The following is a 60,388-nucleotide window of genomic DNA, read 5'->3' as shown; positions in this document are numbered from 1 at the left end:
GACAGATTAACAATTTGTTTTTGTCATGGTTTGATAATATTTGTTTCACCAAAATAAAACTGTCAGCGCATTAGAAAGATAGCATAAGAATACATAATTTCTTGCAAATGTTGCAGCTGACCAAACCTGTGGTTGACCATTGACAGGATGAAGACATGACAAGATTGAAGATATTGTATTGTATGTAAACATTCTACAGGTGGTTCTTCACGATTCCATGGAAACAGAAAGACTCATTTTTGCAACCCTGCTCAGAGTAAGGATGCATGTTTCTCATGTTTTACAGTGCAATAAACACCAATATAGAAAAACATGATTTTATTTAGTCTATTTCTTTGAAAAGTTACACACTATTATTAATATTATGCAAAATGTATTTTTTACTTTTACAGTGCAGTTAATAGAAATATATAATTATCAATTATCAATGCCTGATTTATAAAATGACAATTGAACTCTCTGCACTGATTTATCTAAAAGAACAAACAGAGCATTGTGGTGTGCTTCTGAATGTGAGTGTGAAGAAATGCTACTCTAACTGCAAATGAAAAGCACAATAAAAATAATCGATGGACATGGCCCTGTGTCTGCTGAGTCTGTGCACACAGGTCTGTTTGAGAAAGCTGCAAACCACCAAATCCACTGTGATATTTAGTCCACACGCCTCCTCACAGAAAGGTTGTACTGTCAAAAAGCTGCCATATGTTGCTTTAACACTTGTTGTTTTTACACATGTTTTACACTGTAATTACTTAAAGCACACAAAAAGGAAGTGCTTCTATTATTTCCAGATCCTAAAAGAGTATTGTGGGTATTTTTGTAAAGTTCCCTTTCTAAAAGTGCTATTTCTATCATCAGGATACCTTTAGTCCTGAATAATCAACACATTTGGCTTGTATGATGTCACTTCTGCATTTTCTGGCAACACAAGTGTTTTTCCTCTTAATCATAATATTACAAGGGTGTGTGTGTGTGTGTGTGTGTGTGTGTGTGTGTGTGTGTGTGTGTGTGTGTGTGTGTGTGTGTGTGTGTGTGTGTGTGTGTGTGTGTGTGTGTGTGTGTGTGTGTGTGTGTGTGTGTGTGTGTGTGTGTGTGTGTGTGTGTGTGTGTGTGTGTGTGTGTGTGTGAATGTGTGTGTGTGTGTGTGTGTGTGGGTGTGTGTGTGTGTGTGTGTGTGTGTGTGTGTGTGTGTGTGTGTGTGTGTGTGTGTGTGTGTGTGTGTGTGTGTGTGTGTGTGTGTGTGTGTGTGGGTGGGTGTGTGATTTTTATGCAATTTTCACTGATAGACTCTTCCCTGAAATTCTTCAGTCCTGAAGGCATGAAATGCAATTGGAAGCCGAGGACATGACTTGTTACAAGGCTAGTTGTTTGCACACAAAAGAACATGTGTTCCTGTAGCTGATGAGTTTTTACACTTATTGTGGAGAATGATCCTTTTCTATAACAGTGGTGTGTGGTCACCTTAGACACAATGCTCTACCACCAGCTAATGTTCCCATTTAACATGGCCAGTGAAGTCTTTTAATCTATTAGAATCCAAACCAACGGCTCATGTCAATCTTCCTACTTGTTTTCTGGATTTTGTCATGTTTTCTTAATGGCTAAAATGCATATGTAAAGTGTTAAGAAATACTATTTACCTTTGTTTATGTACTATTTAATGGCACCTTATTTCACTAATGATGAGTTTGGGCTGAATTGTTACCAAGAAGATTCTTGCAGTCTTGCAAAAAAGAGACTAAAATAAAAGTATATTTTTTCACTATGGGTGTTTTTATTGCACTGACAATTGTAGAAAAACAGGTGTCCTTCTTACACAGTGTGGGATTGCATCTCCACAAACCTGAATGATTCTAATTTTCTATTTACTCATGCAGTTGAGTTTCCACCTCCAAAAAAATGACATACTATTACTTTTAATTTAGTTTAATAAATAAGTATGTATGCCCCTTCTTGAACCATCACCTTATCGTGGTGGAGGGGTTTGAGTGCCTGAATGATCCGGGAGCTATGTTGTCGGGGGCTTCATGCCCCTGGTAGGGTCACCCAAGGCAAACAGGTCCAGGGGGACGGGTCAGACGAAGAACGGTTCAGAAGCCCTGTATGATGATGTCCACTCAGAGGCCAAAGACGTCGCCCGGATTGGCGTCACCGGGGCCTCACCCTGGGGCCAGGTCTGGGGTGGGTGCTCATCAGCGAGCGCCTGGTGGCCGGGCCTTCCCCCATGGGGCCCGGCCGGGCTCAGCCCGAAGGAGCGACGTGGGGCCGTCCTCACGTGGGCCCACCACCCGCGGGAGGAGCCATATGGGCCGGTGCAGAGAGATCTGGGCAGCGGTCGACGGCGGGGGCCTCAGCGACCGGATCTCCGGACATGGAGACTAGCTCTGGGGACATGGAATGTCACCTCGCTGGGGGGGAAGGAGCCTGAGCTTGTGCGGGAGGTCGAGCGTTACCGACTAGATATAGTCGGCCTCACCTCCACGCACAGTTTGGGCTCTGGAACCCAACTCCTTGAGAGGGGCTGGACTCTCCATTTCTCTGGCGTTTGCCGCGGGGAGCGGTGGCGGGCTGGTGTGTACTAGACAGATCCGTCCTGAGTACCTTAAGTCTCTGGATGTTGCAGGGCTGTCTTGGCTGACACGCCTCTTCAACATCGCGTGGCGGTCAGGGACAGTACCCTTGGACTGGCAAACCGGGGTGGTGGTCCCTCTGTATAAGAAGGGGGACCGGAGGGTGTGTTCCAACTATAGGGGGATCACACTTCTCAGCCTTCCCGGTAAGGTCTATGCCAGGGTACTGGAGAGGAGAATCCGGCCGACAGTCGAACCTCAGATCCAGGAAGAGCAGTGTGGTTTTCGTCCTGGCCGTGGAACACTGGACCAGCTCTACACTCTCCATCGGTGCTCGAGGGTTCATGGGAGTTTGCCCAACCAGTCCACATGTGCTTTGTGGACTCGGAGAAGGCATTCGACCGTGTCCCTCGTGGTGTCCTGTGGGGGGCGCTCTGGGAGTATGGGGTCTGGGGCCCTTTGCTAAGGGCTGTCCGGTCCCTGTATGACCGGAGCAGGAGCTGTGTTCGCATTGCCGGCAGTAAATCAGACCTGTTCCCGGTGCATGTTGGACTCCACCAGGGCTGCCCTTTGTCACTGGTTCTGTTCATTGTGTTTATGGACAGAATTTCTAGGCGCAGTCAGGGGCTGTAGGGGGTCCGGTTTGGGGACCACAGGATTTCATCTCTGCTGTTTGCAGATGATGTTGTCCTGTTGGCTTCATCGAACCAGGACCTGCAATGTGCACTGGGGCAGTTTGCAGCCGAGTGTGAAGCGGCTGGGATGAAGATCAGCTCTTCTAAGTCTGAGGCCATAGTTCTCGACCGGAAAAAGGTGGCTTGCCCTCTCCGGGTGGGTGGAGAGTCCTTGCCTCAAGTGGAGGAGTTCAAGTATCTCGGGGTCTTGTTCACGAGTGAGGGGAAGGACGGAACGTGAGATTGACAGGCGGATCGGTGCAGCTTCGGCAGTGATGCGGTCGCTGTATGGGAGGTGTTCTGGGCATGTCCCACCGGGAGGAGGCCCCGGGGAAGACCCAGGACACGCTGGAGGGACTATGTCTCTCGGCTGGCCTGGGAACGACTCGGGGTCCCGCCGGAGGAGCTGGAGGACATGTCTGGGGTGAAGGAAGTCTGGGAGTTCCTGTTTAGGCTGCTGCCCCCGCGACCCGGCCCCGGATAAGCGGACAAAAATGGATGGATGAAAAGTATGTATGAATTGTTTCCTTTACTAGCAACCAGCAGCACTTCTCCATAGAAGTTGGTGTGGGAAATAATCTCTGATCAGTTTCCAAGTCTTACAGTCTTTCCCCCATACAAACTAAATGCATGCAGTACCAAAGTAACTCTAATTAGAATAAGACAGTAAAAAGAAGAATGAATACAACAGGTCTGGATTCTTGTTTCTTTGTTGTAATAAAATTATTGAGACAGATGGGACATTGCCTGCAGGATGAGGAGTTTAGAGTTCAAACAGATGCTATAACGCATGTCTTCAGTTGTTTGACGTATCTCTGTTGTTATGGGCCTCTCCATTTGTATCAGGTCTTTTGTCTTTGTTCTACTCAGTGTGAAATCTTTTAGAATAATGTGCCTTGTATTAACACAAGCTTTTTTATGTCCTCCCTGTTTTGTAAAGAATAATCACATGGTCTTCTCTGCACTGTGTGAAGAAGTAAAGAAGCAGAAGGTTTATCTGAATATTTTATCCCAACACATACCCACAAGAAACAGACTGTAGATTTGTATCCTGTGTACCATTTGCACAAGTCTAGTCTCAATGCTGATATGATAAAACTCATTAAAATCATCGCTAAAGGCCCTGAACCATGAGCCATTGCATGGACTAGAGGTTCACAGATATGTAATGTCTACTACCTCCAGCAATTGTGCTACCAGTTGTTATAGTAACTAACCTGAACAACATAGAACTTAAATCATTTTGTATTTGTTGGATTCAGTATTTTTCCTACTAAATCTACATTCGGTTATAATTATTGCTGTCACTACTGCAGAACATTTGCAGAAACTACAGTTTTTCAGATATGTTAATTGTTCATTAATTTCTATTTAAGTATAGGTTAATCCATTGTTTAACCAAACTTTACATTCATCTTGTAACAGATAGTGGACAAAGTGGGAGACGTTATTAAATGTGGTGGGACATGAAGGGACGGAACCAGAAAAATAAGATCATTATAACTGCACTATATTTTTTCAAAAAACTAGTGTTGGGTGCCAATATTACAACCCTGAGAGCCAGTAGTTGGTGGAAAAAGTGAGTAAGAAGTAAAAGTACAGAGACTGGGGGGCGGGGGTTGAGTATTTAGTGCAGAGTTAAGGTATAATAAAGCTTCAAATGTAATGATTTTAATAAAAATGTTTGCTGAATTTTGTCCAACAAAAATAACTGAATTGATACCTTTTTTTCCCTAGCAGTTTTTATTTGGATATTTTTGTTTGCTCAATCTCCATGGTACTGCAGGACCAGACCCAGACTTAGAGACTCGAGTCTAGTCTAAAAGTGGCATAGAACCCCCCGTGCGGTGATTCTGAGCATTTTTTTTTTCCAAGAGGAATTAACAGTGCATTTGTGTTGCCAAATTCAGACACTGGAGGTTACCAAATACTGTTATCCCGATCCGGCGCCGATTTCCGATCACGTGACTGCGGACTCGGCCGTTATGGTCTGATCAGGTATCAGATAAATAATATATGTATATAACACACAAGACACACAGCACACAACAGTTGATGTTTGTTTTACTGAGACGCGGGATTTACTCAGGAACGTCCAGTTAGCGCGACTGTCTGTCCCAGCACCTGTTGTTGGTGGTGCGGGGCAGTGGGGGCGGCTGTTGGAGAGAGGCTGTGGGGCTTCTGTCATCTCATTTTTATTTGATAAGATTTTGTATTATTTGGATTTCATAGACGAGCCTAAATGTTTCAAACATAATGCACATTCTTCCATATAATATCAAATATACAAAGTGTAGATTGTGCAGAGTCTCAGGTCTGATCTGATTCTGGTCTGGTTCCTGTTTTGTCCAGTTCATTAAGTTTACTAAGTTACACATTCCAAGACCAGACTGTGAAAAGTCAAGATTTTCAACAATGATGGTGCATATAGAAAAGTTAATTAAAAAATACATTTTTGGACATTTGATTTTTCACAAGTTCAGCCCAAATACTACACATTGAAATCAATACACTCGGACTCGGACTCGGGAGCAAAAAAAATGTGATCGGGACATCCCTAGTACCAAAGCATTTCTCTGGTGGGATAGATCGCTGTAAATTCAGTGCTGTCCACAAGAGGGCGCACTCGTTCCTTACAACCTTGTCCTGTGGAAAAGCAGCCTCGTGTGACCCAGCCTCTGTTCCACAAAGCATATGGTAACGTCAACTTTGTTTGGTCTTGACTTTATTTTGAGCTTTTAGCATAGAAAATGAGTACATGTTCAAGCAGTGTAATAGATTGCATTCATAAAAAAATTCATGCACCATGTATCTTTTTGGGCTGAAATATGTGACCTGATTGTGGGATGCAGCTTGAGGTATCATTCAAATTGGCAACTCCTTTCAACAAGATGAGTATTATACTGCAACAATACAGACATCACCTCAACTGCTTGTTTTCAAGATTTTCACAATTTTAGGTTAAATAAGACTCTTTTTTTTTAACTACACCTTGTCACAAACACCTTCCTTGAAACAGAAGCAAAGTATTGAGTGATTGTAGTTTTTAGTTCTTGCATTTGGTTACCACAGTGAACAAATGCACTTTCTTTTTCATTGGCATGGAAAAAAAGCAAAAAGAGGCCCTTCTCCAGGCCAAATAAGGTCAGGTTTGTGGTGATGCAAGGCCACTCAGAGTAAGGAAACATGTTTTTCAGTGCTGTATATATATTGTGTGGCCATACCAGCTTGTCAAAGCCTGATCCCATCAGATCTCAGAAGCTAAGCAGGCTGGGCCTGGGTAGAACTTGGATGGGGGACCACTGGGAATTCCAGGTGCCACAGTGGGGCACCAGGGGCAAAAAACTGTTGTTGTGTCCTTAGGCAAGACACTTCACCCACATTGCCTAGTATGAAAGTGGTGTGAGCGTGAGGTCGGAGGGGCTGATGGTGCAGATTGGCAGCCTTGCGTCTGTCTGAATCGAATCTGCCGTGTGCTTCATTTATAGCACAGAAATAACTGATTTTTGAGACATTTACCAACAGTGAACAAGCTTTTCACATTCCTAGGTCAGTTTGTAGCCATGGTAAAAGCACATTAAAGAACTTGGAGCTGTGCGCTTTGCAGTTTTAATGCATGGCCACTCGTTGTTTAATGCTTACTTATTTGATGCCTTGTGTAATGTACTTACAGTGTTGGGAAGGTGACTTTTAAAATGTATTCCCCTACAGATTACATACCGCAAAATGTAGTTTGTAACGTAATCCATTAAATTACTTAAAGTGAGTAACGTAATCTGAATACTTTGGATTACTTGAGATTGTCATGCTTTTTAAAACGACATGAATGTAGCGACCACATCCTGAAAATTCTTGTTTGTTCTCTTCAAATTGTCCATTGAGCCCAAGTCTCCATGAACATACACACATTTACTGTAGAGAAGAAAAGATGAGGAAATCTTCACATGACATGTTTTGTCCTGGTTTTAGTTCCTAGTTTAGTCCTGGTTTAGTCCTAGTTTTGTCCTGGTTTTAGTTTTAGTTTAGACCTGGTTTAGTCCTGGACTGGTTTTAGTCCTGGTTTTAGTCCTGGTTTAGACCTGGTTCAGTCCTATTTTAATCCTGGTTTAGACCTGGTTTTAGTCCTGGTTTAGTCCTGGTTTAGACCTGGTTCAGTCCTAGTTTAGTCCTGGTTTTGTCCTGGTTTAGACCTGGTTCAGTTCTAGTTTAATCCTGGTTTTAGTCCTGGTTTAGTTTTGTTTTAGTCCTAGTTTAGTCCTGGTTTAGACCTGATTTTAGTCCTAGTTTAGTCCTGGTTTAGAATTGGTTCAGTCCTAGTTTAGTCCTGGTTTAGACCTGATTTTAGTCCTGGTTTAGTCCTGGTTTAGACCTGGTTCAGTCCTAGTTTAGTCTTGGTTTTAGTCCTGGTTTAGACCTGATTTTAGTCCTGGTTTAGTCCTGGTTTAGACCTGGTTCAGTCCTAGTTTAGTCTTGGTTTTAGTCCTGGTTTAATCCTGGTTTTAATCCTGGTTTTAGTCCTGGTTTAGTTTTGTTTTAGTCCTAGTTTAGTCCTGGTTTAGACCTGATTTTAGTCCTAGTTTAGTCCTGGTTTAGAATTGGTTCAGTCCTAGTTTAGTCCTGGTTTAGACCTGATTTTAGTCCTGGTTTAGTCCTGGTTTAGACCTGGTTCAGTCCTAGTTTAGTCTTGGTTTTAGTCCTGGTTTTTAGTCCTGGTTTTAGTCCTGGCGTTAGTTCTGGTTCGGAGGCGCACATGAGAACGGCGGTGTCTGCGCAGTACAGGACGGAGACGTGGGATATAGCTCAAAATGTGAAAAGAGGAAAATACCATCATGTAATCCATTTATTTCAACAAAGTAACTGTAATCCAATTACCACTCACCGAAACAATAACTGTAACCGAATACATTTACTCTGCTTACGTAACTCCCCAATACTGAGTACTTGTCATATACCCAGAATGAACACAGACGTCTAATGGCTCTTTTACAGATCAAGCTCTCTTCCGTGACCTGGAAAACACTAAACAGTCTATGAAATGGCTAAAGTTCAGAAGAACGACTGAGACTGGTGGTACAACAGCTGACCTGCTTTTGCTCTTCTGATACAGCGAGATATGTTCACTTATTGTGGCTGCGCCTTATGTTTATCAAAGCCCATAGTATAGCGAATATAAAAAGTCTATCAGAGCACAAAGGAGCGTGACATTAGCAGCCCATCAAGGTCAAGGCTGATGGAGGGGAGGGGGGTTTCTGTGTTAATGGGGTGAGGGTAGTATCCCGGGACAGGATGCACATTGACAATAGACTCAGCTCGTGTGGGACAGTGTGTCAGTCAGTCTAAGGGGGGGGGGGGGGGGGGGGGGGGGGGGGTCTCAGGAGGTCACTGTTAACATCTGCTATATCTGTTCTACCAGCACAACATAATCCCCCTCTTCTTCAAATTCATCACCGCTTCCTCCTTCAGGGCAAACATGTTGTCAACGCTGGATTGATTTGGTTTGGAGTGTGTCTTTAAAACCCAAATTCTGCCCCCAAACAGGAAATCAATGGGCAAGTTTGTCATGTAATTTTCTACCCCAAGCAGTTAGTCAGTCAGTGATGGGATACACAGTGTTGGGAAGGTTACTTTTAAAATGTATTCCCCTACAGATTACATACCACAAAATGTAGTTTGTAACGTAATCCATTAAATTACTTAAAGTGAGTAACGTAATCTGAATACTTTGGATTACTTGATTTGCTGTAGAGAAGCAAAGACAAAGAAATCATAACATAAGATGTCTTGTCTGCTAAAAGACAATAAAAAAGCAGAGTCTTTACTTAACCAAATGAAAAATATGATTGATAGAAGAGGAGGAAACATGGCCCAGGCAGCATGATTTAGTCCAGTTAAATCCTGTTTTACACCTGGTGTAGACCTGGTTTAGACCTGGTTTAGACCTGGTTTAGACCTGCTTTAGACCTGGTTTAGACCTGCTTTAGACCTGCTTTAGACCTTAGTGTCCGGCAATGAGTGGAATTACTGGAGGAAAAAAAAAAAAAAAAAAAAGGCATATAGCCCAAAATGTGAAAACAGCAGAATACCGCCGTGTGAATCCATTTATTTCAACAAAGTAACTGTAATCCAGTTACCTCTCATTAAAACAGTAACTGTAACTGAATACAGTTACTCATAATTTGTACTCTGATTACGTAACTCTGGTACATGTAATCTGTTACTCTCCAACACTGGGGATACATTTATAGAGAACCAACAATGTACCACGACTGCTGCAGTATTAATCATTTTTCAACAAAGCCTTACTTACAGGGAGCAATAAGTAAACAATTTTTGAACAAATTCATTCTTCAATGTATTTTATGCCAAAAATGTACAGAGTTATAAAATAGTAATGTAAAAGATATTTGAGCTTTCATATATCACACTTGATGGCAGGTAAAATATGCAACTTGTTTTCATGATGAGAGCAGAACAATGGGCCGTGCGCTAATCTCAGTGGAGCTGAGGCAGATCTGAAGTGTGTGGGTTTGGAGGGTGGTGGTGGTGGGGGGGGGGCAGGGGCAGGGGAGCACTTGGTGAACACATGGCACAGGGGTGAGCGTAATCACAGTCTCTCACAAATCCAAAATGAAGGGGAGCGCGTGGGGAGGGGGAAGAAGGGGGGGGTAAGGGGGTCTCCGGGGTGACTCATTTAGGCCCAGAAGGAAAGCAGTAACACAGACAGCCTTTGACCAGACACGAGAGCTCATCTTTTGTTTCTGCTGGTCTCCTCTTTGTGTGTTTAGTCATCATGGAGTCACTCTGCACTGGACAAGTTCATGTTTCCCTTTTCCTTGCTGCTACATTTTCTGAGCATTACTGGGCTTTCCCATTGTTCTTCTGTCTGCAATAAACCACAGCACGGGGACACTCCTTTCCTTCCCTCAGACTTCATTTTCTCTGGTCACTATTAAGTCATCAGTGTCTATATTTATTTTAATAGGACCACGTTTCATTATATTGTAACACAATTTTGTTAGTGCTGGTGGAGTAAGCTACAGGCCCATTTTCCGGGCTGTCTGCCACTGTAATCATTTGGCACAAAGGTTATGTTTTGTTGTATTCTGGGTTCTACAGTACACACACACACCTGTTCTATAAGGGCTGAACAAACTGAATCATTGTTTCAGGTTAACATCACATCATTTTCCTTCAACACCAGTCAGCATGGAAAGGTACCCTGTTCTTAATGTGATTATACAATAGACCTGTTTGCTATAGGTGCATCTATGTGCATAAAATTGCCCATACAGTTACTGACTTTATTAATATATGCAAAGTGAAAAGGAATCAGCTAACAACAGATTAAAACAGCCTGTGCATACAGTACAGCGTGTTGTTCAGTGTAGCCTATGTATTAAATTAACTACTGCCAATCTGTTGTTAGCTGATTCCTTTTCACTTTGCATATATTAATAAAGTCAGTAACTGTATGGGCAATTTTATGCACATAGATGCACCTATAGCAAACAGGTCTATTGTATAATCATATTGAGAACAGGGTACCTTTCCTGCTGACTGGTGTTGAAGGAATCAGCTAACAACAGACTAAAACACTGGCATTAGTTCATTTAATACATAGGCTACACTGAACAACACGCTGTATGCACAGGCTGTTTTAATGTTCAGACAAAGCTAATTGGTTGTTAACAAAGCCACTTCTACGCTCAGCAAACAAAGTACTCCGCGGTCAATTAGACAAAGCCCATTCGCTCTCCCGTGCAGCGTGCGTGTGTTTTTGTGGCGGAGGAGTTGTGTGATTGGCTGCGGGGGCAGAGCGGAGGCAGAGCGGAGGCAGCGGCTCCGGAGCCTGGCGTGTCTCCGGCTGGAGCGCAGCGCCGTGGCAGAAGGCGGCCCGTGCGAATCTATGACGCTGCGCCGGGTGGAAGGAGCACGGGGGAAGCCTTCCTTGTGCGGATAATCAGAGAAAATGAACACCAATCATCCAATGAGCCAAACAGCGCGTTCGTTCAGAAAGTCATTTTGAGCGGCTCAGGTGGACTTTTGGACTGGCGACTGAAGACGGAGCGACTCTGTGTTGACAACAAAGAATCAAGGTAAGAAACACGAGCGCTCTTCCACTTTTAAAGACTTTTCAGTGTCATGAAGTCTCCCAAGAGCTGTAGGCTAGGTTATGTTGAGGTTAGTTGTTTAAGAACTTTCCTGTTTTACCATAAAAGCTTGCGGTTAGCCACACGAACTTTTTATTGCAGATTGTTAGTCTACTTGTTGTAATAGGAAACATCGTTGGCACCCAAAGGAGTCAACAGTCAGGGGACATGTTGATATGTCAACACTAGAGTGCTTTGCTAATCATGTGTCACTGTTTTTTTCCTAACACATAATGGGACCCTGTCATAGTGTATCAGAAGGACATTTAAAGTGTGCAGGCTTGTACCATCTTTTGCTTCTTCTGGCGTATTATTCATGTGCACATTGTGTAGTTAGTAGACTCATTTCATCTTGAATAATTCAGATTTTTTTGCTTATCGACCTAGGGTTTCTGTCATTGTACTAGTAGTCTGGAAGTTTAAGACCCCAGTAAATGAACAGAATGTTTCTTCCAAGTGCATTTGCTTGAATGAAAGTCAACTGGACCCTTTCTTCTAACTGGGTCTTGTTAACTTGATTTACATCGTCACCATGTGGAAAGAATCGTTAATATCATTGCTGTTTTGTACAAGTCCACTAGTTATCTGTTTGTATGGACAGTGTAGACTGGTTGGTGAGGTCAAAGAGAGGACTTCATGCTGACAGAGAAGATCTGAAAACAAACTGACTTGTGATTTGTAGCTGAGTGGTTGTCAGCTGGTGAGCTCTCACTGTGTGAAGATCCTGTTTCCTGGACAAAACCAAACAATGTGATATCCTGTAAGGTCTGCAGTCACCTCACAACATGGGGAGTATAGCAACTGGAGGGGTGACCTGCTGTGGTGTACTTACTTCAAGACCTTAGTCGTGTGTACTGTTGTTAATAATTTAATTTAAAAGTGTTTAGGGGACAGTAAATAAACATTACAAGGGCTTTTAGCAAAACATGTCTATTAGTTGAGGTTTAAATGAAAGGATGCAAGTATGAAAGTAAGTGTGGACACTATATATAAATATATATATATATATATATATATATATATATATATATATATATATATATATATATATATATATATATATATATATATATATATATAACTGGTCTGGTACACTCATTACACCCAAAATATATGAAATTGTTGTAGGATCCATCCATGGATCTATATTTATTTTTTGTTTTGTTACTTGCTACAAACTGAATTGTGTCATGGATTGCATGAAGGTCTGGTTTCCTGGTTAAGTCCAGTTCAGATCCCTACTTCTCACATATTCACTGCTTAGGCTTTAGATACAGATTTAAACGTGCACTATGTAACTTTTCTGCTTAAGGGTCCGCTGTCTACATGTCTCCATGGAGATGCTATTACTATCCTTGGATTGTGGCATGGCATTTCAATACTAATGAATAGACTCGATACTCAAGACCGATGCCACAATGTTAATACAAACCCTCTTTATTTACACAATAATATAATACTATAGTACTTTCTTTTATAATACCACATGGCCTTACATCTGTGTAATCCCTCAGTTGTCCAGGCATGTTCCATGGACTTACACAAGTCTATGTGGTCTTATATTTGTTCTGATACAGTAAAGATTGTTCTAAAGCTATTCAGGAAATGTTCAATTCTGTTCAGTGAATGTGACTTTTTTAGTATCACTACTTGTTCAAATGAGTTTTCACACTATTTTTAGTATCGATAAGTATCAGATTTTGGATACATTTGACAACCCTACTATGTAACATCCTAGGCAAAGAAATTAAATTCACATGGCGGACACACACTGCACCTTTTAACCTTGATTTGATTGTATGCTTCTTACATTGTCCAGTCTATTTCATTTCCTGCCATTACTTTCTCATATTGTGCGGACAGAGAAAACCCACTGTCTATCTCCTGTTGTTCTTTCTCTCACCTAGAATCCAGTGCAGCGCAGGCTTTGTGTGCGTTCTGCTCTGGGACATTCAGCTGCTGTAGAATGAGGTCAGCAGATTCAATAAAGCTATTAACTGCCACAGAATATTCCACACTCAATTCACCAATCAGTGTCCATTAACAGCCATACACACTGACTAGGTAAACAACACTGTGTGACCCAGGCTTGCATACGCTTCTCAAATGGTTTTCTGTTTGTAACGTTGATGATCAGCATTTTTCTTGTTTTCCCACAGATCTTGATCATAAGTCAGTATGCAGTGTTTGAATGGGCCATGCGATACCATTGTGATAGGATTCAACAGGCAGGCAGGAAAATAAGGTGTTTCCTGCTCAACTGGTTGTGACAATAGAGGAGGGTAAAGCTTTTATTGAAGAAGGGAGCATGTGAGAGGTGCTTATCTCATTTAATCAATGCTTTTCATAGGAGGAGGTGAGCAGGTGACTGTGGTGAACAGAAGAAATGTCACATGACCAGTTTTGACATAGTGCTGAGGTGTGCATGAAACTGACTGAATACTGTACAAACAGGCACTCTAAAACTGTAATCTCTAAGGAATACCTTTTTTAGATGGTTTTACTCTTGAAGTAGGGCTGGGTATTATGGCAAAAAGATGAATCACAATTATTGCCCTCATATTTATCTATTTTTTCTCCATAGATATGTTACTGCTTTGCTTGAAATCCTCCAGTTTAGCGCACAGTTTATCTATCTTGATTTTACTTCAAAAAAAGTAACTTTAACAAGACACAATTTGAGCTTTCTTTAACAGTTAAACTTTATCAGAATGAATATAAGACCTCATGGTAAGAAGTAAGTTGAACTGAGTATCATGACAACAAATCCCAAGCAAAGCATCTTCATGGTGGGGAACAGGTGGTGGATCCTGCATGAGAAAAACTGCATAGTTCAAATTGAATACTATCATTTTAAAACAAAAATGTCACATTTATTCCTCTTTTCTCTGACTTCGTACCCTGCTTTTGTACTAGAAATAAGGAATAATAAAGGTTCTTTTTCACCTTTCCCCAGTGTTGCGAAGGTGACTTTTAAAATGTATTCCCCTACAGATTACAGATTACATACCCCAAAATGTAGTTTGTAATGTAATTCATTAAATTACTTAAGTGAGTAACGTAATCTGAATACTTTGGATTACTTGATTTACTGTAGAGAAGTAAAGACGCGGATATCTTCACATAAGAAGTTTTGTTTGCTAAAAGACAATGAAAAGCCCAAACTTTACTGAACCAAATTAAAAATATTATTGACAGAAGAGGAGGAAGCACGGTCCGCGCGGCATGGTTCAGTCCTCTTAAATCCTGTTTTAGTCCTCTTTTAGTCCTCTTTTAGTTCTGTTTTAGTCCTGTTTTAGACGTGGTTTAGTCCTGTTTTAGTCCTCTTTTAGTTCTGTTTTAGTCCTGTTTTAGACGTGGTTTAGTCCTGTTTTAGAACTGGTTTAGACCTGGTTTAGACCTGGTTTAGACCTGGTTTAGTCCTGGTTTTAGTCCTGGTTTAGTCCTGGTTTAGTCCTGGTTTTAGTCCTGGTTTAGACCTGGTTTAGACCTGGTTTTAGTTCTGGTTTAGTCCTGGTTTAGTCCTGGTTTAGACCTGGTTTAGAACTGGTTTAGACCTGGTTTAGAACTGGTTTAGACCTGGTTTAGTCCTGGTTTTAGTCCTGGTTTAGCCCAAAACGTGAAAACAGGAAAATACCACCATGTAATCCATTTATTTCAACAAAGTAACTGTAATCCAATTACCACTCACTGAAACAGTAACTGTAACTGAATACAGTTACTCATAATTTGTACTCTGATTACGTAACTCCGGTACATGTAATCTGTTACCCCCCATTTTTATTTGTGCCCTTTTTTCCTATGTTAAGCAGATTTATATAAAACTTTGTAGTTGTTTAGTCTTAGTTTTATCTTAGTTCTCTTCTATGATTGCTACATTATGTGTGTAGTTGAGGCATTGCTGTTTAGACCTGTAGTGCTGTTTAGCATCTAATCCTAGTTTTGCACTGATTTAATTGTGTTTGTTTAGCCCTTCATTACACTATAGATGAGTCTGTCATTGTATAATACACCCGTTAAGCCCCAGACATAATGATCATGTGTGTAATGACGTGTGCTGTATGTGTCCTGCTGCGGCTGTCAGGATGTGAAACATGGATAAAGTGGATTAACCCTTGATGTTGATGTAAACATGCTCAGAGCTGCAGGCCTAATTCAGGGACATGCACAGATTTGTGTTGTAGCTAATGTTTTTGTGGGTCAGTACAAATCTATAAGCAGCACAAGCCAATACACAATTCAAACCAAACACAGAAAAATATGTCTGTTTTTTTTTTCTTGTTTAAATATTTTGCAGTCAGCACCTTTCTCTCTTCCTCATAGACTTCTTGCAGCCAGCAGTGTGGGCCTCTTCTTTCCCTTCTGCTTTGTTGTTTCAGACAGGACATCCCTGCTAAACAAAAGCGTCTGGAGACGATTTCACATTGCAAAACACTTCCACTTATATTGTGTGTGTCTCAAAATCTGTTGTGCATGAGAAGAACACATGCATCACACATGTTATTGTAACTGGAGGCTGCATTTTTAAACTATTGTCAGTTTTGTGGGGGCTCCAGTGTAAAGGTCATTGGGTACAGATTTTGTCCTGGTTTAACTTCAGATGTAATCCTAGTTTTTATTGTGGTTAGGGATGTTAGGATTATTCTGTTCAATAATCAATAATCATTGTTATTCAGGTCACAGTATAAATGTAATCCATATGAAGTAAGGAATAAATAATTATGAGAAATAAAAATAAGCTATTTAAAGGGCTCATATTAGTCTATTTTCTGATGGTATGTGATAATGTTGTTTCCTCATCAAAAAGATTCCTGGAGCTGTGTTTTGTTTCATTCACACATGTTTAACACACAAACCCTACATATTTGTTGCTGAGTTCTTCTCTTAAACAGAAAACACACCTGTTCCACTTTGTGATGTCATGTGCTAATAGAGGAAGTACTCCACTGGGTTTTTAAACTACATACAACTTCGCTAGAATCATTTGAATGATTTCCCTGGAATTGTGAATCTCTACTGAACAAAAGATAAAGGTATAGCTGCTAACTTGAAAACTACTGCTTCATGACACACAAGATGGAAGAGAGAATTTCAAGCTTTGGAGGAGACAGACTAATAATAAAGGGTTACTCAAACATGTGTGAATGAAAAAAAACCCACTCCAGGTATGTTTTAGAGAAGGTAACAACATTATAACATTGGTTAAAATGAACAGGAGTCAGTTTTGAGTAGTATAGGACCTTTAATAGACTGAGATAGACTGATATATCAGTTGGCCGATATATCAAGTTGGTATTTAGGTCACCAGTCTTAGTGGTTCCATTATATTGTTGCATAAATTATCATTATCATCAGTTGACCAAATAATCCCAGTTTTGATTACAGCTCTAAAATAAACAAATTTTTTCATGAGGGAAGGGAAGTGTTCTCTCATACTCCTGTTTTAGATCATATTATAACATCTCGAATAACGACAGAACAGGAGAATAAAATCATATGCACATTTTTAGAAGGAATACATTTTTATTAGCTTTTTATTTTCAGCTTGTGCCAGGCTTAGATGTGGTCCCTCATTGAAAAACTGTATTTCTTCAGCCCATCCCTAAAGACTGACCCCCGCCACACTCTCCTCCCTCGGGACTGGGTTTCCATAGCACCCCCATAAAAGAGCCCACAATTAAACAAAGTGTGGTGAGTTAAGAACTGACAGTTTGCACGCACGCTCCGCCACTCTCCTTCTGACCTCCTTATGAATAATGTACACAGTGGACATAAGGCTGGGCTTTAGGCAACCGTGTGCATCGGTGACTATTGACCTGGGCCCTTCACAGTTAAAAAGTCCCTCATCTCTTGGGAGTGAGGGAAAGAATTAATCACCATTCTAACAAGATTTGATTCCTCGACAACAGCCTGTACAAACGAGCTGTAATCTGCTGTCATAAATCATCATTCACTCACCGCTGCACAGGGAGAAACAGGACAAACCCCAAGGAATGTCAATAGCAGTTACAAAATCCTGCCCTGGAACTCAGATAAAATAATAAAAGTGGTTCTGTCTAAGGCTGGATGACATGGAGGCAGAACTTGACTTGTGATCTCTTTTGCTCTCTGCTATTTTGGTGCTATTGTTGTATTGTGATTCTCTGTTTCATGGTGCTCTAGGTGCAAACACATTCCTCTTATTGGTCAGTCCCGATCATGCTCTGAGTGACAGGTGGATCTAGCCAATCAGTGTGTGTGAACTTCCAGAAGCAGCAGAGCCTTTAGGAGCCTCTTGCGATAATAGTAACTGTTTTGAGATTAAATTAATAAAATCTACATCTCCAGTAAAATTGCGATATGTTTTTGGCATAATTATTGCCTACTTCTGGTTCTGTTTTTCTGTCTTTATTTTCCATTATATGTAGGAAAAAGCACCTGTCTACATAGCAGCTTTTCGAATATAATTTTTTTGACACCATGCACAAACAGACACTTTTCTCCACACATTTGCTCTGAGTGAATGACAGGTGGATTTAGCCAATCACAGTGTAGTGTGAACTTTCACATAGTGAAATATAGGGGTGTGCAAAAATATTGAAATATTGACATATCATATCACTTAATGTGATGATACAGTATCGATATCGTGGGCTGCTGTATCGATATATCACCAAGAGTACTTTTTGGTATATTTTACTAAATTATTTTGTTACAGCTACAGTTTTGTTGCTTGTTTAGAGGAAGGAACCTTTTTTATGCGACACATTTGATATTTTCACTGTTTTGATGAATAAAATGTTTGTGTTTCATATGAACTTTGCACAAAAAGTGGTTTAACAAAGATTTTTAGTATCACAGACATGATTTAGTCTTTATTTTTATTGAACTGTATTGAATCGATTTGAAATATATCATATTGAATCGAAAGCTCACTGTATTGAAATATGTATTGTATCGTGGCCTATGTATCGAGGTATGTATCGTATCGTGGCCTATGTATCGAGGTATGTATCGTATCGGCAACTTCATAATGATACCCAGCCCTAGTGAAATATGTCTCCAGTCTCTCTCCAGTTATTTTTTGGCATATTGCCATAGCAAAGCAGCTGTATGTTTTGGAAGATTTTTCAAATGTTTTTTTTCTTTTCTTTTTTTACACCAGATGCCTTTTCCTTTTGCAATCAGATATACATACGTACATTTGGACTAACCAACTGTTGCCCTGTATAGAGTTTACTGAACAAATCAAAATACGTACAATACATAAGAATTTATTTTGTAAGCAATTTCAAGTCTATAGCCTTAACACATGAGCAGTATAAGCAGGTTAGTGGTGAAGAATGTCTTTGTCTGAGGCCATATTTATTTATATACCAGTGTTTGTACATGCATATCTTCTCATCTTTATATTTTTTCCTTCAGTTTGTCCTGGTCAAAAGTCTTACCGGGTCATCCCTACCACATAGATATTCCATCTGCCTTTTTTTTTTTTTTTTTTTTACCGTTCTGTTGGGAAAGGAGAACTCAAAAATAACAACAAAGGGAAGCCTCCGTTTTTCACCTTTCCACTTGATGCACAGTGCTGCGGGCTGGTCTTGCTTGTTTTGGAGATGGATGGGAGGAGGGGTGGTCCTGTCTTTTGTAATTACATAGCTGGAGATTTTATGCTGCTTTCTATTTTTCCATTTATCCACTTACCCATCTTTTATGATTAGGCCTCAGGTTGTTTTCTTTTACCACCAGCTTTAGACAGATGAAGCAGTCATGAGGTTATGATGAGGAGCTGCTGTTAAAGCTTGAGCGGTAATGACCACATGAGGACACCCTACAGTGAGGTGTGAGGGGGAGTAGGCGTGTTATGGTGTTCTCTGCAACAAATAAGCCTTGTTTAAACCAATTTGCGTTCTTCTCGGATTTTCTTTCTACTGCACTGCTGTGGTCAAGCTAGTGCTGTAGATAGAAAGAAAAATATTGTTATAAAATGACCGGTTCTAGAGCTGGTCAACAAAAAATTATGTATTTTCTTCTCTTGTGATTCTTGTGAGCTTTAAGTCATGTTAGAATGCTGTCGTCTCATCAAAGACATACACGGAGTTGTGTTTTGTTTCATTTACACATTTGAGTAATCCTTTATGATATGAACCTTGTGATATCAAGTAGTGGTAGTTTTCAAGTTAACAGCTCCTTTTATCTTTAATTCAGTAGAGATTGGCAATTCCAAAATCATCCAAATAATTCTAGTGAAGGTATATAAAGTTTAAAAACACTGTGGGCTCTCCCTGTATTTCCACATGACATCACAAGCTGAAATAAAGTGTTTTTTCTTTTTTTCAGTATGAAAGAAGAACTCAGCCTAAATATTGAGGATTTGTGTGTTAAACATGTGTGAATGAAACAACATAAAACTCCACATATGTTTTTGATGAAGAAACAACATTATAGCATAGATCAGAAAATAAGAAAAAGTGCAGAAATATATCTTTATAATGCAAGTGATTTTTTTTTCTAATCAGCTTTTTTATAGTTTTAATTGTAACAAAAGAACAATTGCGATATTATTATTTTTTCTTCCCATCCTTTCATGGTACTGGACAAAAGGTTTTCCTACAGCCCATTGCAACAACTTTTGGACAAGACACAGCGTTACAATGCCCTGTTCATTTTCAGTACTGAATGGAAACCCTTTGAAATAGTGCAGCTGTGAAGTATCCCAGCAATACACTAGCGACATGAAAGTCAAGATCCACTCAAAAGTATTGCTGTGGTCAACCCCTGAATTTACCACTTACCGCTCTGTTGACTGCGTAGTTTTTGCCTTTTATTGTTCTGCCATAGTTTATTTGTCCTTGTTCTCTCATTGTTGTCTCCTCCATTCTGTGCCACAACAGAAACTTACAAATTATAGGCTAGTTTATTTGCCATTTGTAGTTAAAAAACACATTGTGAAAAACATTATGTGTGTTCGGAACTGTACTTGCAGGGAGCTGACCCAGAAAAAGATGTGAATGCTGATGAAAAGCTTGTGCTTGTGCTTTAATGGTAATGACCGCACTGTGAAGGGAGTGCACCTATTATTATCCTCTCCGGTACAAATAAAGAGCTCCGACGGGGCAGAGTCCAACCTCGCTCTCAGCCTTAAATCTATAATGATCAATAGTACTCAACTCTTAAAACCCCATGTGAGTGTTTAGAGCCTGGAGGGATGGGACAGCACTAAACCGACTTGCTAGTCTTTTCTGAGAATACGAGCCAGCCGTAGGTTATTTGTTGGGCATTTTATTTGAAATGTTTGGGTTGTAGACTTACTGCGTGGGCGTAGGCAGACAATAGAGATATGGCGTTTGTGTGGACGCCCGGCAGCATTCATCTTTAATGGAGTGATATGTGAGACTGCTTTTGCTGTGCGTAATATGGAAACCTCCCTGTAGATAGAAGAAAGGTGAATGATTCAGGCAGGAGGGAGGGAGGCCATTATCACCTGCCCCTTGAACCGAAACCGAGGGCTTAGACGGCTAGCACTGGTGCATTTCCAGCGAGCTGAATGCAGGAAGTGTGTACAGTAGGTGTGAGGGGTTGATAACATAAGGAGGAAACCTGTAACTCAGCTGAACGACAGCTTTGATGTTAGGGTCTTTCTGAGGTCACATTGTGCTCCTAAGAGCCTGGGATACTTCCTTTGGAGAGGTAATATCCGTTAAGATTTTTAGAGGGAAAAGAATGAAAGTATGTTTATTAAAGCCCACCCAATAGCATTGCACATTTGTGGGACACTAGCAATGATTGAAGTTTTGTTTTGACACTAATAAACCAAATAAACTTAATGAAAATTCCAACCTAACAGCATAAAAGAAAGTCTTTTTTTTTATTAAAGGGCTGTTCTTGATTTTTACTGTCTTGTTTTTTTCTGTAGCCCAAACTTCTTTCTCATTCATTTCATGCATTCCAAAATCTTAATTATTCAATGTGATAAAGCTAACAACAACTAGCATGCTAACTCACACGTCCTGATTGTCGGAAAATAAAACTGTATATATTTAGATGCCAAGAGCATGCAATGAACATATTTTGACCTCAAGAACTGCTTATATAATATATGTGTACTATGGCAAGACAAATACATGGAGAAAAATAGGTAAGACTTTCAATATATATATTTGTTCTTGTGTAATAGCATTTCTCTCCAGAAAGCTTTGTTTGTTTATACTCATACTCTTATATGGGAAAAGTCAGTCCATTAGCCTCTACTGTGTTTATGGTTTGTTAAATGTATCATGAGGACCTTAGTCATCCAAAGCATGATCCAACTCTGATGGTTATCTGTCCAGTGTGGTCACGATGACTAGAAAGCTGATCTAGAAGTTGGAGGCCTCAGTGTTAACAGGTGTTAGCTGTCTCCAGGGTAAGATAACATTCCATCTCCCCAGGGATGGGCAGGGCCGACGATGACAGTCACATGAATTATGGACTACTCAGAATATGATTGACTGGAAATGCACAACAATTAATAACACTCGTGTCACCTAAAGGTTCACTATGTAACTTTTGTGGTAGAGGGTGCACTATCTACTGTTTTCATGGAGATGTTGCTTTGTTTGGAATGTTTCATACTGACACACTTGCAATTGAGTACATGTGAAAAGTATACCATTTATTTTGTACTAAACAAAACAAACCTTATATTTCCATTAGCAACCCTTTGAACTTTGATCATCTTTAAGTTATCACTTAGCTATAGCCACACAGCGTCCAAAGTTCACAGATACATTTGTGACACACTTTACACCCACTGTTGCTTTGTGTTTGTTCATTTGTTTGAAAAGAATTTAAATTGATAATTTCATTTGAAATAAATGTAGTTCTGACTTGTCCATCTTTCAAATCAATACCTGAAACATGTGTGTTTACTGTTTACTCATCAATAGTTTAGTAGCTGTCAAGGATCCATGTTGATAATACTGAAAAGTCTGATTTCAATGTTGCTAGCTACTAACTCCCTGGTGAACTGTTTATGAACTCACCCCCCTCTAAAATTGTGCTTTGTCTTTTGTCACAGCCACAAAGTTCCGGAGCTTTGAATCTACTGAGACCATCTATATTCAAATGCGGGACAGAAATACGCCATAGAAGTCAAGGTTAGTGCGGAGGATGAAGAACATGGCTCTCTTGTGCTGTGTAATGTCGACAGTGAGTCTATAGAGGAAGAGCTTTTATGGCCAGATGTGATTTGTCAGACTTATTTCATCTGTGGAGATAGGAGCTACCAACTGAGCTAATTATCATTCGTAAATAAGATAAATTGACCTAGGCCACTGGGATACAATCTGGACATTATCTAAACTAGAGATCTACAGACAGGCAGAGACACATGACTTAATTATAAAATACTTGTAGTTAAATTATTGTTATTAATATCATTAAATTATTACAGATATTCAAAATGCAACTGTATAACTGGATAGAAAAAAATCATGAAAAAGTTTGGAGCAAAAAAAGTGAAATCATTTGAACTAGCTTTCAGTGCAGGTTTTTATAATAAATAGATAAGATCGAAAAGCAGTACTGGCATTTGTTTACCCTGTCCAACTGAAGTTTACCAAAGTTTTTACATATAGGAAAACAGATGCAAATTGTTGCAAAGTGACCTCATTGAAAATCCTTTGGAAAAACTAAAGCGATGCTAAAAGGGTCCTCAGACTTTGTATAAGTATGTGTAATATTAAACCTGTAAAAGTCTTGCAAAACACAGTAAATACGTATATAGGCCTACTGTTCATCTAGCTCCACTACAGCTGGTAAAGAAAAACACTTTGCAAGAACTATTGGTCAATTAGCCTGTAATTGTTGATGTGCTTTCTTTTGGTAAACTATTAAGACACAAGTGAAGTACACGTGTGAGCGGTGCACCCTGCAGCTCAGTACTAAACATCTCTAAATTAAAATGTCCCCCACTGACAGGACGTGTTCAGGACTGTGAGTAGGGTGAGTAAATGAGGAACATAATGATCCCTAGGTTTTGGATCAATACTGATGTTTGATTTAGTTTTCTTTCTTTCTTTTAAAAACAAAAAAATACTTTCAGTATTCATTTCCTGAACATAAACAAAATGTCTAATTAGAGCTGTTGTCAACTAAAGAAATTTTGCTGATTTGCTGATCGATTAGTCTTTTAAAATGGGGCTGTTGCAAAAGCTCGCAAAACTATGATGCATCTCTATGCATCTGACAGCACAAACAAGACTATAACTGCACAGTTCATGCAAAAAAAAACTATTTATGTAGAAAAAGTACTTTTAACTTGGTGTATTTATATAAATTTACAAGTTAAATCTGTCTTATCGATTTAGTCTGCCTTTTTACATAGAAATACAAACATTCTTCAGTTAACTCACTATTTTCTCCTTTCTGCTTTTGTCTCGTATAAGTCCTTATTATCAAATAATAATAATTAGCCGACTAATACAAATTTTGGTCAACTAAGACATCGTGAACAGATTAATCGGTTAAACGACTAAAGCCCTACCGCTCTGCTTTTAATCACTGCCATTTAGCAAAAAAAAATTATAGATTTTTTTACTCTGAACTCTTCCACATGCTTTGACCTGCTGATTCAAAAGACCCAAGTATATCACTGACAATTACAGATGACTGAACCTCAGTCAATTAAAATTCTGTTAATTGCTCAGTTATAATCATGGGAGAACTAAACAGATTTAATTCAAACTGCAGCATGTTAATACAGTCTTTCCACTACAACTAACATAACATAAGATTCACTCAAAAGTAAAGCAAACTGCCACACATCACATCTGCTCTGATCCATTTCATTTTCTGCGACACATGGCACATAGACAATAAATCACTATAGACAGGTCCTTTATGAAAAGTAATCAAATGTGTGATGGAAGACCTAAAGCAAGCACCGTACTGGGTGATAAGCCGACAATTGATTGACAGCTGTATTGTTACACATATCTGCTGCGGACTGGCTCACTAAGGAGCAAGGGCGCTATAACATCTATAAATCCAAGAAATTATTCAAGGGTACAGCAGTAATTTTAAGTAACTTCTTTTGTTTGTCTTATCCATGTTAATTTCCTGAATAAATTCACGTTGAAAACATTATCCAAATGAGATAAACATTGCCTCAAACAATGTGGAATGAAGCATGACCAAATAATTATCCAGCATAATAGGAAAGTACTTGCTTGCATGCTATTGGCGATTGTATCATTAAGCCATGAGAATGTAATTAACAGGCTCTAAATAGGTTAGTAATAAGGACAAGGATCTGTTCAGGGAGACACACAAGAAATTAATGCACTAATTGTACTTAACATTAATTTCCGACTTGCCCAATATATTTATGACATGTATTTCGAATGATATTAGCAACATAAACATTATAGCACTTCTCTTGCTCTAGGCACAGAGGCCGTAAAGAAATGCAAAAACAAAAATGTACAAAATGAGCTGACAAATAACAATTGAAAGACAATTATAATTTAAAGTGACACTCTCAGCCACCAGGTGCATTTTTAGACAGAATTTCAGATTTGTATAAACAGTAATATTATCGTCTTTCTTGCCTCGAGGCTCATTAGTTCCTCTTGTTGGGGGTGGATCCTTCCCCTCCCCCCCTCGCTGCTTCGTCTCCATTGCTTTCTATGTGGCCCCCTGTAGAGATGTCTATTGGAGCTATTGAGCTGACTGTGATATTGAAAACTAATGTCTTCCTTCTTTATGTTCTGAGGGCACCCAGCATTCCCCTCTCCCTGACCTCAGCCTCCTCTTCACAGCATCTGGGTTATGGATAAGAGCATAGCCCCGAGTGACATTCAGCTTAATACGTACTCTCTCGAGGGACCATAATGTTTGGATACTTTATTTTTACTGCTTTTTAACATTCAATTTTTATTAGTTATTGCAATATATGATCATTTTCAATGTTTTTGTGTACTATAAATAATTGTCTGTTGATGACAGCTGATCCAGATACAGGCACCAGAGTTTAGAGTTTTGGGTTCTATGTTTCACAATTCAGTGCTGATTGCCCTATGCAGTTAAGTTCCTGACTAGCCAAGACCACACAGTACTTTATTATACTTTGCAAAGACAAAAGGTGTACAGTAAAGGCTCAGTGGATTTCTGCAGAATCCCAGAATCAAACATCTATCTAGTTCTCTGTTGTTTAACAGTGCGTTATTATTATTATTATAGTAATAATAATAATAATAATAATAATAATTATTATTATTATTATTATTATTATTAGTAGTAGTAGTAGTAGTAGTAGTAGTAGTAGTAGTAGTAGTAGTAGTAGTAGTAATAGTAGTAGTAGTAGTAGTAATAGTAGTAGTAGTAGTAGTAGTAGTAGTAGTAGTAAGTAGTAGTAATAGTAGTAGTAGTAGTAGTAGTATTGGGGAATCAATGACTGCTTTTCCTTGGCAGCATTTTCAATAAAAGCTCAGTTAGCTTGACATTTTGTTTTCTTTTGGAACAAGAAGAAATGAGTACATTGATGAAACACATAAGTACAAATAAGCTCTGATCTGTTTCTAAAAGGGGTTAGAGACACGCTTATCTGAGGGTGGCAGCCCCGGGCCCTTCCTCTCGTCTCCTCACCCCTACCCCCCTCACTGCACAAAGACGGGCTTCACTGTAGCGTCTCGCACTCACAAAAATCTGTCTATTCATTTGGTAAAGGGAGCTTTGTCACATGGTGTTAATTGGCTGTAATTAACTGTGCTTGTGGCTCTTAAACAGATGTACTGACAAAATCAGAATTCAGTTAAGCTCTCAATTTTGGCATGGAATGTGCCCCAGGGAGAGCATTTTGGCAATGATGTCACTGAGGTCTGTCTCAAATGTACTGTTTAATACAAAATGTAGTCTAGATTGATAGATTTTTCAATCGATACTACATTTGAGTCTTAAAGGTGCACTGTGTAACTTTTCTGGTGAGGGAGTATGCCATTTGCTTGGCTCCTTCTTCTCTAGTTTTTGACTCTTCTAATCTAGTATCAAGAGAAACCAGTTGACTTTGTGACTAATCAAGGTAGTACCAGAAAACTCTTATCTATCACATGATGTTAGTTTTTTATCGGAGTACATGAAGTGAGATCAAAATCAGTGAGAACAACATCACTGAGAACTTATGTTGACCTGTCTCCTCCCAGCAGTTTATTTGATATGAGGAAGTGAAAATGTGGCTTTATGAGTATGTTCTGGGCAATAAAATCATACTGTATATTGGGTTGCTATGGTTTCAGATCCCATATGGACACAAGCTGCAGTCCCAGTCTGTGCTTGCTTTTTTGTTGTTGGTTTTGTGCTGTTATATTGTAAGCATCCTTAGTCTTCTGTCTTTCCTTTGTCAGATTCACACATTATTAAAGATTTCAACATCTCTCTCTCCTTGGATTAACACATGTGTAAAAGCTACAGAGTAAAGACTTCCATGCCCCTATGTTCATTTTGCTAGATTGTCTTAAGAGCCTGCATGTTTTTTTTTTTCTCTTTAGGGGATGGGAGGTCAGGGGTAAGCTCAGACAAGATCTCCTTGTAAGTCCACAAGTCGTGCACAGTGCATATGTAAGATTTCTCCATGCCCAGGATGGTTGTCATTCATATTTGATGAGCCTAATCTATGCATGTATGATGCATGACTACAAATGATGGTGACAGCTGGGTGCACCTGCTCTGTCACTGGGCGGAGAGAGACGAGGGGACTTACAGACAGGATGGTGTGCGCATGTGGTCCGGGCTCCTGGCAGCGTGTCAAAGATGGCGTTTCGGATGTCTGCCTTTCACATGTCAGATGCACTCCCACTATGAGGCACGGGCCGTCAGCTGGAGCCCCGTGTGTACAACAGCTGCTGCTCTGAACCACACAACCAGCCCCAGCCCTGTACTGCATTTGGGCAAGGAAATCAACTGTTCTGGGGCTCTACAGGCAGGAAGTAAATGTATAAATTAGGTGATGGTCAGTGTGGCTGGTGTTTGCATCAGCGGGATTTTCATTTGGATTTTGCTGGTTAATCAAGGGAAAACCTACTTTACGCACAACATGAGCCCTGTTCAGGTAGATGGGTGACTAATGAAACGTCATGCAGTGGAAGCCCACACAGAGCACGTATCTGGCAAAGCAGATGTTGTGGCTATAGAGCTGACAACAAAGGTGTATGTCAGATTGGAACAGAATTACTTTCCAGACACTGATGTAGTCTACAAATAAATGACTAATTTCAGTTGACAGTCCACATCTATATTGTTGCATTAACCTAGTTTATTAATTGTGATTTCTTAATTTATTTTTTTATATTTAGGACACATTATAATTTTCGGACATATTAAACTTAATTTGCCAGATATTGTATTTTCATGTCGAGTAGGACATTGAATAAATATGAGATTACATAGAAAAGGCAGTCTACCAGCAAGCTCTTTGTCCCCAGACATTCAATTCCGCCCTCTGCTGGTGGTATGAGTGTGGTGCAGGTAGTGCATTTCCAGTACAATGGATTTTGCATGAGGGAGCCAGGCGGAACAATAGTTGGAGAAGAATGGCCCTTTAAGTCCTGGGTCTTGTGTTCAGCACATGACTGCTATGACTTCACAGGAGGTCACTCTATGAGCTCATGGTGGTACCAGGATGGTGACAAGAGGCTTGTTAGAAAAGTGAGATGGCTTTTCCCCTTGAGTTATCTCTGCTCATGAAATCACTGAATCAAATTCTAGCTGCAAATGTATCTTAAATGTCCCATATTACCAAAATGGTCTATTATCAAAGCTCAAAATGCTTTGTTCCACCTTGTGATGTCATGAAGTGTTAATTTTCAAGTTAACAGACACTATTTACCTTTTGTTTAGGTGATATTGGTAATTCCAGGTCTGAAATCAGCCAAATGATTCTCATGAAGGTAAATGGAGTTTAAAAATACAATGGAGCACTTCCTATATAACTACATGACATCACAAGGTGGAACAAAGTGGAGTGTTTTTAGTTAAACATGTTTGTTGAGGTTACTCATTGTCTTCTCAGATATGACATATCTCAGTATGTCACAGTTATTTATATATTATGACATTGCTGAATATCTGAGGCCTTGATGTTGTTGTTTGAAATGTAATTTCCAAGTTAATGTGAGTTTAATACTTTGCTGTGATGAAGTCCTGATAACTTAAAGTCTTCATAGTACTTTGCTATATAACAAACATACAGCATTTGTTTAAATGCTATAGCGTAAATATGTAGTTGTAGTTGTTAGAACTGATATTTGGCCCTTTACTTGAAATACATGGCTGGGATTAAAATGTGAGCCATGTTGTTTATGCACAAAGCACAAGCCCTCCACCTGCTGCTGCACTGAGAGGTGAAGGTAGTATTTCAAAGTGGTTATGTTTGTGGAGGACAGTTTGAGGGCTGAACTCAGCTGGTTGAAATTCTGAGCTGGTGGATCTTTAAAGTGTTTTTTCATATGAACATTTTGTATCTGAACGTACTGGCTAGTTCTCCACGTGTGTGCTTCGTGATAAACAGCAGCTTGTGTCCACCATATGTTTGGCATTGGCTCCAGGCAGCTGTGGCATCGCATGTCTGTCTGTCTAACTATCTGCCTTCTTCCTCCAGTCCTTATGCTGAATCCTGCCCTCTAGGTATGAGCTATGGGCCCTAATCTTGTTACACCTCACAAAAGCTTTTCACAGCAATAAATCTGCCTTTGTGCAGTTCACAGTGCAATGTCATTGTCATTATGTTGTCGGCATTATTATTGTCATGTTCATAAGACTTTCAAAAACAGTTGAAAGAAGCTTAAATGTCTATTCAGTTGTGTGCAAAATGTTGTATGCTCATGACAAGAGGATTATCATCAAAGGATGTAACTGTATGGTGTTAAAATGTATCAAACATTTTCGTGCTATATGAATATGACACAATTCTACAACATATTTTGTCTGTTTCAATCCATAATAATATATTAATTCATGCAATAGACACCTTTAAGATATATGCAAGATAGATGAGGTTTATGCCATACTGTGAAACATTCCAGGCAAAGCAACAACACCTAGAGTCAAGCAGGTAGCTTCCCCTCCAACATGAAAGCTACAGTGTTTCATGATCTGGCATAGTGCGTTGCCATAAGCCCTAAAGTCCCTTTTATGTGATGCATGGGCATGTAATATTGGTCCTATAAGTGAAAATGAAGAGCTCTGTGTTGACATTGGGCACTTTATGAGAAGCAGACTCACAAACCCAAACAGCAGGATATTGTTCCTAGACTGGGCCTCACTCCCCTAGGCCTGTTTATTTGAATCAGGCGGACTTTCATTTGATATTAATTGCAGCTAAAGTTTTCCTAAGCCATTTCAAGCATCAAAGCATAACTGTATCTATTTATTGCCAGTAATACCTCATAGATTCAAACTGAAGGCATTATTTTATTTTTCCTGCTGAATAAAATGGGTGGAGATGTCTGTTCCAACTCAGGAAATTGCCTCCACATCTCAGACAGTGTGATCCCATGCACACCCTGGGCAGACTAATAAAACAACACACCAAAGTGAATTAAAAGTAGTTAAATCATTTTAAGAAAGTTTTGTGACAATGAGAAGATGTATTTTATGTTATTGCTCCACAAATCCATATTCATCAGTTTTAACCCTCTCCAGGCACCTGTTGCAAATCTGCAACGCCTAAATTCCAATTACCTACTTACTCCACATGCATATTTTATGAGCCTTTTTTCCCATCCATGCTGATAAACGTGGACGATGCAGACAGTGCAAGAATGGCCACTCGCAAACGTCCTGCCAGAAGTGCAAAGTACTTTTGTGCTTTACAAAGGATAAATTGTTTGTTGAAAAAGTGATGTTGTTCTGCCACTGTAAAGCTGTTACACTCTGCTTTATGTTTTCATTGTTATGAAAAGTGATATACAAATAAAGTGAGCGTTCATATCATTTTCAGTCTTCAATGTTGATTTACCACACCGGACCAAATCTGCAACATCCCAGAACTCATTGGATCTTTTCCCAAATATCAGATTTTTCCTGTTACTTAAACTTAATTTGAGCCTGAGAGGGTGAAAATTGAAGAAGCTGTTTTGTTTTGTATGCATTATAATTGGCAGCCAGTATTGAGTGTTGGTAGGTAAATCAATAGACAGGTCCTTCATGGTTCACTCTACCTTGTTTACCACTAGTGTTTGGTCTTGAAATTAAAGGTTGGAGAAAAAAAATCAGTAGTTGTCTGTAGGGTAAAATCTCAAAAAATGTGTAAAAAATCAGACAACAAAAACTAATTTAGACAAGTTTAAAAGTTTTTGTTTATTGCATCTTGGCTAATAAGGATAGAAAACATGTGGATCAGCGTGTTTTGGCTAACATAGCCTTCAACTGTCCCCTCCAAAGAGCACATGTCTACAAATTAGGACTTTACATGTACCTACACAGCGCTTCTATGGAAGATAATTTGTTCCATCAGATTTCGAATTTTAAATACGACTGAATTTCTCACTTTGAATTTTTTAACTCTGAAAAATGATGCTTGAGTTATTTTTATTCTGAATTTTAGTGGCTGAAATTTGAAGTTTACTTTCAATTCAAAACAAACAAAAAAATCACCACAGATATTTTCAAGCCCTCAAATTCACCGGTCAAAATTCAGAACGTAAAATTTGCAATGAAAAATTTCACAGCAAAAATCCAAGATGCCAAGGCAGAAGCAATCGATCATGTGAGCGAGGAGGACGGAGGCTGTTTCCTATTGGCTGTTCTCATCTGTGGGCGGGGTTTACACTTAACAAATCAAAGAGATGAGGTTTTGATGAGGCGAATTTTGACCAATCAGATCGCGTCACTGCAACATCTCCTGTTTCTTACTAAGTTAGATCGGATCACTTTGGATTGACTGCTTCTGCCTTGGCATCTTGGCTCTTTACTGTGAATTTTCTTCACTGTGAATTTTACACTCTGAATTTTGACAGTTGAATTTGAAGGCTTGAAAATATTTGTGCTGAATATTTAAAAGGTGATTTTTTTTTATATTGAATTTTATACACTGAAAATGTGTACACTTAAAATTTCAGCAACTAAAATTCATAATAAAAATAATTCAAACATGTTTTTTCAGAATTTAAAATTTCACAGTGAGAAATTCAACAGCATTTAAAATTCCAAATTTGATTAAAAAAATTATCTTCCATACACTTCTCATCGTATTCTTTTCAAAATGTATTGAAAAGAATATGATGAGAAGGTTGTCAAAAGTATTGAAAATTAGATATTAATCAAAACAATCTAGTGTAAACACATTATGGACAAAAATTTACTTTTCCTGAATAGTTTTAGAGTCGTCTTGAACCACATAGTTACAACTGCTATTATTTTGTGTTTTTATTGGCATAGTGGTATCACAATTATTATGTACTATGTATGAAACCTGTTCCTTAGTGTACAAGTTTTAGTACTGTGGAATTTTACATACACTCTGCCCCTTACATAATTTTCTGTCCCTGCTTTTATATATTTGAATTTGTTGTTAATGTGTTAATAGCTTTTGCAGCTTTCTAGTGTTGGTGCTTTGTTTTTTCTACACTTGTGCTCTCATATGCAGTCCAGACAGCGCCTATCACTGCTGCCCTGCTCCTCTTTGTATGAGACAGTGCTTTGGCCCAGAGCCCAGTCCGACTCAGGCAGGGTACTGACTTCTCCCCTCTCTTAACATCACATCAGCTGGGAGACACATTGCTAAGACTCCATCACATACGGTTCTCCTCTGAAGACCACTATGGCCGTCCGGCTTTTACGTGGAGTTGAGGACTTGGTGGTATCCAGTAGCCAGATTATTTGGACTTTGGCCCACCAGACTTTGCAGAGATGGTACAGTCACGGTCTCGTCCCATGTCAGCGACTTCTGGAGACTTGGTTTAGGGTCAGAAAGTGCTACCAGGTATGACGTCTGTCTACTTACTAAGAGAAAGTACTATAGTAAGAAACTGCTTTGTGCCAGATGTATTGGATGTTGTTAGCTTTTGAGTCAGCACACACTTTCTCTTGTCTGGCTCATTAGTGTATGCATGTGTTTGTGTGTGAGAGTGCGGGTCTAACAAGGCACTCTCTTACAGCATATGGTGCTAGTTAAGCAGCATGACCTTCTATTTGATCTCACCGTTTGGGTGAGTCAAGAGCCTGTAAAACACTTGTGAAATGCATTGTTGTGGGCACACCTGAGCTCTGTCAGCATGTCTGTGGCCATATTCTTAAAGTGAACTGACTGAATGATGCTGTGCTTGAAGTTTTATATGTTTATTACAAAGTTTAGGAATTATATGATCAAAGCGCTATTTTATTGTTGCCCAGATTATAGGCTTTGAAAAGCTCTTTGTAGATTTTGAGTTTAACATACTGGTAGTAGCAATATTTGGATGTATTTGTGAGGCTGCTCAAACCCCACTAGTGCTCTGCTGACCTCTTTATTAAAGGACACAACACCTTCTTGTGTGGAGATCTGTTGTTGTAGTTATAGTGACTTAGTGCTAATAACAGAGCTGTGTGCTATGTTCAAAGACCCATGTGGATACAGCACAGTGGGAGCAGGTCAACGGCCCAGGGTCATGTGAAGAGGGCACATTAAAGGGCTTAATGACAAGGATGCAGAGGGCGACCTCTGCCACACTGCCCTGCCTTTTATCAGGGAGACCCCACTCCCCTCAGCTGCACACAGGGACACAGCCCAGACAGGCTTCAACAAGGACAATCCATGCTTTCACTGGATCGTTCTAATACCTTCTATGAGCAGTGTCTTCTTTTCTATAGACATACTGTATGTGCTCATGCATATACTATACAGACATTTGGTGTCACGTCATATTGTGAACTGTATATTCATACAAGATTTCCAATAGTGCAATAGCAGCTTTGTTGTGGCAAAGGACACAGTAGTGGGCAGACTGGAGTTTACCATGGTGCCACAGGGTGTCTTCAGCCTGAACCACTATGACCCTCACTTTCCACTGTGGAGGCCAAGCAGTTGGAAACCACATGTTTATAGACTTACTACTGCTATTGGGATTATATAAAACATTCATTTAATTAATAATAAATTAGGCCTACTGGAAAGACAAGTTCCATCAATATGTGTGATCAGGGGTTTATCATGACTAAATAAATATCTCAGTAAATGCTTTTAACTAATGTGCTGTTTGTTTGTGTATTTTGCAGATGACAGAAGGACGACAGTGTCAGATTGATCTCCTTGATGACAGAAAGCTTGATCTTCTAGTTCAGGTCAGTATCTTCATTTAAAATGTATAACAGTTGTTACATTTTGCCATAAATCATTTTCCTTTTTTCTCTATTGTACCTTTCAGCCAAAGCTGTTATCTCGCGAGTTGTTAGATTTGGTCGCATCCCATTTTAACCTCAAAGAAAAGGAGTACTTTGGGCTATGCTTCATAGATGACACGTAAGTACACTATAAGTAGCCTGCACTTGTATTAATACATACATGGTCCCTTTTTATACAATTAAAGGCAAAAGGAAGATTAAAGGCACTACATTCTCATGATTCATTCTCTTTATTCTTTGTTCAGGGGCCAAAGGAACTGGCTCCAGCTGGATCGTAAAGTCCTAGATCATGCTTTTTCCAAAACGTCTGGTAATTTGGAACTTAAGTTCCTTGTAAGGTCAGTCTATTAAGAACGCACTTGAAACTTGGTTGCTCTGCTTATTACACAGTTTGGGGCTGGGAATTCTATATATTTGACCAGCAGATGGCAGTAAGTGAATACTGTCTTTGTATTTTAAACGCAGACTGCTGAACTTTAAAAAAATATCCTGCACACATTATAATGTTTTTGTTATGTTGTGGGTTTTCTTTACAGATTTTACATTGAAAGGATAACCTATCTGAAAGAGAACAATACAGTGGAACTATTCTTCTTAAATGCCAAATCTTTAGTCTATAATGTAAGTAAAACGTTCTTATGTTTATTTATATTATTATTTATTCCTAAATGTTGTGTTTTGTTTAAAAGGCACATTGTAGACCAAGGCTACAAATAGACCAGCCAGTGTCAAAAGTATTCTCAAAAATATTTTTTCTTGAACCTTACCAAACAAGAAACATGACAGATTCTGTATGAGACAAACTAAACATAAACCCATGTGGACACAAGGTTGTGCACATTGCTGCACACAGTTAATCTGAGGGCTTCTCTAACTTGAACTTTTTGTTTCACGGAGTGCCGTTTGAGGACTGCCGTACAACTGCAAATACACAGATGAATCTTGCTCACTGTTTTCCATCTGCATTCTAAACCTCCTTAGATAACTAATATTGTATTTTAGCCCGACATGCGCTGAGGCTGGTCTGGGGAAATTCTTGATAGAAAAAGACGCGAGGGCTGTAAGGGAATTGGTACCGTTGCTAGTTTTCCCACTGTCCCGGGCGCACGTGAGTGCGGCACGTAAGCAGACGTTGCAGTGCAGTTTTTTTCGCGCGGCAGAGCTCGAGCCCTAGCAGGCTGGTCGCCCTGGATACGGGAGACTGTTGAACCTGCTTTCGGACTATACCACTTTTCAGCGGGGGTAGTGCCTGCACCGAAGCTGCAATTTCTGTCGCTATTGCACCTTAGTTAACGTGTAACCGATTCTGCTGTAGCTGTCGTACTCCGGCTGCAAGATTCGGAGTTTGGATTACTTTTGGAAACTATTTTAAGACGCTCGAAGTGAAAACACAGTGGTTCGGTCGGTAACTGTGGGACCGAGGTACGGGACGGGGCAGATTTGCTTGAGTCAAGTGTTTGGGACAGCCTGCCCTTTGAATGTGCGTCTTTTAAAAGCTTTCCGTGTTTGCCCTCTGCTCTGTAGGAGACCATCGAAGTGGAGAGTGAAAATGTCTTCAAATTAGCCGCATTCGTACTGCAGGTAAGAACGATTCTGTCGCAGAATCTTCTGCACAATGAATTCTTTCACTCAGCCGAAACGTGAATGAAGACGCTCAGTTTGAAAACAGTTGTCCCCCGGGATTTGCTCTTTGTAGTAGTAGCTTTTGTTACAGAATCTACCATTTTTATACTTACTTAGACCTATACTCCTAAGTTTTTAATCTTGCAGTTAAATATGTTTTACTTAACGTTAGTTATATGAACACCCATTCCCTATTAGATTGATACATTTTCTTGGTGAAATAAAGCAAGAGCTAATGCTGGTTTATTTCTTTGCGTATCGCAGGAAGCCAAGGGAGACTATGAAAGGTAAGAGTTTTTATACAATACAGTGTTTTGCATTTCTTATATTTTGCGGCTGACTTTCAGATTTGTCAGTATTTGCATGCATATCAACCAGTCTTCACCAGTTTGTAAAAGCCCTGAATTGAATCTTTCTGCTATAGATCCATTGTAATCAAAATGCCAACATTGCCTGTCACTTTATTCTGTAAATTAGTAAGGGCTGTGCTGTGAGTTACTCATAAACTTAGCTTTGCTCAGATTTGCTGGTTAATAATCCACTGTTTGTTATACTTGTGACATTGAACTAAGTCTAGTATTTAGCCCTGCCTCCATAGAGAAAATACTCAAGGGTGTATCTTTCTGACATTGTTTAACTTATTAAGTCCAATACTGTGACAAGGACGCTGTGTTTGTTCTGTTGATCCAGTTGGGAGTTTTTCAGTACAATAACTTCTTACCTTGCGTCTACATACAGGTACTGTTGTTTTAGGAAGTCTTGTTCTTAACACCTTGACCTCCTGATAGGGTGTGGGCAGAAGTTCCCATGAACTTTTTAGCTCAATTTTGGTTTTAGCCACTTTAGAAAAGTTATTATTCACCTAAAGTGAGCTCAGAATAGAATACCAAAATCGATCTGTGTGTGTGAGATACAGGAAAAACAGTGTAAAAAGTAAACAAAAGAGCTGTCAAATAATCCAGTAAAATAATCCAGTAAACTGCAGGAGAACATCTCTTAAAGACATCTATCATACTTTGGAATAAACTTGCAAAGTTGATGATTTAGCATCTAAATCTCCCCTGGTTTAATTTAAGGTCTCAGGATTGTGTCACTTAACCACTTTGTTCAGTTTTGGTATAGAATGTATAATGACACAGTCACTCTGTAACTAAGCTATAAAGTTATAAAGCTATAAATTTATAAAGCTATACAGTGTACACTCAAGCAGGTCAAAAAAATCAAAAATTTGGTTGTAGGTTATGCTTAAAATTCAGTGGCTTAAGTGGCTAGTGGGAGGAGTGTCAGTAGTAGCTAAAATGAAAATCTCCCTCTAGCGTATTGCTAATACTATTAATGTAAAGCCCTGCACTTAATAAACATGAGACTGGTGGAGAAGTTGAAAGTGACCAAGCGAGTGACAGAGTGGCAGAACCTATGCTGTCCCGCTGCACTGCCTGTAAACTGCCCTGTCTATTATCCTCACACAAAGATCTGCAGAGCTTGAATGCATGCAGCCTCATACACAGTGCTGAAAATGCAGTTTAACCTCTTGTCAAACCACTGCTTTTGTTCCTCTGCAAAGTAAGCAAGGTTTTTTTTCCTTCCTTTTTTGTGGCGATCATTACCTGGCCCTATATTTACAAGCATGAGTGGCCTGATAAATGCTGATTGTTATTTATTACAGGGTTAGAACAGTTTTATGCCTCAGCACTTTATTTAGCGCCACTTTCAGTTTCAAGTACAGAGCACAAGCTGGACTCTGATCTTATGTGGGAGTGGGGATAGGCTGAACTTTGTCCCAACTTTGGAAGTACAATGCAAGACAAGCAACCAGCTAATCTGAGGGAGTCACTGAGGGATGACTGGAACATTTCTCTCTGTTACCTTTTGTTCATTTTTGTTTTTCTTTTTTTGAAAGGTGCTGCACATTTTTCATGTAAACAAGGGAGACCACTTTGCACTGTCTGTGTCTAATTATAAAGCATTTTTATAGTCCTTGAACCAGGAAGTAAGATAGTTAGTTGTGTTAGCATTACCATAAAGTAAAGTGCTTATAAACTCATTGGGCGAAGTCATGTTGTGGACTTTGTGAATATGTTGGTAATTGGTGATTAACTTTGGTTAACTAGATTGGTTTTCACATTTTTAGACATTTGAATCAGGTATAGCACTTTTCAAGCAACCTTTACTTTTCTTGGTACCTCTATGTTTATGACAAGTTGTGTTTTTTTTTTTTTTTTTTTTTTGGTTTCTTTGTCTCTTAACAATAATAACACAGTAATACATTTTTAGGTAGGACTAGTTATCAGTTAGAACTAGCTATTAGTAAACTGCCTTTCTCATTCATCATGCTAGTTAATGAGCTTTCTTTTTGCTTCATGTGTGAAGCAGTCCAGTGCCCAGTCTAGTCCCCTCATAAACATAAGAGAGATTATCTGTGGAGTCTTTGGGAGGCATGGATGGACCTGAATGTCCAATAGCAGACAAGCAGGCGTCAGGAGAAGTCACTCTGTAGTAGAGGAGCTGTGTTGGCGTGAGCTTCCCTCCCACTGTGCACCGACTTAATGCTCCGTCAGGTTCCATGGTGTACTACACTCCCATATGAGGTCCAAGGAAGGTTACCATTGTTCAAAGAAACTACTGAATGTTCCCATTGTACAGGCTGACCGAGTTGAAGGCTACAACTTGTACTGATTTGAACAGCTGCTATTGACAAGATTTTTTAGACTGCAGCCACTTGTTTCAAAAAATACCGAAGGAAACAGAGCTTTACAGAGATTCTCAAATTATGGCAATAATGTATCGTTAAAGGCTTTGTTGCTGAAGAAAATTTCCATTGGGTGTACCACAGAAACCAAATAATTGCCTTAGGAATAGTTTTTAAATGCCATATAACTGGATGCTTGGTTAACAAAAATAACCTTATAATAGTATAATAGATAGGGAAGGGATGTGGAAGGGCATTTCGTCTTGTTTCTGTGGTCTGGCACGCAGATTACCCAGTCTTTACACCGCACACCCATAATCATCAATCCAGAAATTGCACTGTACTGATGACTGTAATCCTACCAGATTATCACACAAGACCTAATTGCAGCCATAGTAATATCACACTGGACACATTTAGCTCTATGCTTCTATTTGCAGGTGTAGTTGGTACTTAGTGGTCCATTCACAGCAGCAGGCTCTGTCATTGTGCCACCACATGTCAGTCCAGGGAAGAGCTGACACATGAGTATCTCTCTCCCACAGTGGCTGGGCATAAAGGGGCGGGGCCACAGACACCCGCGCTGCATGCTGTGGGGAGATAACACACAGTAATGAATTCCAGATTGCTGACGGAGCAGTGGCGGCGGAGTAGATCACCTCGACAACACCAGGCCCCTGGCTTCCCATAAAACCTATATGCCATCAAACACACAGTGAAGTGCCATGGCAGCAGAACCTAGTCAAGCCTATAGAGCTCTACGACAAGAAGAGTGATTCAAGTGCCCCTGCCCTTGGAGAGGCTCAGTCCTGTTTTTGTTTAGTAAGCTGCTTCACATAACTGCATCATTATGGGTCTCCTCCAGCCTGTTACTTTTCATTACTTAAACAGTCTTTTCACTTGAGGTCATGATGGCACTGGTCCAACAATGCACAAGATATTATGTTTCTGTAGCTGTATTAATTGAGTTACAAATATATGACTCTCTCCAAGCATAGTAGGGCTTACTGTTTACCCTTACCGATCTATGTAGGTCATATGTATTCAGGACAAAAGCTACAGGGTTAACTGACACCACAGTGCAATTAATGCTCGTGTTTGTTTACTGTCCAATATGGATTCATATACTTTTTAAGATGAGTAGAGTCTGAACTGACCAGCCGATAACACGCGGTTTTGGTTGTTTCTGCTTCTGATGCCAGTGTCAGCAGTACCATTTAAATATAACATAGGATTTGTGATTTCTGACTATGCCAACCATGCCCAAATGAAACATGCTTGGTTAAGATGGGGGCAATGGTGTATGTATTTGTGTCTTGTTTGAGGGGCCACTGTTTGGTAACAGTGCTGTGACTGGGACAATACCTTTCAGCACAGAAATGCTGCCAAGTTCTTGAGAATAGTGTTGTTGTTTTTTTTTTCTATCTCTGAGCACAGTGGACAGCCTATCCACATTAGAGGTCTTTTTATCCAGCTGGACCATGCGTTTTCTCCTCAGTCCACTATCAAAGACCTTGGCTATGACACAGAGGACTGTTTACAGCATCTGTATTTATTGTATTCCATAAGTGAGGACTGTATTCTTGGCTGTGTTGTGATACTATCAAGGCTTGTTATTTCTTTCATTGGCTACTCTATGAAGATGCTCTAATCCAAAGACAAGAGTTATGTCAAGGGGGATTTCTGGAGCTATTTCTGTGCCAAATGAAATGTTCTGATGTCAAGTCTTTAAGCCGCTGCATGGGGTTTTCTAAATGAAGTTTGGCTTGACATAAATGAATTTGAGTTGGCAACAGCATGGGTTTTTAGAGATAAGAAAGAAGAAAACGACATCCAGGCACTGAGGTTTTCTTTCTCAAAAGATTTATTACACACAGCTTTGTGATACAATCTGAAACACATTGTTGTAGCTCATACAGGTGTGGGAATATTATCTGCAGTGTGGGGAGAGCTTGTGTTCACATTTACACTTATATTTATGTCCAAACAAAGATGAAATACAGATTGTTTCTCACTCAAAGCTGTTTCATAAATTGAATGATAAGACTGTTTACATTGAATTCACTTTTAATGATTTTTGCCTTTGATTTTAGCTGTGAAACTGCCCGGTCTGACTTAAAGCAGCTGCCAGTCTTACCCACCCGAGTCCTGAAGGAGCATCCGTCTCTCACATATTGGTAAGATGTCTTTATTACAATTTGTTGTCTTCTCAAATCATTACTATCTATTAGTGCAAAGGCATATTTTAGTTTCTAGTCATTTGTCATTCACTGTCCCATGGCTCAGTGACTTGTGTGAGTCATAACTGTATTTTCACATCCACAGCTGGAGTTTTACATTTTATAGTAGACTAATATGTTTTCACAGAACAGAGTAATAATTCTTATTAATTTATTTTGAACACCAAATAAAGTAATTTTAGATGCCTGATGTTTGTGCTGATGTGGTATTTCATAGATGTGTAGACCAGGTGTAATCTGCAATGTGGTGTTTCTAGTTTCACAAATGTCTCTGTAATACAGCTGAACTGCACACTTTAATACTCAAATAAAATTGATGGTGATTCTGGGAAAAGTGGGGGCTACGTGCAGCCCGGTGGTCTCTGATAAGCCAGTGTGCACGCTCCACCATTAGCACTAATGATTACTCTGGGAGGTGCATTAAAGCTCAGCAGTACAGACCAATAGGACACCCTGCATTTTCTGCATGAACTCACAAAGCACATAACACTGGGGATTACTTCAATGTTTTATATCTGTGTGTTTGCAGTGAGGACCGGGTCATTGAACACTACAAGAAACTGAAGGGACAGACCAGAGGACAGGCGATTGTCAAGTGAGTGGGGAGCTTTTAAGAGTTGTCTTCACTTTTGACTGGTGACTCTGGGCTCAAACATGGTTGACACTGTGTCATTATCGGCCTGTCCAGTGTGTTTTTCTCTGTACTCTAACTGTGAGTGACCCTGGTCTTTTACTCCCGTCTGATTTGTGCCCTTGAGGTGATCAATGGATTCTGTCATGGGCTGAAGCCGATCAATGGCCTGGCAGTGGGACTGTATCTCTGTTGTTAAAGCTTAAAGCCCACTCGGTCTCTTGTACAGCAGCCAGTGGGTGACAGAGATGAAGTGTGAGTGAACGTGTGGGTGAACGTGTGGTGTGTTTTCTCTGCAGGTATCTGGCCCTGGTGGAGTCACTGCCCACGTATGGAGTCCATTACTACCCTGTGAAGGTAACAGCACAGACCTTTTATTTATCAACTACTTTACAGGGTTCTCATTAATGTCTCGATATAAATCTGAATGTTAAAATTCTAAACCAATTCAGACAAAAAGAAATATATTTTTCTGTTTTTCTGTTCAAGCCCAAGGCTGACACTTTGTTAAGCTGTCATTCATTTCAAGTAGATTTACTATAAGCAATTTTACACCATTATACACACATTTTTGACAGTTTGAGTAGTACTAGCAGAAATTCAAAGGTAACAACTTATATCAAAACTCAACTCAACACAAATCAAAAGTTGTACATGTTTTATTGGTAACAGTTCAGTATAGGACAATTTGGTAAATAAGACTTTTATACAAAATCTGAACACAGCGATATGTACAGTATAGTATCTAATAATGAACACAGACAGAGTAATATAAGGCAAGCCATATCAGTCCAGTTTCACATGTTTAATAGACCAATCAGAGAAGTTGAATTGGAAGGTCTGAATGAAGACTAAAGAACTATACCTCTAAGAAAGAATCAAATCAGGAGATCTTTTAGATTTTGCATGCTTCAGCTAATTTCTCTAGCACGTCTATGGACTTGTACTAAGATAAATTAAATTAAGGTGTCTGAGGAGATCAAACAGCAGTGGTAGGGGCTGGCATACTTTTTAAGAGCTTCTCTCTTCTTGATCTCCTCTTGTGTTGCTGTTGCTGTGAGCATAATGGGGTAATAGTGTTGGTAAAACCCTCCCTTAAACAATCACACCAGTAAAGTGCCTTTTAATGAGCCATGCTGTTATGTGTGTGCCTCCACAGGATAAGCAGGGTATCCCGTGGTGGCTCGGAGTAAGCTATAAAGGCATTGGCCAGTACGACCTACAGGACAAGCTCAAACCGAGAAAGGTAGGACATTGTCGATATGTGCAGATTTAACCGCTCACACGTGAAATAAAGGCTCAATAACATAATTTGGTATGTTGAAAGAAAATAATATGACACATGACACCATAACTCTTCCTTGTGTATTGTTCTTTAGTTGTACTGAATGCCCAAATTTTCAATTCAAATCAGAAGTCTTACTCATTAATGTATTTGACTGAAGTGGTTTGTGGTGTTGTCAAAAAAGAAAAAAAGTAACCACATCTGAAACAAACATTTTTCCTATATTGTTCCTATGGTTGATAAATCCTTGAAATTACACATTTTACACTTCAGGAAATCAATTTAAGATGATGATAATTGAAGGCTGGATTAGTATATTATGCTGTTTGGTTTAAATAGAGTCACATTTTGAGTCTGTATTAACATTAGTATTGGTTGTGTCCATGTGTGACCCTTTGCTGACCACACCAAAGCTGTTCCATTATGGCAGCACCCTGTTGACAGAGCAGGGAGTGCTGCTCCACAGTGGAGGCTGTCATTATGGTGCTCTGTGGGAAGCTATGGCCTGTGGGACGGGCTTGGCACAGGGCCAGCTGGGTGGGTGGTGCGGGATAAGAGGAGTGGTGGGGTGCAAAAGGGGCTCATTAGTGAAAAGTGTGTTTATTACTACATAAGGAGGTCAGACAGTCACATAGTGCAGACACTGTAGTACAAGCTAACTCAGGTCAGTAAAACTTTTTAGTTTAGAAAGTTTCATCTGGTCTTCTTTACCTTCAGCCCCCCCCAAACTCATTATGCTAATGTGAGCCTTTGTGTTTCTGTAGGGAGACAATTCATCAAACAACTGGTCAATAACTAACTGTAGCCTCGAGAATGGCAGCGGAGGGGGGCGGGGTTAGTTGTGGTAGTTTTGTGGTAGTTTTGGAACGTGGAACAACAGGGCTCGAAACTCTTTATAATCTGACCCAGCGAGGTTAGCTTTGCAAATTACAGTATATGCTTTGCAATATTTCCATTGTGTAATGCTTCATTAGTCCTGGAGTGTTTATTTTAGTTCATGTAATGTGTTTTTTAATAATTATGGTGAGAGGTTTTTGGATACTCAAAAGATATCTGTGTGAACTGCTTTGTTAAGAAGAACAGCACAGGATGAGTAAAGCCTTATTGACTAGGATGGAATCTGCTAAGTGAAGGAAGTTCATAGTTTATACATAACTGTATTCATGTTATGAGCCGACAAAGATGACTCACTACGATTTTAGTGCTTTTGCTTTGACGTAGCAAGCATGTTCTGTCAGTAGAGTTGGCTAATATGCTAGTTGATAACTTATGGTTTGTTTGAGAAGCACAGAGTGTAGGAGCCACTGTGGCAGCGTCCAAAACAGATGGTCAGTTATTCCTTTTGAATGAAACTCTCCGGCATGCTCCTCCAGAGGGTAACGGGACACTTTGTGCAGACCCTCCAAAATGATGAGCCAGCCGTTTTAAAATAAATCTTGTGTTTATTATGGATGACAAACTGTCAGCTTTGGCATGCTGGAGCAATGGAGCAGATAGGCATATGTTCAAAAGACTATTTTGTTTACCACAACACTGTGCTGAGGCTATGTTAAAGTATCCTGTTTTGGAGAAACTCAGGCTGGTGTGTGGCATGTTGTCAGGTGCAGTCTGGACCAGATCTTGTTCAAATTCGTAGGAGTTAGTCCTTAGTTTGACATATTTTCATTGAGGAACTGTAATTTGAATATGTAGTCTCCACCACAGGCCTAGGGTCTATGGGTGTGTCTGAAACCACACACATTCTGGATTACTTCCACTTGGCTCTATTGAGACACAGATAAAACTGAAATACTTGCTAACTTTTTATGAAATAAAACAGGGGCTCTTCAGCGGACTCCTGTTGTAATGGAGAGTTTGCCATGAGGGATTCCATGCTTCTTCTGTGGAAGAAGTTCCTGGAGTCTTGTGATGTTTAAGGAGTGTCACGTCCTTCACATATTTTGACTGCATTACAAATCACTGCTTTAGTATCAGGATCCCTGTGCGTCCATAGATGTGGAGTGGTCGATATTCTAGTGAAAGTCAGTGGTCAGAAGTTGACTGTAAATATGTAAATGCCCCTAAATTAGCTGTTGAAGATTGTGAATTAGTTTCTTTCTTTGAGATACAGCTTATTTGTTCCTATAGTACATAATCTACCTTGGTTTCCTCTGTTGACAGGAGCACTCTACTGTCTTTCTGTATTCTTCCTTTTTAACTTGTGTGGCATTTTGGAATATTTTTGCTAATGAGTGACACACTGCTACATTTAAAATGTGAAAAAATAAAATGTATGCAGTTATTATTACTATTTGCCAAATAATATTTGGCCTGCAGTTTTATTCTTCAGAAAGAAACCATATTATCTGTATTCCAAAATCAATGACTTCACAGATTTTACGAATTATTTGTTCGTGTTGATTTAAATCAATTAAAAAAAAAATCAAAAATAAAGTGCTGTTATTAGAACTGCAATAGTTCAATAGTGTGGTATTCCATTTTATGTGTTTAGCAGCTCTATTCGCCACCTACCTCCAGAACATTTCAAAAGATTACATAGACTTGGTGTAGTAGTGATAAAACATAATTACAGAATTCCCCCCTGGCTTGGTAGAGGTCCAGGCAGAGAGAAGGCAAGTAATACCTTGTATTAATGATTAGACCATAGTAACAGATTCCTCACATGTTTGTGCAGAGGACACAGCGCTGCTTTGTGTCGCATTTACAGTATGACACACACATCAGAAGAGTTTATCACCAGTGACCTAATCTTCACGGACATGGACTTGTATTTTTAAACACACTTCATACCAACTTACCAGTTTATCAAGTCTCCGAAGGAAGTGCTAGGTGTGGGAGGAGGAGAGATACCAAGGCTTGGAGGGAGCGCGAGTGAGGAAGCTGTGATGTCAGGGAGGGGGCGTGGCTCACTCAGCTGAAACTCTTGCAACACCTATCCTACTCCTGAGAACAGACAAGAGAGAGTATTGTTCAAGGAAGCTCTAGCCCTGTGGGAAACTCTTAAGTCAAAGGGAACACTACAATTCAGCCGGGATTTGATAAGAAAAGAGCAGAAAGAAGGAGCTCATACGGTAGGTAAGCTTGGACATGTAACTTAGGAATCCTTTAAAAATACAACATACAACATACGACATTTTTTGGGTTTTTTTTCTACAAATTACTACAGTTGTTTATCAATATATGACTAGTGTGCTTGTGTCCATGTTATAGGTCTATTGTGACGATAGCCTGGGGATAGGAATATTGCATACTGTAGATTGGTTACTATCTTGTGTTTTGGTAATGAGAATGACCCTTTCTGGGAATGAATGGAGGAGGCATTGGTGAGATATGAGTTGGCTAAGCAGATGTTGGACTTTGACAGAGCGCTCTAGCTTCTGTGCTCATGGCTCAGGGAGAGGGGCTAGCTCGTGCCTGATGCCTCAATGCGACTATTTCTCTTCATGCAGTTTTCAGCAGCAGTAGAGTAATTGTCCCGTCTCACACCTGACTGAGCCCTGTTTTCCGTATCAGCTGTTGTGTTTGTGCAGATAATGTGGCAAGTCAACCGGAAAATGCATTCAGAAATATCCAGGAGGAGTCAGTGCATTTTTAGAATAACCCCCCCATTCTGTAAAGAGGCTCTCACGTGAATTTTGTCATCTGGTGTGTCTTTGCTGTCACTGTTTGCTGAGTGACGCTGTAAACACACATTTCACACAATGGCTGATTCTAGGATTGTGTGCTCAGTCCCTTTAACAAACTGTCCCTCTCCTCTGCAGTTGTACCAGTGGAAGCAGCTGGAGAATCTGTATTTCCGAGAGAAGAAGTTTGCAGTGGAGGTGAATGACCCACACAGGTCAGTGAAGGCAGCACTTTTTACAGTGCGTTCCAGGAGACTGGTTCAAGTGCTGCGATAATGTCAGACGACCTTATCCCACACGTTGCTCTGGGTGAAGGCCGTGCTCTGGTCCACTTAGGACTGAGCTAATGCCTATAACCTGTCTAGTTTCCTGCTCTCATTTTATAAGCTTTTAAAGACTTTACTGTCTTTTTAACAGCATTGTTTTGTTTTGTTCTCTCAATGTAATTATTTATTAGAAGCCTTTGAAAACCTTTTGTTGAGTTTGTAGAAGACGTGATGTAGCAATGAATGATGAACAATTAACAAAGAATAAAGCTAGTTTAGCGATCTCATAGACCCCCTTTTAGAAAATGTTGCTTTATTCCTTTTATGTGGCAGTAGCAGCCACAAAATGTCTGGCATTAAATATTGCTGTGTGGTTGTTTCAAATGAGCGTGATGACACACACACAGTATACTATCATTAAATAACACAAGTCTAATTACATGGTGCTATATATAGATGCATTATTAACCAACTGACATATCCTTTGAAAATGCTAATTTTAGTTTAGTTGGCTGTAATAATAAGTGCTCTCTTTTCTTACTTGTGCAGAAGAACAGTAACTAAACGGACATTTGGACAAGCTGGCCTGGTTATTCACTCATGGTACGCCAGCCACTCTCTGATTAAGACCATCTGGGCCATGGCCATCAGTCAGCACCAGTTTTACCTGGACAGGAGGCAAAGCAAAGTGAGTATTCACATGCCACATTATTCTGCAATTTATTAAATGTGAAATCCCATGGCGTGTACATGTCTTGATATAAAAAATGAAAAACACAGTTATGATATTTACGTGAAAATTATACAATTTATTTGCACTAAATTGTCTTATTTCTTCATCCATACATCATTCATAGTGTGGTAAGTTTTACTTTCAAACTTTAGGTAAACACATAGCTTGCTTCATAGTTGTTTATATTAGTTTAAATGAATGAATGCATAACATCCTAAATTATAGGAAACGGTCTTGGTTAATTACTTCTTCAAAAGATCTTTCACATTTCATCTAGGAATAGAGCCCACAGTGATTAATGAGGAGAGCAGTGAATGCAAATGGACCAGCCTCTAAAATAAAATATTCTCTCATTAAGCTGCTGATTTTCCCTCAGTTCTGACCGCTATGTGCTTCATCTGCAGGCGATGATGACTACAGCCAGAAGCACGGGTGACATCGCAGTGGACCTCACAGAAATCCACGCTCCACGCATCACTAAGCTCTCAAAAATGGAAAGCAAAGACCAGCTCATTATGGCCAGCAACGGCAGCCTCATTTCAGCCGGTACGCTGACTTAATCAGCTTTTAATGACTTCTGGGCCATGGCACATTGGCAGGTGATGATTTATTGCAATATTTAAAGCTAATCACAGGTGCACGTCATTTAGGTTCTGCAGAGTCTGAAGTGAACGAGGAGCAGAAGAAAGAGAAACTGTCGGAGCTAAAAAAGAAAGAGAAGAATCTCCAAGACGCTCTGGCACTGAAGCTGGAGGAGCTGAAGAAGATGTGTTTGCGAGAGGCTGTGAGTGTCCTCTTTTCAACACCATTTTGGAGTTATTTTTAGCCTGCATGCTCAGTCCTGTTGTTGTTTGCAGGAGCTTACAGGAAAATTGCCTAAAGATTATCCTTTAGCAGCAGGGGAAAAAGCTCCTCAGGTCCGCCGACGTGTTGGGACAGCCTTTAAGTTGGATGACCTCTTCCCCTATGATGAGGTTAGCTTGGTTTCATGATGTTTTATGTTGTGAAATTATCCCAAATTTGTAAGAGGCTTATAATATTCTGGATGCAAGATCGGGTTTGACCATTTATCAGAGGTTTTGAATTAAGTAAATGAAACTAATAGTAGGTTAACATTAATTCACTCTTTAGTTATGTTCTGCAGATAAGATCAGTTATGCATTTTGTTAATACAGTCTTTAAAAACAGCACTACCATTTTGACATCTTGCTGTCAAAGCCTGTCAGTGTAATTTCTTCAGGAGACTTAATATTGACTCATTGTTTGCAGGACCCACACCTCAGGAATCTCGAGAGTAGATTTGCCTTGCAGCAGAAGATCGTAGAAGCCGCGCTGAAACTAGCCAATGAAGGCGATCTGTGTAAAACGGTGAAGAAGAAAAGAAAGGGCAACTTTTTAGATGCCATGAGGAAGCTGGAGGAGATTGAGAAAGAGATTAATGCTTACAGGGTTAAGAAGGGGAAGGTGCCCACGCAGCGAGCATCTCTGATATTAGCAGGTACTACAAAAGGAATGCAGTTTTCAATTATTTTTATGTTAAATGTGAAAAGATTGTCTAATTTTCCTTACCATTTTAGATGATGTGAACATTTCGGACCTCAGCTCTTTGTCAGACAGCCTCACTCTGGATGACGGTGTGTAGCTTGCATTTGAGTTTGCTCTTGCTCTCAGTAGTTTAGTTTTTTTAGTTAAATAACCAACCAAACAAAGTACACATATGCCTAACCAAAAAGTCCTTTCAACTGACAACAATCACATCTTCGTTGCTGAATAAATAACATAACTTTTTGAGGCTATGGTGAAAAGATGCATTTACTTCATTCACGCTAAGAGAGAAGACTGTCATTTTTTTCATTTTCATATGAATAGCCCCTGTAATTACAGAGGTATTAACCATAAGTCATGACCGAACATCAGCAATCTGACAGCTACACAGCAAATTCTGCCCCCGAGCTCAGTTTCAAACCTTAACAGCTCTAGAATGTTGCGATGTCACGTGAACGCAACCTGTTTTACTTACTTTTCTAAACCGAGCATGTTAATTGCCACAGATGAGGATCTCGGTACCCAGAGACAGAGGTCGAGATCGGTGCAGTACTCACCACGGCCACATCACGCAGACACGCTGGACATCCACTACAGCAAAGACCGCCGATGTTCAGCCAACGCAGCAGGCCGACAGCAGGTGCGCCATACACTGTTGACTCAGCCTCCCGATGGGTTGTTTTAGAGCCAGTACAGACCTGCAGAATAGACCTAGAGTTACATTCCTGCCAGTCGCCTCACTCTCCTTCTCCCTCCCTCAGCAATCTTCTCCTTATCAGCCAAAACACAGCCGCTTTAAAAATAGATGGAAACGAACACGTCAATGCAAGCGGCAGGGAAAATGAGAAAACAGGGAAGTGGCTCTGGAAAATGTTTGAAAATACACTTGCTGTAGAAGTAGTAACAGTCTCTAGGTTGAAGGCGTAGTGCGCTAGCCCGTGAAGAAAATGTTAAATGGGCTATGAAATGACACTCAGCCAGGTGTTAGCGATGACTCAAGTGCTGCTTCAGAGGTGTTGGTTTTCTCCTTTTGTTCAAATGAGGGCAGATTGTTAACCTTGATAAAAGGGCTAGACTCTGAATACATCTCTTATCTGCTTTTCAGATTCAATTATGGCCAGGACCCATACTACTACACAAACTGTGATGCCTTGTCAAGCCACACCAGTCCATACAAGCCTCCCTCCAGGCAGCCACGTGACACCCGCAGCATGCCCCCCACCCCCCTCCTCACCCGCAATGCCTTCAGCAGCACACAGCTCAGGTACGGCCCTCCTCTGGTGTGCTTCTCTTGTAAACAAAGGTTTGCTCTCATTGTTTTTTCACTACCTTACTTTTTCCACTCATTTCTATAGATGCTGTTTTCTTCAGATTACTGTTATGAATAAAATTGCATACCCTGTCCTCCCACTTGTTTTCCTTTCAATCCATAATCTACTTTCTTTTAATAATAATATTTTAGATCAGAGGAACCATCACATCACTTCCGACAGCGAAGCGGCAGTCTGGAGTCTCAGTCTCAGTTCCCCGAACCTGACCCGCCGATGCCCACATTTGTCATCAACCCTGCCCGACGCAGCAACAGCACTGAGGTCCTCGATGACGGCTCCTCCTACACCAGCCAATCCAGTGTGGAGTACAGTGTTCCCGGCAACCACAACCACCACAACCCGTGCCGCAGGATTCGTAATCGCCACAAGAGGGATCTATACGCAAACTCCGGGAGCATGCCCAATCTGGCTCAGCCTGATATGCGCTGCCATTCCTACCAGCCCAGGGCACGACCGTCCACCACCGCCTACTACGTCACAGGATACCCCTCCTACACAGAACCTGAGCCTTACTGTAATAGCACCTACATGTACGACAATGAAATGGAGGGACATTACAGTGTTAATGCGTACCACCCTAACTCCACGCCCTATCACAATAATGACATGCACAATTACTACGGCAACGATGAGGTGGACGGTATGCACAACCTCTATGCTACACTACGGCCACCCAGAAATCGCCCAGCTCCCCGACCAAATGAGGATCACATGAAGCACATGAAGAAAGCAGTTGTGGCAGGGCATTTGAGGGACTGGTACCAGCGCAACACGGCCCCAAAACAGCCCATGTACAGCTACGACTACGACAGAGGCTCCCAGCACAGCATTGGCTATCAGACCATGCCTGCTCCATACTGCCACAGCAACCGCAGCATCACCTACTCCACAGGTCAGTACTGAGCCCCACCTTGCTAGTTCAGCTTTTAATCACTTAGGCCAGCACTTTGTAATAGACCTGGGAATGGCAGTTTTGCTTAGTGCTGAAAAACAGTATTCTCTTCACAGCACGTTATTTTAATAATGGCTTGGTATTCTTTCACCAATAATGGCTCTTTAGTGGACAGTCTCATGTGGTCTCTCAGCCTCTTACATTTTACATTACGCACATGGGTGAAATTGCTTAGACTATAATACAGAATAGAATGTATTTGGTCTTGGTAACTTGGTCTCAATGTTGACATGCACTAACTTTGACCTCTCTTGTGTTCCTAGTCTCTTCTACAGAGAACTGGCATGGTCACATGTCTGGCAGTATGTTGGAGTATGACGTGCCCGTGCATGCGCCACAGTCCTACTCGTACAACTCAGTCCCCTACAGCCACGCAGCCCACAGCAGGTGAGGAAAGAACTCTGCTGCTTATCCAATAAGTCACTCCCTGATCCTCCTTAGCCCTCAAGCTAAGCACCTCTTTTAATTAATTACAATGAGTGTGAGGTTATTGAAAATATAAGCTACTGTTTGCCTTCTTGTCCATAAACACAACTCTAGTGGGAGCTAAGGAGGTTTCAGAGTTTTTTTGATTATAAGGACTGAATGCCTTTTAACGGATTAGCTGTTAGATTTAAAGGTGCAATGTGTATTGCACGTGATGTGTGCAGCTACCCAGTGTTGAATTGTAAGCGTGGTCTTGAATGAAGGCTTCTATGAGCTGTTTTCTTCACACCACATTGTTCTCAAAAAATACTCTTTGATTGCTTCACTAGAAGATTTTTCTTTTCAGCATTTAGTCATTGCTGACAGATGCAACTTTTTTGGCTTCTACTGCAATCATATTGTTCATCTAGCTGTTGGTGATTTCACATGAGGGTGCCTGACTTTTGAATCTCCAGTCTTAGTCAGTATCTGCACACTGTGCCTTTAAGACTGCTCCTCTCCTTAACACCTGCCTGGCCCCTGCTTTTCTTCTAGATACGGCCCCTCTCAGCTGTTACAGGGGCCCTGGTGCAGCCCTGATGGCCGGAGGCGCTGTGCCTACTCCCCCACTTGTCCTCCTCCTCCTTCTGCTCCTTCCCCCCTCCCCTCTTTGTCCCACTGTCCTGTCCTCCAGGCCTCCTCCTGCTCCTCACACCCAGGGCACAGGGGGCAGTCAGGGGCTCTAGCTCAAAGGTAGCTCCTAGTAAGTACACAGCACCACCAGTCGCAGTGTTTGCCTCCTCCTTCATTTGCTTGTTCAGTGTTTTGGAGTGAAGTGCATTTTTGAGCTGCTTGTGCTGAAGTAACTGTGCATGGCTTCAAGTAACTGCCTGGACAATCAAATCCACCAAACAAAGTCCAGAAAGTACACCAAAGGAGGAATGTAATGTAATTTAAAGTTGTGATGGTCTTGTTAGGGCTAAAAGTTGGATTTTATGTTACAATACACACACACACACACACACACAAACAAAAATACACTGCATTTGAGTCAGAAAACCTCTCTCAGTACGTGGCAAATAAATTGACAACTGCAGTAATAAATTTAATTTAGTTGTTATTAATTGATTGTTTCAGATCTATTAGCAAAGCATTATATTTGGACAGATATTCAGTATTTGTGGGCTCAAAGTATATTTACTGTTTAATAGACGGGAAAAATTACCTTAACTCTTTCTCCCTTGGATGCCTACTAGGAACAACCCACACATATATTACTAGGGCTAAACATAGAGCATAATTACATAAAAGAAAACGGAAGTGATTATAAATGATTTTCACTTTCATGAACTTTATTGAAACACAGACATATTTGATATCTCTGAAAACCTTAGACTCTGAACTATTCATTTATGGATGTTTAAATGTGATTCAACTCATTTACAGGATTGTAAAGCTCAGCATCTGATCTAAAAAAAAAAGACTGAAATATTTCAAAGGACTAGCCTGAGCAACATCCAGATTTCGGGGCAATTTTGGTTCATAATTGAGTATAAAGTCCTCATAGTTTATTCGCAGGACTTCATACAGATGCATCACCGGCATTCTCACCTTCGTAAGTTTCACTCTCCGAAAGTCAGTCGCTATCACTCTTTTCCGCTTTATAATCAACTTCATCATCACTTTGAAATCTATAAAAGTCACGTTCTCTAAAGTTATCCATAAAATACGCCCGCCTCTCATTATTTCTAAAACTGTGCACCGCAATCTTTACATTGCTCGTGTTTCGTGTTGTGTTTTTTCCGGAAGCTACAGTCGTTACTACTTCGATTAACTTAGGAAAAAATCTGCGAAAATGCATCCTGGAATCCTACTGGTCAGCCAAGTGTGGGTTGTAGTGGCCCCCGCCTATCACAGCAGTGATACAGCAGAGGTGTCAAAACACATCATTAAGGAAACAAGGAGGGTCGTCACATGTCGTCTTCATGGGGGAAAGAGTTAAGCAGGATTACCATTTTATTCTTTGTAATGAAAAACATGCCTTCTTTTTTTCCCTCTTGAAACAGTATGCCCCCTCCTTATCACACGGGAATATTTAGAACCACAGTCTGTCGCCTCTTGTTCGTCCAGTGTTTCTGACCTTCTCTTATATCACAGATGTCCCACAGAGTTTGAGTGGCCGAGCTCTGCTAGGATGGCACGCCCTGCTGAGCCCTTTGCCGCTCACCAGGAAAATTACACATTTCCCCAATAGACAAACCAAAGGGTGAGACCAGGAGGTGCAACAGCGCACAGGGTTTTTATGGTGGTGGTGATGAGACCCGCACAGAATCATTTCTCCTCCTCTTGATTGTGTTTTTCCTGATTGTGTTTTCTGGGTTTTCTTGTGGTGGTGGAGTGCACTGGTGTGACCCTAAACAATGTGACGCTAAAGCATTCACAGACTCTGGGTTCAGACGTGAGGGGCTGTTTACACACAAAAAAAAGATCTATACTGAAATGTATCTGTGGTATTGATGATCATTTCATTCACTGCAGTGTCACAGTTAATAAACCAAAAGTGTAGCAAGCAGGCTGGGCCATTTGATTCATCTAAATACTGTCTTCTTTAATGTAAACTGCCCACACCATATTTTTTCTTTGTCATTTAACACATTTTTTGTCAGGCTCCGAACCGTATGTTTTCACTGACAGAGGATTGGTTGTAGACCTCTCAGTAAAGATCCAAGCATATCATTGACAGTTAAAAATGAATAAATTTTGATTCATTGCACAGCCCTGCATGCTAGCATAATAAACTCCCAAAAGACAAACTGCAACTCAAACTGGCTCTCCTTGCAGTCAGAAAGGGGGGAGCTGGGAGTCAAAAATCCTGTTCAGTTATTTTTAGTCTATTGAAGGTTTTTGGATTTATCACAATAAAATGCAAATATTAGCGCCCTTCAATACTCACAGAATGATCAGTCTAAAGCTACCTTGTGTGTAAACAGTGTCCGCCATGTTTGAATGTGGGAGTGTGAGAGGACTCCTACACAAACGTGGATTATCACAGGAGGACCCAGGGTTAATGCATTCTCCACTGCTGCCTGAGACTCCGTCAAAGGGACATGTGCCTAATGTGTTTAAATCCTTTGTTTACTACAGATCCTACATCGACGTCAGTCATTTGGAGAGACACACGACACCCAGCCACCAAATGCACCCCAGCATGGACCACGCGGAGCAGATTTTCTGGCACGAAGAGTCCAAACCAGGAACTATAGTCTAGCCCTGTGTACAATACATTCCCCTGCTGACACTGTCATGTGCCTTAGACTGCACTTACCTGTTTTTCTGGCCAAGGACAGGCCTTTGAAGGAAATGACTTTCAAACGTGCATAAATGAAGTCTTTTTGTACTTTTATTTTGTCATAAAGCTTAAAAGAAACTTCAGTGTTCCAAGGTTGCATCCCCTTTTTGATGCACTAAAAGCCAAAAGAAAAGACGACTGATGTTTTAATTTTTTACAAAAGATGAACCAGGACACTTTTACACACGGATATCAAGCCACAAAGAACAACCGCTCCACCTGCTTCTACACTGTGTATGAACACTGGAAATATGAAGGATTAGACAAGGACAAATAGGGCCTTGTCAAAGAAATGAAGGATTGAGCTCTGTAAAATGGTTCTCAAGATGGCTACCTGCAGGGTTATTGTTAACTGACTGAACCCTCATTCACTGGGACTGGAAAAGTTTTGTGTTTGCTACTGTCAGTACTTTGATTTGAGCCAAATTCTCTGACCACCTGAGTATTACAGACATTTGTCACAGTCACTGCCACAACTCACTGCAGGACGATGGGCCCAGTCTGTTTGAATGGCTCCTTCATCCATGCTGGAAATCATGGTCTGGTGCTACCACTGGCTCTTAAGAGAAAGACACTGTTTGTAAATGTTGATGTTGTAAATACACTGTTTTTGTAATTTTTAAGAGCGTTTTTTTATGTCACTTGAAAAGCATGTAATATATAGTAACAATGTTGTTAAGCTGGTTCTTAGTCATTTGTATAATGGAATTTGTTCAGATTAAAAAAATCTGTTTGTATCACTTTGGACAGTTATTATTACACGCAAAATTGGGTTTGGCTGTTGATGTCTCATACTAACATAACAAGTTGATCCCATATATAAATATATTAACCGCCTTAAAGGTTTATTTTTCTATATTTTAGCCATTTTAATTCCAGACTCTGACAGTGATAATAAGGCAAGATATCAAGATTATTTTTAACAACATTATCAGACCAAATATATCCAAAACTTCCCATTCTGATTTAAATTCCACAGCACCTGCAACTACTTTTGTTATCCCACATGTACGATCCTACTTATTTTCCGCATACATACTTAACTTGATAACATATTGATAAAGCAGAACTACAAATTTTAAATCAACACTTAAAGTTCACAAAGTAAACTAAGATAAATCCATTCAGTCAGACATTCAGTGAAATAATAATTAGTGACAATATAAAAACTCCACTCCCTTTTTAAAACAAAACTAAATCATGATTAATCCCATTGACCGCTTACTAATACATAATTGCCATTGTATCAGTTTCGTGTAGTGGCAGTCCATGTGAGGGCTTTGCTATGTTTTCTCAGCTCTCTGTTGACAGACAAGTTTTCTATTTCCTGGAGCCACTAAGCGACCTAACCAGTCTTTAGAAGGTGTCACACCCACTGCGGCCGTAATAAGCTCTTCTTTCCCATGAATGACACACTGGTGTTTATGGCGCCTGTATAACCTCCCTGTGGGCTTCCATGTAATATACGTCTCCTTTTGGTCTCATCCCCCTTTTGTGGATTACATTTTAACCCTTCGTCTCATTTTCCCAGCGTTACCCCACAGTGTTCTCTACCCCGACGTGATCCTGTTTTGTCTTACAGCGCCCCTCGCCAGTATCGTGGCTACACGGGGGTCTCATACACACACGCTTAGAGCCCAGGCCTGAGGGGGAGAGGGCTGTTTTGGATCCAGCTGTCCTGCTCCATCTTGTAGCTCCTTCACACCAGCTGTAGAGAGGCACATCCAGATGACACTCCACTACATAAACAAAGAGTTCTTCTATGCTCAGCCCGAAGAACAAGCTTCAGACGAGTGTACTGTTTTCTTTGCTTAATATGTACCCTGCCCATAAAGGTCCTCACCTGGACTAAGCTAAGTAAATAGGTAGTCTTCCATGGAGAAACATCTTGGCAACTACTAGTTCTTTTGCCAGGTTTTTTATAAAGTATATTCTACAGAAAGCCATGGGGTTAATTTTCAAATAGAATAATATTGAATCCATTGCTATTATAATTGTATTTATATCCCATTATGTAACTCTGCAAATGTTTTTTCCTGCTCTTTAGAGTTATTCTAATAAGTTCTTTCTTTTGAATAGCCTTAGCCTTTTCAAACTGCTGCACACAATTCTGGTTGATCTTAATAATTCAAATAGTATTCGATTCAAACACCAAAAATATCTTTAAATCATTAAAAAGAAAATCTTATAAAAATCAAAAAATGTTGTGGACCTGCATGCAGGCACACCTACTGTACTGACAGCAACCAATACTTTCATTTCAAAATTTCTTGGTATGATTAGAATCAGAAGAATAATAAACACATTCCTGATGTTGATCAGTAAAATCAAAAGTCAGTTTACAAGTAAACAACACTTGATACCTTTCCCAGCACATACTGGAAGTGTCTCATTTCAGGTCAAGAATGTCCCTAAATCACACTGCAAGTGACTTCCCATCGCTCAGCACCTTTCACCCGGGTTATGGCCAGTTATGAAGCGGCCCATAGCATTAAGTGACAGGTCACATGCACTGCTACCTCTTGGTGGGGGGCACACATACTCTGTGTGAGAGGGACAACCTGTTAAGGAGGTCAAGGAGCTCACGTGAGACTAGAGCAGTTGGCAAAGGTCTCTCAGGGTCGTCATTAAACCAGGGTCTTCTGAAGAACTCACAGACAGGCTGTTGGACCTGTGAGGAGTTAACCAGCTTAGGCAGAGCAAAAGACAATCCGCTTTGAGCCAACAGAAGGGAGGGGGTGCAGGCCAGGGTGGGCCTGTCTATGGGACATAACGCTTAATGTACTTTCAGAAGAGTGTTACAGAAGTACTCTGATGTTGGATGAGAAGAAAAGTGAACGAATTTAAAGAAAATTATTTAACAACTGTTAACTGTTGTAAAAAGTAAATTTGATGTTATTGCTGGTTTAAAACACATCACTGGCCCCATTGCAGTTAACTTATTCTGCACAGCACGAGTTGCTGATTTTTAAATTTTTCGCCAGCATTTAGGAGCACCACACTCAGCAAGGACATCACTTCTCTCTGCTCTTCTGAATGCACAGGTCTTATACAGGTCAACAAGGTGGATTTTATAGTCTAGGTCTCAAAGAAGGTTTCTAAAACAGAATACTCATCCATGTTGAAGAGCAGCAGCTCTACTCCAAGTAACATCTTATCATTAATTACCACCCACAGATTATCATCACCGCTATAGAAAAGGAACATTTCCTTAGACCATGTTTTCATGTATATGTCTTATTTCCTCTCTGTAGCAAACAAGTAGGCAGCTTGTCATAGAAAACAGTTACTACTTTGCTATTAAAGTTTGTAACCACTCATTCGATACTGATTCCAGACAGTTGTTTTTGTGTCAAACTCACTTGCTCACATCAGTGCTACCTCTCATAATACCAGTCTACTGTATGATAATTGTGGCTATTTAATGACTAGTCTGTGTGTGCTGTTGATAGGCACTCCATTACACTTGTATTCCACAGTAAACAGCAGACGGTCACCTGCTGAGCTGCGGCTGCCACACGTGTTGGCAAGTGCCTGGGGGCAGCTGTAACACATAACTTTCCACTGTGCCAGACAAGATTTTACATGAGCAGACAGTGGTACGCCCCCTTGCTGATAATTGTGGTTGGAGAGGAGGAGGCATTGTACCAGGGTATAAGTCTTTGGAGTAAAGTAGATTTCAACCCTCCAGTCATTGGAGTACTATTACACCTCACCATGTGGGGGTCAGCGGAGGGAGTACACACAAATACCAGGCATTCCTGATTAGGACAATGCTGTGAGGTATCAGCTCCATAAGGTTTTATATCACTGGTGTTGACTTTTCTTGTTGAATGATTAACATTCTAACAACATAATGTGACAGAACATTGGGAGTTTTTCTTTTTTTTTTGTTTTGTTTAGGTTTTCTCTTGATTGCCCAACTGAAATACAGTTGGACCAAGTACTAATTTATTAAGTCATGGCTATTACTTCTTGAGTTTGATAGAATAAGGATACTAAAGTAAAGATAACTAAGATAACCAAAGTAAACTAGCTGGCCAACCCAGTTACACTGACACATTTCTGACTACTGTTTTCCATTTTATCAGCAACATTCTTATTTCCCACCCACTGCTCCCTATTGTTTACTTCAGTCTACTGAAGAGCACAGTTCCAGATGGATTCTGGTTATCTGCAGTCAATTTTAATGGAATTCAAAAGAGAAAGCTCATGGCTGACTCAGAACTTTCCCCAGGTCCAGAGGTGGGAGACGCTCTGAGCTCTTGTCTGTAATCTACTGCTCATCATTGATTAGCTCTGCACTCAATGAACAAAGTACAAATAGTACAAGAAGTACAAAGTAAGACTATCAATCAGCCGGGGGCCGCTGTCAGGACGCGCACATGGGTCAGGACCTTACTCTGCTTTTAACTTTAATATCCACAAAGCACACAATGGGTAAAGGGGAGTCAGAGCATCTTCTGTACTAGAAAGCCCAATGTACAGTTCTTAATAAACAAGGTTTCAGTCAGTATTATGAAGATTGCTACTTCAGCTTTTTACTTTGAAGTACATAAGTGGTTAAAGGTAAGATAGTATTTATTTTGTTGAGTGAACATGTACCAATTGAGAGCACCTCCAGCTAAGATAAATGGCAGGAGGAAAAGGATGTTTATGCAATTTTGCAAAAGACAATATTGACTTTTGCAATATTCTTTAATAAATTATATTAATTATTATTATTATTATTATTATTATTATTATTATTATATTATATATTATTTACTTTATAATGAATACATTATATTTTATTCATTCACTCTCAATTACACCCTGTGCTGGTACTGTAGGTGCTGCAGCCATGGGGCCGATTCATACAGACAATAAACTTTATGACCTCCAACCTTTCACACAAACGTGGTAAAGTTTCTTGCCTGATGACACAAGGGATGTATGTGACAAGGCAAGGATCAATTCACTAACGTTCTGGTTAGTGAATTACTTTGTGTAAAGAGTAAGAAGTACTACGTTCTCTTATGACTTAGATTTAGAAAGTGATCATCTTCTTTTCCAACAAGGATCACAAAAAAAGCAAAAAATGCAAATGCAAAACAATGCATGTGGGTCATTGGGTCACTCTGTTGTCATGTCAGCAGGTTTACTCGTCATTTAACAAAGAGGGACCCTGGTTAACAGCAGGAAAACACTTACTCTTTTATATGTGAATATGTGGCTGGTGTTTACAAACAGTAAACACATAAACTGACTTCACTTGGCATGTGTTTGAGGTCACAGTCTAAAAACATTGCATCCCCTAGTGGAGAAGTGGTAGAATACACAGCACACCACTTAAAATATCTTATTTTATTGATGGGTTTACTTTTTTATTAAAACAACTCCAAGATTTTGGTTATTCTCAAAACACTCTTTGTAACTTTAGGAAAATAGTTCATGTACATACAGGTTAAGCATTCTCCTGTGATGTCCTGGATAAGACCTTCATTGCACATTGCCCACCATCGTCACCTTAATGTGGCTAGTTCCAACAGAAAGGGCATCCGGAATAAAAAAATAAGACTAATCAGAGTGCGACTAGTCCTACTACATGTACAATGGAGCAGTACTAGAAGGAACAAAAAAAAAAAACAGAGAATCTCTTCTATAAAACCGTTTGTCTTTTGCAGCATCTTGGCAGTGATCTCTGCTGACTGTGTGTATTCAGTAAATAGACAGAAGTGACAGCTGGTTCAGAGACTAAATAAAGTAAGTAAATTGATAGGAAACTTTCTCTGCACAGAAATGCATAGCCCATTGCAGCTTTGCGTCTGAAAGTGCCCGGACAAGTTTTGGGAGGAGTGACACCTTCTGTACCCTGAGGTGAAGATGGAGCTTTTTACATTACAGCAGTACTGTTTGGTTTGCTTCTGTGTCGAAGGTAAACATGATTAATTCCACAAAGTTTTAGTTACGCTATAACAATAGACATGTTCTGTGTCCCATTCAGTCAC

General features: G+C 40.1%; 2 protein-coding genes and 1 pseudogene across 2 annotated transcripts in view; 2 read left to right on the top strand and 1 right to left on the bottom strand.

The window, feature by feature from the left end:
• Positions 1-6,454: 6,454 nt before the first annotated feature.
• On the top strand, positions 6,455-6,571 carry LOC129411165 (5S ribosomal RNA; annotated as a pseudogene).
• Positions 6,572-11,086: 4,515 nt separating this feature from the next.
• On the top strand, positions 11,087-55,166 carry frmd4ba (FERM domain containing 4Ba). The gene is made up of 24 exons (XM_055160861.1): positions 11,087-11,340; positions 22,430-22,508; positions 33,601-33,666; positions 33,750-33,844; positions 33,972-34,064; positions 34,263-34,347; positions 35,251-35,307; positions 35,614-35,636; positions 40,132-40,215; positions 40,808-40,873; positions 41,209-41,266; positions 42,069-42,155; positions 45,956-46,032; positions 46,633-46,771; positions 47,221-47,362; positions 47,467-47,600; positions 47,674-47,790; positions 48,086-48,314; positions 48,394-48,450; positions 48,868-48,983; positions 49,483-49,625; positions 49,824-50,584; positions 50,908-51,031; positions 54,194-55,166. The coding sequence occupies exons 3-24, from the start codon at positions 33,601-33,603 to the stop codon at positions 54,315-54,317; spliced, it is 2,877 nt and encodes a 958-aa protein (XP_055016836.1). The 5' UTR covers positions 11,087-11,340; positions 22,430-22,508; the 3' UTR covers positions 54,318-55,166.
• A 4,563-nt stretch (positions 55,167-59,729) lies between these two features.
• Positions 59,730-60,388, bottom strand: part of arl6ip5a (ADP-ribosylation factor-like 6 interacting protein 5a) — a 4,657-nt gene continuing 3,998 nt past the window's right edge. The window contains exon 3 of the mRNA XM_020935883.2: positions 59,730-60,388. This exon is cut by the window's right edge and continues 172 nt beyond it. Within this exon, the coding sequence (XP_020791542.1) occupies positions 60,385-60,388 (4 nt within the window). The 3' untranslated portion in view covers positions 59,730-60,384.

Source organism: Boleophthalmus pectinirostris, unplaced genomic scaffold, assembly GCF_026225935.1.
Source record: "Boleophthalmus pectinirostris isolate CB_2022bp ecotype Guang Dong unplaced genomic scaffold, ASM2622593v1 HiC_scaffold_3, whole genome shotgun sequence".
Lineage (NCBI taxonomy): Eukaryota > Metazoa > Chordata > Actinopteri > Gobiiformes > Gobiidae > Boleophthalmus > Boleophthalmus pectinirostris.
The sequence above is the reverse complement of the archived record's forward strand: the minus strand, read 5'-3'. Positions and strand labels throughout refer to the sequence as shown.

Bases quoted from the DNA above. Each gene is read 5' to 3' on its own strand.
- frmd4ba (XM_055160861.1), top strand. From the start codon at position 33,601: ATGACAGAAGGACGACAGTGTCAGATTGATCTCCTTGATGACAGAAAG. The intron at 40,216-40,807 runs GTAAGATGTCTT...GTGTGTTTGCAG, and splicing joins CATCCGTCTCTCACATATTG to TGAGGACCGGGTCATTGAAC. The intron at 47,601-47,673 runs GTGAGTGTCCTC...TGTTGTTTGCAG, and splicing joins AGATGTGTTTGCGAGAGGCT to GAGCTTACAGGAAAATTGCC.